At 45.8% G+C, this 57,255-nt stretch overlaps 3 protein-coding genes across 5 annotated transcripts; 1 reads left to right on the forward strand and 2 right to left on the reverse strand.

Moving 5' to 3' along the window:
• Positions 1-1,445: 1,445 nt before the first annotated feature.
• Positions 1,446-18,930, reverse strand: LOC128342597 (zinc finger protein 397-like). 2 transcript variants are annotated; one of them, XM_053290068.1, is made up of 4 exons: positions 18,834-18,930; positions 6,299-7,536; positions 5,337-5,463; positions 1,446-2,958 (listed from the first exon to the last, which is right to left on the reverse strand). In XM_053290068.1, exons 2-4 carry the CDS (start codon positions 7,397-7,399, stop codon positions 1,892-1,894), a joined length of 2,295 nt encoding a protein of 764 aa, XP_053146043.1. In that variant the 5' UTR covers positions 7,400-7,536; positions 18,834-18,930; the 3' UTR covers positions 1,446-1,891. The 2 variants fall into 2 exon arrangements, with proteins under 2 accessions (XP_053146043.1, XP_053146042.1); XM_053290067.1 differs by lacking the exon at positions 18,834-18,930 and adding an exon at positions 7,999-8,129.
• Positions 18,756-31,666, forward strand: LOC128342640 (zinc finger and SCAN domain-containing protein 31-like). The gene is made up of 4 exons (XM_053290244.1): positions 18,756-18,887; positions 21,098-22,033; positions 24,232-24,331; positions 29,318-31,666. Exons 2-4 carry the CDS (start codon positions 21,245-21,247, stop codon positions 30,244-30,246), a joined length of 1,818 nt encoding a protein of 605 aa, XP_053146219.1. The 5' UTR covers positions 18,756-18,887; positions 21,098-21,244; the 3' UTR covers positions 30,247-31,666.
• A 5,928-nt stretch (positions 31,667-37,594) lies between these two features.
• Positions 37,595-56,293, reverse strand: LOC128342620 (zinc finger protein 436-like). 2 transcript variants are annotated; one of them, XM_053290151.1, is made up of 10 exons: positions 56,167-56,293; positions 51,860-51,923; positions 51,433-51,516; positions 49,542-49,769; positions 47,919-47,941; positions 45,963-46,075; positions 44,430-44,462; positions 43,342-43,430; positions 42,082-42,241; positions 37,595-39,721 (listed from the first exon to the last, which is right to left on the reverse strand). In XM_053290151.1, exons 2-10 carry the CDS (start codon positions 51,881-51,883, stop codon positions 38,496-38,498), a joined length of 1,980 nt encoding a protein of 659 aa, XP_053146126.1. In that variant the 5' UTR covers positions 51,884-51,923; positions 56,167-56,293; the 3' UTR covers positions 37,595-38,495. The 2 variants fall into 2 exon arrangements, with proteins under 2 accessions (XP_053146126.1, XP_053146125.1); XM_053290150.1 differs by having other exon boundaries at positions 45,963-46,078.
• Between the last annotated feature and the right edge of the window lie 962 nt (positions 56,294-57,255).

The following is a 57,255-nucleotide window of genomic DNA, read 5'->3' on the forward strand; positions in this document are numbered from 1 at the left end:
CTAATGATCCCTAGTATGGAATTGGCCTTTTTCACAGCTGCCGCACATTGAGTCAACACTTTCAACGAGCTGTCCACCACGACCCCAACATCCGTCTCCTGTTCAGTCTCCGACAGCTCAGATCCCATCAGCATATACTTGAAGTTGGGTTTTTTTGTCCCAATGTGCATCACTTTACACTTGCCAACATTGAACCGCATTTGCCATTTTGTTGCCCACTCCCCCAGCTTGGAGAGATCCTTTTGGAGCTCCTCACAGCCTGTTTTGGATTTCATTACCCAAAAGAGTCTGGTATCATCTGCAAATTTGGCCCCCTCGCTGCTTACCCCTACTTCTATATCATTTATTAATAAATTAAAAAGCACCTGTCCGAGTACAGAAGCCAGAGAGGGAACTTTAAACCTTTTGCTCTTCCCAGAGCAGCTCCATCCCCTAAGGGGAATATCTTAGTGCTCACACTTCTAGTCTCCCTTTCACATGCAACCAGGGCAGACCCTGCTTAGCTATTGGGACAAGTCATGCTTGCTACCGCAAGACCAGGTCTCCTCTAGGGACCAGTTCTCCTCTAGAGACCAGTTCTCCTCTAGGAGTCTTGCTAGCTCTGCTACAGGGATACGATAGCCGGTTTCAAATATATTCTCCATGACAGCCACTCCCTATGGCCATGCCCACCCCAACAGCCAAAGAAGATGAGAAGTTCTGGGGCTCCGTCCCTGCATGTCCCTCTTCCATTACACCCCTAACCTCTTGCAGTGATGGGCTCTCTTTTGCTGAAGGTCTTCAAAAAGAGGCTGGGTGACCATCTGTCAGGGACGCTGTAGCAGAGACCTGCAGGGCAGCCAGTTGGACTAGAAGACCTCCAAGGTCCCTTCCAATTTTAAATTTTTCTGATTTTGTCTCTTGGAAGGGGAGGGCTTGCCATGAGATCAGACATAGCAGCAAGAGAGAAGCAGAGCAACTAGAGAGCATTTTAATGCACAATTCCAAAACTTATCTACTAGTCCATTAGGTGGTACCACAGACTCTCATGGCACAAACATTTCTGTTGTGTTTCTGACTAGTGATGTGCACGGAACCGTGGAGGCGCGGTTCGACGCCGGCAGGGGTGTGTGTGTCTCCCTTTAAGAGCGGGGGGGTTGCACTTACCCCTCCTGCTGCTTTTCCCCCACCGGCGCTCCGTTTTTTAAAAAGGTTTTTGGGGTGGCAGCGTTCCTCCCTGCCGCCCCTGCCTGGAAATACAGGAAGTACGGGTTGCGCATATGCTGCCATGCGCACCCATTGCACACAACGTGCGCAAGCAACGTGCAGTGGGCACGCATGGTGGGCACATGCGCAGCCCGTATTTCCAGGCAACAATGGGGGCAGAGGCAGCAGAGAGGCAGCATGCCACCCCAAAAACATTTTGAAAAAATGGAGTGCATTTGTACCAGAGAAGATAATAAATGTGAGTTTTATAAGGCTGATTTTTATTTGGCATATTTAGTAGTCACGTCCCTCTGTACAAAAAGAACAAATGTGCTAGACATTTTTATTATCTTCAAGATAATACACTAGCTGACATCCAGACTAATTTTCTCAGTAGTACTACTCAGGAGTTAATCTAAAGTACTACTAAATTTCAAGAGGACTTCCTCTAGTAAATTAAGTCAGGATGTCAGGTACTGGATTTAAACCACTGGAGATGGCTGGGGAGGAATAAAAACTTCCATTCACTGAACCCCAAAGTTTTATTGCTAATGTACATAAAATAAATAAAAGGTTAAAGAGAAACAGGCTTCCTCTTTTTGGCTGTGGCTAATTATTAATTGCCAAATAATGGACATAGAAAAAGGCATCACCAGTACATATTTGGTTATTAAAATTTTTGAGTTTGGCTAATAATCAGTGCCTTTTATGTATGAGTCCTCTGATGTCTGCTAAGGTGTGATCGGTGCCGGAAGCTTTTCCCACACGCAGAGCAGTTGTACAGTTTCTCGCCTGAATGGATTCTTCGATGGACAATCAAGTTTGAACAGTCACGGAAGCTTTTCCCACAATCTGCACATATGTACGGCTTTTCCCCTGTATGCATCCTCTCATGCCTGATGAGGTGTGCTCTGCGGCTGAAACTCCTTTCACAACTGGAGCATTGATAGGGCTTCTCACCAGTGTGGATTCTCTTATGCACAATGAAGGTGGATTGATTCCTGAAGCTTTTCCCACAATCGGCGCATTGGTATGGCTTCTCTCCGGTGTGGGTTCTCTCGTGCGCAACTAGCTGGGGACTGCGGCTGAAGCTTTTGCCACAGTCTGAGCATCGGTATGGCTTCTCTCCTGTATGGATGCTCTGGTGCCTAATAAGGTGCGATGTGCGGCCAAAGCTTTTCTCACAATATGAGCACTGGTATGGCTTTTCCCCAGTGTGGATTTTCTTATGCACAATGAAGTTGGAACGGCTGCTAAAGCTTTTCCCGCAGTCTGTGCATATATATGGTTTCTGCCCAGTGTGCTTTCTCTTGTGTGTAATAAGCCGTGAACTACAATTAAAGCTTTTCCCGCAGTCCGGGCACTTGTATGGTTTCTCTCCCGTGTGAATTCTCTGATGTCGGATGAGGTGGGCTCTGCGGCTGAAGCTTTTCCCACAATCTGAGCACTCGTACAGTTTCACTCCTGTGTGGATGGCATCGTGCAGCACAAGCTCGTGCTTCCATCTCAATACTTCCCCACATTCCTCCTCTTGCTCATCCTTGAGGATTATTTTTTGGACGATATTCTCGCCGTGGCCCTCATCTCCCGGAGAATAGATTAATCGCTCCTCTTCTTTCCACGAGCAATGATCCTGCCAGTGTTCAGGGCTTTCTCCTTGATCGGGACAGGGAGAAATGTCCTGCTCCATGTTTCTTGACAAGATCCAGCATAGCTCCGATTCTCTGAAATTTTCTGCTTGATGTTTTTCCTTCCTGCACATCCTCTTGTCATCTGCCGAAATACAAAGAGGATCCACAGATAAGTCATTTGTTTGATGGGAGTGGAAAGGAATTTCTAGCCAGTTTGTGCATTTGGGGAGAATGAGAAAGAAAGAGCCAAGTGGATTTATGGACCAGGATTTCAGATAGGAGAGCCAGATCCTCTGTGAGCATGAACACCATACATTGATGGAAAGAGGAAGAGGAACCTGCCTTATACTGAGTCAGGCCATTGGTCCATCTAGCTCAGTACTGTCTACACTGGGATTGGCATTGGGTTGCTTGAGAGTTCCTCGGCTTATCTGCTCTTCAGGGTTTCTATGGAATTCCAATTCAAGGAACTCTATGGAATTCTTTGCCAATCTATGGAATTCTTTGCCAGGGGATGTGGTGAGGGCCACCAGCTTGGATGGCTTTAAAAGGGGCTTAGATAAATTCATGGTGGGCAGGTCTATCAATGGCTACTAGTCTGGTGGCTGTGGGCCACCTCCAGCCTCAGAGGCACGGTGCCAATAAATACCAGTTACAGGGGAGCCACAGCAGGAGAGAGGGCATGTGCATACCTCTTGCATGTGGACTCCCCAGAGGCATCTGGTGGGCCACTGTGGGAAACAGGATGCTGGACTATATGGGCCTTGTGCCTGATCCAGCAGGGCAGTTCCTATGTTCTTAGGGTTTGGGCCCTGCTTCTCCCTCTTTTCCCTTCCAGCCAATACTGCAGATCTGATTGGCTGGCCGAGTGGAGGTTGCGCCATGTTTAATTTCTCTCCGCCCATTCCCCAGGTTGCTTTTACTTTCTCTTCTATTAATTTCTCCCCAGTCCCCTCCCACCCCAAAGCATCCTCTTGCTCCCCTCCTATCCTGCAGCAAAATGCTCCTGGAATTCAGAGGTTTTGATGTTAGAATCTCTCATTCTATCAATGTAAATTTTTGTACATGCTGCTGTTTTGCAACCAGCTTTGCCTCCCTATGGTCAGATCAGATTTCTTTATTACAGTAACTAACAAGAAAGAAAAAAAGACACAAGAAGCAAAAAAACAGCAAGGTACAAACAAATCTGAAAATACGAATTCAAAATGGTATGGATACAATATAAGCAAATATATTCAAGAGATGAACGACAGCATGAAGAAAGATGTTCAGTGAATAACACAAACTATCCTAAACAGTAAATAAACCACATGTTTGTGCTAAAGTATGCTATCCATCAAACAGTTCATGATTATATAATCATCTCTCTATGTACGTTGCTTGCAGTCAGGCAAAACATAGCTACATGGATTGAAATCTCATTAGTGTGGTCAGCTAAAAGATATCTAGCACAAAAAGTATCTGATCACCCTAGGAAGTTAGTTTTAAAAGGTAATATATATTTACAGCAGATGCCTCTGTCAAAATTACAGTACAATAATACATGGGTGCCTCCCTGTGGTGTCATTTTATGGACTAGCTCTGCTTCCCCAAGCTGTTATTTCATGCTGATAGTTTCCAAGGGTTGGGAAGGTGAGAAGATTTAAGGCTTCCTACCCCTGCTCTGCACTGATAGTAGCTTTCTTTCTTTCTTTTCCCCTAACTGGAGATATCAGGGATTAAATCTGGAACCTTTTGGGTCAGTCCATGGACCAACCAAAATCCAGAGAGATGTTAATCTTCTACAGCCTTTCTTTGTATCAGCTTGGCAATCAGGAGGGGAAATGCAACCGCTTTCACTGCTAAATGACAGGTTGCATTACTGACAAATGAAAGCTTTGGTGAACGATATAAGCATTCTTGCCTATTAGAAATTGAACTTGAGCCAACAACATGATGCTGTGGCAAAAAAGGCCTATACCATCTTTGGTTGCATTCCTGTCTTCTTCTCGTCTGTGCTCTTAAGTGGGAAGCACACCACGCAAGAATAGCTCTATCCAATCCTAGCATATCAAGTGTACAATAATAAATTATGTTGATAATTAAACAAAACAAAAAAAGGATAGAACAGACATGTTGTTTTTATTTTGATCATACTCCTTGTTTTTATCTTCTGTTTTAACGTAAACCACTTTAGGTAAAGAATTTTTAGAAAAGGGGTGCGCAAACATAAATAAGATAAATGATTATTATTTAATAATTTTAATAATTTGTTTTATATTGTTTTTATTGTGTTTTATGTATTTTAACCTGTGATTTTAATGTTGGAATTTGTACAGCGCCTAGAGATTTACATATCAGGTGGTATAAAAATATGATTGAGAAACAAACAAACAAACAAACAAGCAAGCAAGCCTCAAAGGTTTTGAGGGTGATAAAAGTATTAAGCAATTCTAGCCTCTTCTGAGCGAAGGAATAGAATTAAGGTTTATCCCTAGGAAGTCAGAGCATCCTTTATTTCAAGATACAAGGAACACTTACGTAGCAAGTTGTAATCTTTGTCATCCTCCTGTTTGATTTCCCTAAAGGGAGGTCCCTCCCAGCTGTCTGAAAGGGCCTTCTCTGGGTCGGGGAAATAAACATCCTCCTCTTTCAATAACTCTGAAACCTGGAACAAAAGTAAGAATACTGTTCAGTGGTTAGGCACAGGACTGGGAAGGGGAAAGGCAAAATGTACTGATTCATAATAGTTACAGCTCTGTGGCAGAATACATTGCTTTGAACACAAGGAGGTAAAAAAGCAAGAAAATCCCAGCAACAAATAAACCAGGCCTGTGCTCTAGCAGTAAGTGAGCAATGGGCAGTCTAGGAAGTACTGTGCTGATTTTAACAAAGTGAGAAGATTCTGGTAGCAAGTTCAAGTTGAGGCTTAGCAGAGGCCAAGCATTAAGTGATGGGCTTAGGGAAGGAATACTGAGGCTAAAAGGCAGGAAGATTCTAGCCGTTATTAAGCAAAGCCCCGCTCATGCTTACAGCTCAGAAAGCTGAAGAGGAAAATTGTTAGGGCTCTGCTTGTCTGAAGAGGAAAGCACCCTCACCATGATGGCTGGTGCTTCCGTGAGCAGCAACCGGGATTGCCCGAGGTTGCCACTCATGTAAGTGGCGGCCATCACGGTTACGCTGTGTACCTCTTCAGACAAACAGTGTCCTAACCTGGAGCGTCCGGCAGGTGGGAGTGAGTGACAGTGGTGGGGTGGGACTTCCTGTAAGCATGAGCGGGCTTTGCTTAATAACATCTGAGTGTGGGAAGTGATTGCTGTTTCTTTTCCTTTTTCATAATTTGTATTGCTTGATATATTCGAACACTTTTGTTGTATCTCTCCTTTATCTACTTTTTATTTGAAAATTAAAATTCTATTTGAAAAAACCAAACATCTGAGGAGGGCTCCTAACCACAAAATACACCCGGGCCCTAGCAGGGGCCAAGCATTAAGTCCTCTCACCTGTATTTCCCGTCTTGTGACCTCCTGTGGCCTGAACAGAAAATCTTCTGCCAGGGCCACCGCTTGGGAGCAGGTATCTGGCCCACCTTCCTTGACCCAGCTCTGCATTCCCTGAGGTAGGATGGTCAGGAACTGCTCCAAGATCACCAGCTCCAAGATCTGCTCCTTGGTGTGTCTCTCCGGCTTCAGCCACTGATGACAGAGCTTCCAGAGTTGGTAACAAACCTCTTGGGGCCCCTCAGCCTCCTGGTAGCGGAACTCCCTGAAACGTTGGCATTGCCTCTCTGCAGTGGCAGGAACTTTGCCAAAGTTTTCTTCTTTCACCTTCCTGTCTTCTTCTCCATCCTCCTCTGCTCCATGGAGGCCTTCCAACCATTTCACTTCCTCCTCTTCTTGAATGGACTGGTCAGCATGGGCCTCTTCCTTGCTGGGGACTGGAAATATCTTTGTATCTCCCCACAATGTGGGCTCTGGCAGCTGGATATGCTCCTTGGTGTATCTTTCTGGTTTCAGCCTCTGATGACCCAGTTCCCAGAGATGACTACAAACCTCTCGGGGCCCCTCTGCCTCCCGATAACTGAATTGCCTGAAGCACTGGTGCTGCGTTTCCATGCTGCTGGTCTCCTCATCCAGGATCTCTTCCTTCACTTTCATGCAACCTGGCTTATCTTTCTCCAAAGAATTGCTCTTGGTCTGCTGGACCTTTGTGCTAAGGCCTGTCAGGAGTTCAGTCACCTCTTCTCCAGTGCCAGCTGCTTCCTCAAAGTGGGGCAGAAAAACCTTGCTGTCGCCACTTAGCATGGGCCCAAGTATTTGTGGGGTTCTCCATTCCAAGTGGGTGGACTCCACTGTTCTGAGGAACCCCTTCCATTGGTCTTCCCAGCACTGTTGCAGACCTTCGCCTGGTTCCTGGTTAACTGGCTGTGGTGCAGTCCTTTCCCAGAACTCTCTGATACCTGCAGCCTGGGCAAGGATGTATGAGCCTCGTCCTGTCCCTTTCCCCAGTTCATAACCTACTGGGTCCAACTGGACACTCAAAGTTGATTCATGTCCTGGTTCAGCCGTCATTTTCTCTCTTGGGACAAAGGTACCTGAGATCATTACTGCAAAATACAGCAGGCCTTTATTCCTGTGACAGCATACAATCAGAGTCACCAGTTAGGCCAATTGAGACAAAGCGAGCCAATATTCTTCACCAGTTAGGATCAAAATTCCTCACCAGGAATGGAGGCATCTCCCTAAATGATAAGAGAGAGAGAGAGAGAGAGAGAGAGAGAGAGAGAGAATGTCAAGAACAGAAATACGAATAAGGTGCATGGGGGTCCAGGCCCACATATAAATTATTTTATTTTATTCAATTTTATTCAATTTTATTCATGGGGGTCCAGGCCCACATATAAATCATTTTATTTTATTCAATTTTATATCGCCCTTCCAAAGTGGCTCAGGGCTGTTTACTATTAAAACAAAGCCATAGAACAATATAGCCTTTATATTGAGGGAAACAACTTAATTTGGCTTCAATTGATTTGTTAACTAGTGCACCACTTAAACATACACCTCCAGTTTTGTTAACAGAAGAACTCTCACCAGGGGAGGCACAAGGTATTATTGAAGTGCCTGAGGCAAAGCAACATATGTTACCTTCCCCCACACCCCCGGGTGGGAGCCAGGCCCCTTCAAAACTGACCCTTGCTCACTTTGAAAGTGGTACAGAGCGCAGGGAGGAGAAAGGTTGCCAGCAGCCTTCTCTACTCTCCTTGTGCTTCTTGAAAGTTTTGCAGAGTGTGAGGAGAATGCTTCTCTCAAAGCTTGCAAGGGTCAGATTCCGTGTTCCCTCTAACAGGGATTCGCAGATGTTGTTGACTACAACTCCCAGAATCCACAGATGCAATGGCTTTTGCTAGGGGGTTCTGGGAATTGTAGTCAACAACTTATGTGTTAGAGGGAACACTGGTCGGATTAGTCCCTCAGAGCTCATGGAACATAGGAAGCTGCCTTATATTGAGTCAGCACCAAGCAAAAAGCATAAAGGAGCTGAATAAGAGAATCAAGAAGCAAACTAACAGATCCAATGATGTAACAGAAAACAATAGCCCCAATAAATATATAAATGTAGATTATATTGAAAATAGAATAATCATTTATACATGGTGATATGAATAAATTGTACAAGGCAAATGGATAAATAAGATATAAAGTGTATCCAACTACAAAGATATAAACATAGGAAAATATAGTACATCCAATGAAAGAACTAAGTATATAAACAACAGCACTCTGGTTATCACACTGTTTCAAGTGTCTTTTTCAAGAATTAATGAACGTTCATATCTTCTTCCAAGGATATCACTAAAATATTCTTCAAAATTTCAATGCTGTAAAATGAATCTCTTTCATGGGACACCGCAGGTCTTCTCCTGTGATGTGACAATTCTATAAAATATGCCCACATTCACCAATATATAAATTACTACTATCATGATGATCTACTCATTATATAATAAAATTAAAAATATAATATATATATTGCAGGAGATGGCAATGGTAAACCCCTCCTTTATTCTACCAAGAAAACTACATGGCTCTGTGGTTGCCAGGAGTTGACACCGACTTCACAGCACAACCTTTCCTTTTCCTTTATATAATAGATATAATCCCTCCCCCAACAAGTCCTGCTATGCTGCCTCATCATGGCTGGTGGAGGATGTTCCTGGGAGGGATGAGCGAAGTACACCGGGAGGTATACAACCAGTAGGGTCGCCCAAAGCGCGAAGGTCATCCCAGCTGCCCAGTTAAAGCAAGCAGGCACCTATATTGGGCAGCAGTGATACAGGAAGGTGCTGGAGGCGGACGATCACTTCAGTGACAATGACAAAGGCATCATTTCATACTGGGCGGGAGAAGAAAATGGTAAACCACTCCTGTATTTTACCAAGAAAACCACATGGATAGACAAAATGGAATGATTGTCGATGTAGTGCCAGATGATACTCAACACGCTACTGAGGAAGAGCTGAGGACCTCTCAGAGTACTGATGGTGTTTATGATGCGGTTAAACGAAAGCCTTTGGGACATCTAGCAGCTGATGTTGCCGTGCGGGAAAAGAAAATCTGAAGCTGCAAAGACAGAATTACAATGGGAATGTGTAACGTAAGAAGCATGAGTATGGGAAAGCTCGACACAGTGAAAGATGAAATGAATCGACTATAGATTGACATCTTGGGCATCAGTAAATTAAAACGGACTGGAATGGGACAATTTCAGTCAGAAAATCATACCGCTTACTACTCAGGACATGAAAACCAAAGAAGGAACAGTGTTGCTTTCATAGTCAGGAAAAATATAGCAATGACAATACTTGGGTACAATGCAGTCAGTAACTGACTAATATCAGTTAGATTTCGTGGACAAGCCTTTAACATGACAGTTCTTCAAGTCTATGTCCCAACAACTGATGCAGAAGAAGAGGAAGTTGATGAGTTTTCTGTCAATTTCAGACTGAACTTGAGCATAACATGCAAGCAAGATGTGATGCTGGTGGTTGGAGACTGGAATGCCAAAGCTGGAAAAGGTAAGGAGGAAAACAAAGTCGGCCTATATGGCCTAGGAAACAGAAATGAAGCAGGAGAACGACTTATTAGTTTCGGCCAAGCCAAGGATCTCTTCATTGCTAACACATTCTTCAAACAACCAAATCGGTGCCTATACACATGGACATCACCAGATGGAGTATATAGAAATCAAATGGATTACATTATTGGTGCAAGGAGGTGGAAGAGCTCAGTTATAACAGCAAAGACATGGCCGGGGGCCGATTGTGGAACCAATCATGAACTGCTCATGTGCAAGTTCCAAGTCAAGCTAAAGCAGAAAAGAAAAGCTATCCAGCTTCCATGATATGATCTTGAGAATGTACCCACCATTTTCAAGGAGAACATAAGTAACTGCTTTTAAGTTCTGAACCTCATTGATAGGGAACCAGAGGAACTGTGGAATGAAATCAAAGAAATTGTTAAGGATGAATGTGAAAAGAGACTGCCAAAGACCAAGAAACAGAAGAGAGCAAAATGGATGTCAGAACAGACGGTGGAAATTGCCAAGAAGAGGAGAGAAGCCAAAGTCAAGAAAGATAAAGATCTCAGGAAGGAACTTAATAGGGAATTTCAGAAAGCTGTTAGAAGAGACAAAGAACAATACTACAATGACATCAGTAAAGACCTTGAGGATGGAAATAGACACAGAAAAACAAGCCAAGTTTTTCAAAAGATCTCTGAACTCAGAGGGAGGTTCCAACCTTGAATTGGTATGTTAAGGGACACCAAAGGACAGATAGTAACTGAATCAGAGAAGATCAAACAGAGATGGAAGGAATATACTGAAAATCTGTACAGCAGGGACATCAACATCCAAGATACTCTAGAAGATATTCCCTACTTGCAAGAACCTCTAGTACAGGAAGATGAAGTTAAATCAGCACTCTGGTCATTACTAAGTCGGAAGACTACAGAAACTGATGGAATAGCTACAGAAATATGGCAAACAACAGAAGAAGAATCAGTCAAGGCTCTAACCAAACTATGCCAGCAAATTTGGAGAATGACACAGTGGCCAACAGAATGGAAGATGTCAGTCTACATACCCATACCAAAGAAAGGAGACTTAACAGATTGCATAAACCATCGCACAATATCCTTAATTTCATATACTAACAAAAGAATGCTCAGGATCATACAACGCAGATTAGAGCCCTATGTGGAAGGGGAAATGCTGGATGTTCAAGCTGGTTTCCGAAAAGGCCGAGGAACAAGAGATATAATTGCTGATGCTCGCTGGTCACTGGATAATTGAGAAAGTCAAAGAATACCAGAAATAAGTCAATATGTGCTTTATTGACTACAGAAAAGCCTTTGATTGTGTCGACCATGTCAAGTTGTGGAATATCCTTAGGAAAATGGGCGTCCCGGAACATCTCATTGGTCTCATGAGAAACCTATACACGGGGCAGGAAGCTACAGTCCAGATGGTGAAACAGACTGGTACCAGATTGGCAAAAGAGTAAGACAAGACTGTGTACTTTCTCCTTCTTTTTCAATTTATATGCTGAACATATACTGAGAGAAGCTGGATTGGAAGAAGATGAGTGTGGTTTTAAAGTTGGCCTGCACTACACTGATGACACCACTCTAATAGCTAAGGATGCGGATGATCTGCAAGCTCTAGTAATGAAAGTCAGGGAGCATGGTGAAAAAATGGGACTACAATTAAATGTAAAGAAGACTAAACTAATGACAACGGGTACAGCAACCAGCCTCAGAATTGACACTGAAGACACTGAAGTGGTGGATAGCTTCTGCCTTTTAGGATTGATTATCAACAGTAAAGGATCCAGCAGTCAAGACAGACATATGCTGCAGTCTAGCACTTGGTAGGGTTGCAATGAAGGCCTTGGAAAGGATATTTAGATGCTGTGATGTGTCTACACCTACAAAGATTAGAATGGTTCAGACAATGGTTTTCCCCATGACACTCTATGGATGAGAAAGCTGGACTTTGAAGAAGCAAGATAGAAAAAGCATTGATGCTTTTGAACTTTGGGGTTGGAGAAGACTTTTGAGGATACCATGGGCAGCCAGGAAAACAAACAAATCAATCCAGAATTTTCAATCGAGGCACAAATGACCAGACTCAAACTACTATACTCCGGACACATTATGTGAAAATCCAGCTCCCTTGAGAAGTCCATAATGCTGGGAAGAGTTGAAGGAAAGAGAAGAGGACGACCAGCAGCAAGGTGGATGGACTCGATTACAACAGCAATGAATGCACCACTGGGAGACCTTAAAGGCCAAGTTGAAGACAGATCATCCTGGAGAGAATCTATCTATGTGGTCGCTAAGAATCGACGTTGACTTGACGGCACTTAAGCAATCAATCAATATCTATAATAAAACTAAAAAGTGTTACCAACTTCAGTCCTTCATTGTGTGCAGTCTTCTCTCCCCCCACCCCCCCGTCTGCCATTTCTCTCCCTCCCTACCCCCCACTCCCAGTCCTCTTTTTTGTTGTTTTGCTTAACATCCCACCTGAGGGAAAGTTCTGGAGAACTAAGAGCTTGCTTGCTACTTTGAGATATTTTAGCTCTTACCAACAAAGGTGTTGCTCGACAATGGCTTTTGGATATTTTCTAATGGATTGATGCAGTGACCTAAGATTTTTCTGATAACAGACAGTGACAATTCATTCCAAATGAGAAGAGGCAGTCTTTAGGATGGTTTACTGTAGGCCTTGACAAATTTTATTTGGATCTAGAAGCCAGCCCCCAAACTTAGGAGACAGACAAAATTATCAGACTTAGCGATGGACTTTGTGGAAGGGGAAGGTAAATGGGCTTATTTTTCTCCCCTCATTGCACAGGGCTGCTTGGGACAAATGCAAATTTTATTAAATAATTCCACCTCTGAATATTCTATTCTTGGTACCACAGTCAAATTTCTAGGTACCATGGCTCCCCGGTGCCTGGGATTTGTCAAATCCTGGCATAGTGTCACCCAGGGGCGGAGCCACCATTGGGCCAATGGGTTCAAAGAACCCGGGCCATGACCAATCAGGGGCCACGTCTCATGGCCCTGACACGCCCTCCGCATCTGACATCAGATGCGGGGGTGCTAGTTTAGCTCCCTAACAGGGGCCGCGCGGCCCCTTCGGGAGTTAAACCTCAACTCCAACGTGGCTAGCCCCACGTCTGACGTCAGATACAGGGACAGCCGCGGTGGCTGCACACAGGCTGCCGGCGGACCCGCTACGCTCCTGGTGTCACCTTTTGCTCCCATGGCTTTTAGGTGATTTTTGGCTTCCCTTCTTTTAAAATTATAATGCTTTTAGACAAGTAGTTTTAACTAAACCCTTGTTCTTACCTTCAAAGCTCTCTATAGGCTTGCCTCACCCAGCGTTTCCACTCTTATCTCCCACAAAATCCTGGCATTCAAACCTTTGCTCCTCCAACTCCATTACTCTAGAAAGGTCAAAGGTTTCCTGCTCTGTTAAGCAACACCGCCCAATCACCCTAGTCAACTCCTGAGCTGGGAACTCCTTTCCACAATTCATCTATATAGTTCTACCTTTCTTTATTCCTTCAAATTCAGCCTCAAGATCACTTTTTCCAAGAAGTCTTTGGCCTTTCATCCCTAACTCCTCATCCCCAAACCAGTTGGTCTTGTGGTAGCAAGCATGAATTATCCCCTTTGCTAAGCAGGGTTTGCCCTGGGTTGCATTTGAATGGGCTCTGTAAGATCTTCCCCTTAGGGGATGGGGCTACTCTGGGAAGAGCACCCGCCTGTTTGCATGCAGAAGATTCTAAGTTCCCTCCCTGGCAGCATCCCCAAGACAGGGCTGAGAGAGACTCCTGCCTGCAACCTCAGAGAAGCCACTGCCAGTCTGTGCAGACAATTCTGAGCTACAGGTGAAACTCGGAAAATTAGAATATAGTGCAAAAGTCCATTAATTTCAGTAATGCAAATTAAAAGGTGAAACTGATATATGAGACAGACGCATTACATGCAAAGCGAGATAAGTCAAGCCTTAATTTGTTATAATTGTGATGATCATGGCGTACAGCTCATGAAAACCCCAAATCCACAATCCCAGAAAATTAGAATATTACATGGAACCAAGAAGACAAGGATTGAAGAATAGAACAATATTGGACCTCTGAAAAGTATACAGTGTACTGTGCTTGATTGGCCAGCAAACTCGCCTGACCTGACCACATAGAGAATCTATGGGGCATTGCCGAGAGAAGGATGAGAGACATGAGACCAAACAATGAAGAATTGCTGAAGGCCACTAATGAAGCATCCTGGTCTTCCATAATACCTCATCAGTGCCACAGGCTGATAGCATCCATGCCACGCCACATTGAGGCAGTAATTGCTGCAAAAGGGGCCCAAACCAAGTACTGAATACATATGCATGCTTATACTTTTCAGAGGTCCAATATTGTTCTATTCTTCAATCCTTGTCTTCTTGATTCCATGTAATATTCTAATTTTCTGGGATTGTGGATTTGGGGTTTTCATGAGCTGTACGCCATGATCATCACAATTATAACAAATTAAGGCTTGATTTATCTCGCTTTGCATGTAATGCGTCTGTCTCATATATCAGTTTCACCTTTTAATTTGCATTACTGAAATTAATGGACTTTTGCATGATATTCTAATTTTCCGAGTTTCACCTGTAGTTGGACCAATGGTCTGACTCGGTATAAGGCACTTTCCTATGCCCCAAGCCTACGTACCTGGAAATGGCAGGTACTCCCCTTTTCATCTTTCCCTTTGCTCCCCCCACCCTACCCTACCCTACCCCTACCCTACCTGAAATAATATTCTGAAATTGTGAATATTAACTCCTTGCAGCAGAGACCTGTCCACTTGCTTAGAATAATAGTCTGTTAGAGCTGGAAGGGACTCCGGAGGTCTTCTAGTCCAACCCCCTGCTCAGAGCAGGACAGATGGCTCTGTTTGAAGCCCTCCAGTGAAGGGGAGCCCACCACAGCATGAGACAGGCAGTTCCACTGTCAAACAACTCTTACAGTTAGGAAATCCCTCCTAATGTCTAGCCTATATCTGCCTCCTTGTAATTTAAATGCATTTTGTGGCAGGGAGGGGTGGGTGGGGAGAAGAGGGAAGTCATTATGGGTGGGGAGAATATGTTTTGGGGACTCTAGATATGGGCTATTGGGGGTGCAGTTTAATAAAATAAGGAGGGGAACTCCTCCATTGTTTAGGGGGATCTGCATAGGATCATAGGTTTTAACTGGTTTGATGTTATTGTAAACCGCCCAGGGACGAAAGTTTGGGGCGGTATACAAATTTGATAAATAAATAATAGCCTTACAACCTGATCCAGTACTTATTTACTCAAAAGTAAGTCCCACTGATGGCTCACTCCATATTCTTGTGCACAGCTTGCTCCTAGCCACGGCTACTCAAGAGTAAGCATGCAGTACAGAGTCAAGGAAGGTTTGCTATCCCAGGCATGCGTACTTGGGAGTAAGCCCTGCTGAAGTCAGTGGGAAGAGCACGCATGCCTCTTCCTCAGCCTTATCGTTTCCATCCTTCCCTGTATTTTTCATCTGAACACGGGAGTCTGAATTTCCCACGCAGTCCACACGTTGCGTTCCGCCCCGCTTAGTTAATAAGTGTTGCATCACTTCATCTGCTATTATTCAAGTTAATAATTTGAACATGGTTGGCAGACAGGTTATCAGTCTATAATTACTTGGAACTGCACCTTTTGCTGGGCCTTTCATGATGAGATGAGTTTTCCCAGTTGTTAGCCATTGTTCAATATCACCTCCTTGCAAAATGTGATTGAACTGTTTTGATAGTTGTTTATGAAGGCTTGTTAGGTGTTTAAGCCAAAAGCCATGCAGTTCATCGTCGCCTGGTGCATGATTTTTAATTTTCTTTGCTCTTTCACTTATTAATTCTGGTGTTATTATTAGATCTTGCATTTGTTGGCTAAATTTTTCAAGCTCTTTCACCCAGCCTGCTTTTTTATTATAATCTATTGGATTGTCCCATAATTTCCCCCAGAATTGCACTCTTCTTCTTCTTCTTCTTCTTCATTCGATTTCTATACTGCCCTTCCAAAAATGCCTCAGGGCAGTTTACACAGAGAAATAACAAACAAATAAGATGGAACCCTGTCCCCAAAGGGCTCACATTCTAAAAAGAAACATAAGATAGACACCAGCAACAGTCACCGGAAGTACTGTGGTGGGGGTGGATATGGCCAGTTACTCTCCCCCTGCTAAATAAAGAGAATCACCACGGTAAAAGGTGCCTCTTTGCCCAGTTAGCAGGGATGAGGGTTAGGGGTTAGGGATAACGCTGAGCTAGATGGACCAAGGGTCTGACTGTGTCAAGGGCAGCTTCCTAGGTTCCTAAAGGGCTCTTCATTTGGGGCATGATCTGTTCAGGACCTGGAATACCACAGTTTTGAACAGCACACCCAGTACAGTGTTGGGATGACTGGTGGCCACCTCCTGAAGGTGGGATATACATCATAGGCTCCACACCATGTGCGCCAATGGTCACTATGACCAGAGACAGGCCTGATTTTCTGGAATCTGTCCCTGGTAATTCACTTGTCCTATTTTGCCCCTAGTTTTGCCTCTTGGGGATGCCTTGATCAATTTGTTTGTCCAGGTAAGATGGTCAGTGTCAAGGGGAATTTATTTATTTATTTATTTATTTTATTGTTAGATTTTTATACCGCCTTTTCAGTTAACAATCAATGGCGAGACACTTGGACAGGTTAGCATTAGAAGAGGCATTCTCCAAGGGGACTCACTATCCCTTCTGTTGTTTCTAATCGCCAGGACCCCACTTTCATAAATACTACACAAAACAGGCCTCGGATACCAAACATCTAAAACATCAAGTAAAATAAATCATCTGCTGTACATGGACGATCTGAAGTTGTATGGAAAGTTCCAGTTAGAAATCGAATCACTGCTAAACACTGTCCATATATTCAGTAGCGATATAGCAATGGAGTTTGGACTAGACAAGTGTGCTGCATTAATAATGAACAGAGGAAAAATAACAAAAACAGAAGAAATAGAACTGCCCAGTGGAAGCAACATCAAGAACCTGGAAGAGAAAGAACATTACAAATACTTGGGCATTCTCCAGGCTGATAACATTGCACACACTGAAGTTAAAAGAAACATTGGAAGTGAATACATCAGGAGAGTTAGAAAAATCCTTAAGTCCAAACTCAATGGCGGGAACACCATACAAGCCATAAACACCTGGGCTACACTATTATCAGATACACTGCAGGAATAATACACTGGACCCAGGCAGAGCTAGAGACGCTAGATCGTAAGACCAGGAAAATCATGACCATCAATCATGCTCTGCACCCCCGCAGTCGATAGGCTCTACCTCCCTCGCAGCTCAGGTGGAAGAGGAATGCTGCAAGTCCATCAAACAGTAGAGGAGGAGAAAAAAGGCCTTGAAGAATATATCAAGGACAGTGAAGAAGATGCACTTCAAAGCCGGCCTACAAGAAAGGACAAGTCAAGAACCGAGCAGAAAAATGGAAAAATAAGCCACTGCATGGTCAATATTTGCACAATATAAGTGGAAAATCAGACATCACCAAGACCTGGCAATGGCTTAAGAATACCAACCTGAAGAAAGAAACAGAGGGTTTAATACTGGCTGCACAAGAACAGGCACTAAGAACAAATGCAATAAGAGCAAAAGTCGAAAAATCCACAACAAACAGCAAGTGCCGCCTTTGTAAAGAAGCAGATGAAACCGTGGACCACCTAATCAGCTGTTGTAAAAAGATTGCACAGACTGACTACAAACAAAGGCATGACAAAGTAGCAGGGATGATACACTGGAACATCTGCAAAAAATACAAGCTACCTGTAGCCAAAAATTGGCGGGACCATAAAATTGAAAAAGTTGAAGAAAATGAAGATGCAAAAATATTATGGGACTTCCGACTACAAACAGACAAACATCTGCCACACAATACACCAGATATAACTGTAGTCGAGAAGAAAGAAAAACAAGTCAAAATAATCAACACAGCAATACCAGGGGATAGCAGAATAGAAGAAAAAGAAATAGAAAAAATCACCAAATACAAAGATCTACAAATTGAAATGGAAAGGCTGTGGCAGAAAAAGACCAAAATAATCCCAGTGGTCATTGGCGCCCTGGGTGCAGTTCCAAAAGACCTTGAAGAGCACCTCAACACCATAGGGGCCACAGAAATCACCATCAGCCAGTTACAAAAAGCAACTTTACTGGGAACAGCCTATATTCTGCGACGATATCTATAACAATTGACAATAAAATTCAGCCATCCCAGGTCCTTGGGAAGGACTCGATGTCTGGATAAAACAAACCAGTCAATAACACCTGTCTGACTGTGTTAACAAGAAATAATAATTAAAAGTTTTTTTAAAAAAATATGGACAATATAACCATAAGATACAAAGCAGCAGCAAACAAAACACTCATTTGAAAGAATGGGTAAAAAGCCAACATTTTACTTGCTTTCTAAAAACTGTTCATGGAGATTGGGGAGTGGATGCCCACTGGGAGAGCATTCCAAAGAGGAGAAATGGGGCTATGTCTTTAATAGTTGTATAGAAGAGGGAGTTGAGCAGCTGGTAGAAGGGAGAATTTCACAAGGTGCAGCTTTTCTCTTCTTCCCAGCAGCACCACAGGCTGCCGCACTGTGCAGGCAGCCTTGCAAGGGAGAGAAAAGCTGCATCTCTAAAATTCTCTACTCTCCCCAAGTGTTAAAGAGATAGGAGCCTATAGGGTCACTTTACCACCTGCTGCAAAAGATATACAGTATCCTTTCCTAGGCAAGGCAATATTGTCTTCACTTTGGGTGGCTTTCTCAGGGTTAAGCTGAGAGAGTTCAGATGGCTAGAGGGGTCCCCCAGCTTGCCAGGGAAGGCGTGAGGAGGGGGTAACTTCCTGGTCCACCGACCCTCTGAGAAAGTAGCCTTTGCATTTCTTCCCAGGATTAGAAGACTTTTCTAGGGTGAGTTTAGGGCTTTGGGATGGAGGGAAGACGTGAGGGGTTTGGCTCAGTGGCAGAACACCTGCTTTGCATGCAGAAAGTTCCAGGTTCAATCCCTGGTGTCTCCAGGTAGGAAGATTTAAAGTGCCAGAGCTGGATGGGATGCCTGCTTGGAGAGCTGCTGTTAGGCAGAGTAGACCATGCTTGGCTGAGAGAACCTGGAGTCTGACTCGGATTAAGGCAACTTCAAAGGCTCCTCATCGGCAGTAGCAGCTGCAGTTTCTTGGTTGAGCCAGTGGTCTGCATGCCGCTGCACTTTATTCATAGAGTATTCGAACTCAAAGGACTTCACTGAAGCTCTTCTTGTCCAGCTGCTGCTTAGAGCAGAAATCAAGCAATTAAGCCATCATCTTTATTATGGTTCAAGACCAGCATAAGAGAGCAGAAATCTGCAGCAGCCTCCCTAACAGATTCCAGTTTGAAAATCCCTAGGGAAGGAGAGAGGTCTTGTGGTAGCAAGCATGCATTGTCCCCTTAGCTAAGTAGGGTCCACACTGGTTTGTATTTGAATGGGAGACTACATGCAAGCACAGTAAGAGATTCCCCTTAGGGGATGGAGCCGCTCTGGGAAGAGCAGAAGGTTCCAAGTTTCCTCCCTGGCAGCATCTCCAAGATAGGGCTGAGAGAGATTCCTGCCTGCAACCTTGGAGAAGCTGCTGCCAGTCTGTGTAGACAATACTGAGTTAATCAGTGATCTGACTTGGTATAAGGCCGCTTCCTATGTTTCTATGTGAGACTAGAAACATAATTGGGAAAGAAATAACAAGCTCCTGAGTAGGGAGGGACAATTGAGGGTGGAGCAGAAGGAGAAGAAAGGACTTTGGCCTTATTCAGACATTATGTTGTACGAGTGTGCAGAAATCCGTACACTTGTACATGTTTTTGTGTGAATGACTGCACCTGTGTTTATTTTTAAAGTGAACATGGGTATAGGGCCTCTCAAAAGCATGGTAGACACAGGAAGTGTACTGCTACAACATAATGAGTGAATGTGTAACTACAGATCTCCTCCTGCGTACACCATACACTCTTATGAATGTTGAACATAATGTGTGGATAGGGCTCTTGTCTTGCCCGCTTCAAGTGTATGACATTTTTGGTAGGCTGCTCCTTTGCATAGGAATAGTGTTATCTCTGGTCTATAGTTCAGATGTTCAAAAACTCTACACAGAAACATAGGAAGCTGCCTTATACTGAGTCAGACCATTGGTCCATCTAGCTCAGTATTGCCTACACAGACTGGCAGTGGCTTCTCCAAGGTTGCAGGCAGGAATGTCTCGGAGCCCTATCTTGGAGATGCCAGGGAGGGAACTTGAAACCTTCTGCATGCGTGCATGCAGGTGCTCTAGTCAGAGTGGCCCCACAAACTAAGGGAAATAGTTTGTGCTCACTCATCTAGTCTCCCATTCAAATGCAACCACTAGGGTGGACCCTGCTTAGCAAAGAGGACAAGTTATGCTTGCTACCACAAGACCAGTTACCAACTGAATTGGTAATGTTAAGAGATGGGAGGCAGATAAGAGCTAGGTCTAGTGTAGAGTGGAAATCTCTTTTCAATATTGGAAACAGAATTACAATCATGATATAGATAAATATAAATGTTTGGCTTCACTGTAAATTTCAATAATCGTGTAACCCAGAGATTCTCAAATGTGGGTCCCAAGATGTTGTTGGACTACAACTTCCATAATTTATTTATTTGTTATTTCTTTGTGTAAAATAAATAAATTTTAACTGAGCCATTTTTGGAAGGGCAGTATAGAAATCGAATGAATGAATGAATAAATAAATAAATAAAATAATGCCTAACCACACTGGTCAAGTTGCAGACCAACACTATATTGGGACTCAAATTTGAGAATTCCTGGTGAAGTCTGATTTTAAAAACATTGTTGAAATAGAACTGAAATAAGTATTAATTTAAGAAAAGGGGTAGAAATAAGTGTTGGAGTTTTACAGAATAATTTATTGTTGGTGTATTTTTTACAGATTTATAGGAATCTGTTTAATTATATTTTCTCCTTTCTTTACTGTTGAAATTATTGAAATTTATGTATGTAATATGTTTAAAAAAATCAAATTTAAAGAAAAAATGAATGCTCACTTCTGCTCTCTTGATTGTCTAATTATTTAATTATTTAATCGTTTGGATTGTTTTTTCTCTCTCATAGGGAGAAGGCTCACTCATCTGAAATCCTGAAGCTTCCTGCAAAACCATCTGCCGAGCCAGAGACTCTAGTCTCCCAAGAAAGTCCTGTTGATTCTGTGAAAATAACCAGTAGCGCTGGTTTGGGCCATCCTTGCTCCACAAAATCAAAATGGCAGCTGAGTGGGGCAATGCATCAGCCTTGGGTTTAAAGCTAAAGGTGGCATCAGAGAGTGGAACGCAGCTGGAGGAAGTGGTCTTGGCAGGCCCAGACTCTGAGAAGATGGTAGAAAAAAGTTCTCTTGTGATCCGGGCTGGGAGCTTGAGAGAATTCTGGGGAAGTGCCATCCCCCCACAGGTTAAACAGGAGCCAATTGAAGAGCTTCAGCAGTGCTGGGAGGCTCAGCTTCAGGGGTTTGTGAAAGCGCTGGATGCCCCTCGCTTAGATGGAGGCAGTTCTCAGATGCAGCAGCCCATGCCAAGGCCCAATCCTGAGGATTTTCTGTCCCTGTTTGGGGACACAACTGAGCTTAATCAACAGCGTGAAGTAGAAAAAACGACACTACTCTCGCTAGGCCTCTGTAAGGAATCGCAAGCAACTGATCGAAATCCCTTGGCCACAGACTGGAGTGGGGAAATGAAGGAAGAAACCTTTGATGGGGAAACGGTTGCCTTGGATTCACAACGGCAACACTTCAGGCATTTCTCCTACTGGGAAGCAGAAGGACCACGGGAAGTTTGTCGAAGACTCCGTGAACTTTGCTACCTGTGGCTGAAGCCGGAAAGTCACACCAAGGAGCAGATTCTGGAGCTGGTGATCCTGGAGCAGTTTCTGACCATCCTCCCGAAAGAAATCCAGAGCAGAATCAGGGCCTGGGACCCCGAGACTTGTTCCCAGGCGGTGGCCTTAGCCGAAGATTTCCTTCCGAAGCAGCGACAGGATCAGAGGGGAGATGAGAAGGTGAAATTGTTCTCTCAAGCGGTTTTTATTCAAAACCTTGTCCATTGTTCAGTGGCATGCTTTGCATGTGTAGGATCCCAGGTTTGATCCCTGGTATCTCCAGTTAGAAGGATCTTAAGGAGCCCTTGTCAATCAGAATAGCCAGTACTGGAGTTGGGGTACCAGTGACCTGACTCAATATAAGCTCCGTCCATCTCACACTAATACATACACATAATATTGCCAAAGAGTAAAGTCCAAAGAGGATTCCCGTAGGCGAGTGAAGTGTAAATTGCAAAACCAATAAATTGTCCCAATAATATGTCTTCACAGCTAGGGATAATCTTTGATTGGCTGGAGATAAATGTTATCAGGCGGGGATTCCTAGCCTTGCATCCCCAGATGTTGTTGGACTACAAAGCCCATCATCTCCAGGTACAATGCCCAAAGGAAGTTGTAGTCTGACAACATATGGGGGACCCAAGCCTGGGGACCTCTGTTATAAGATATCAAGGGTGCAGTACCGAAGGCCATTGTGGTGGGGGATGATGGGTTGTGTAGTCCAGCATCATCTGAGGACCCAAGGTTGGGCATCCCTGTTGTAAGATATCTTGCACATGGTACTGTATTTTCTGGTTTGGAAATCTGCACATCTCTGTGCTAGCAGGGAGGAATTCTAGCCCCTGGCTTTAGAGTTGCTGGCTGGGTCAAAGGTGTTCAGTGCGAGGGATGGAAGGAGGTAGAGTGCAACCCTTAGTGGTCACATTTCTGTCTCTATGGTGGCTGAAGCCTAAGCAGGTGAATATAAAATATTTGGATTCCAACTATGCTCAAATTTATTTATTACTGTCATGCTAGGGTGCATTTTTACAATGAGTGTTTATACATTAGTATGTATATTATATATGTAGCACAAGTGGACTTCATTATCCTCAAGGGATCAATTCCTGCAGATTACAGCGGGTAACGAAACTGTGGATAATGAGGCATTGAGACTATGGGATCGTGGGGGTTAGATTCCTAGAGTCTTAAGAAATGTGGTTAAAACATTTTTTTAAATGGAAAACAGACCAAATAAAGTGCCCTACTCTGCTCCGTGGGTCTCCTGGAGTCCAGCAATGCCCCCCAAATGCCCGCCCAAAGTCCAAAAAATTGTGGATGTTTTCCAACTACTTTTTTTAAAAAACAAAATGGTTCCTGTGGACAAAATGGTGGCCGGAAATTACCTCCCACAGTGGCCACGAGCCCACTCCTGTGTCAGCGATGGCTGGAAGCAGCTGGCACTAACACACGCGCTGTTAAACTCGGCTAACCAGTGGGCTCCTTCGGCATAGTTGGGATCTGTTTATTTTGTATTCCCCTTCCTTGTGTATAGATCTCAGTCTGCTTTGTGTTACCTGGTTGAAGCCTAAGCAGGCCAAGCCTTCAGAGCAGGGTGGCCAGGAGACCAACTGAGAGCCATGCATCTCCGAAGTCTAATTTTGTTGTAGTTGTTATTTGAAAACTATTGTTCTCATTTTTATTGTACGTGCTATGCTGCATATATAATATACAGTTCTCACAATCAGCAGTAGGATAGGATGGAGAGGCCTACCCTAATGCTGAGTCAGCTACAGTATTAACATGAATCCAAGACTAGCTTGTTTCCCAGTTCTTTAAAATTAGGAATTGGCAGGGCATCTTAAATTCAGAGTCCTGTTCCTTTCAGGTAAGTAGAAGTACAACCTGTGTTTAACCCCTATATTTAAGAGGGTCATCTTAAATTCAAATTCACCTTCTATTTGGGTAAATTCAGTGAAGACAAGGTTGGTGGCAGGGAGCTTGATCGGGAGCTAAGCCCCAGCTGGTTGGTGTGGGGGTGGGTGATGACCATCCACGCCCGATTTAGATTCCATCCCCAGCTTCAGAATGAGATAGGAAGAAAAATCGCCCTACCCAGCTGGGGCTTAGCTCATGATCAAACTCCCCGCCTCCAACCTTGTTTTTGACTGGCAAACAGGAGCACACACAGCACCCCAGTTAGGAGAGGAGGCTCCTCCTTTCCCAATATTGATTGTGTGAACTGCCTTATTGTGTGTGTTTTTAAAAATAGAAACATAGCCTTAAAGTACCTTTAGTAATGAATGAGAGATAAATAAGTCACACTGAGCTCCTCAGAGGGAGAGTGGAGTGTAATGTAGCAATGATGAATAATAATGGGATCCTCCGTGCTGTTTCAGGTGCTGAGGCCATTGGAGGAGTCGGATCCCTTGGACACATGGCAAAATCCAGCATTCAGACAGATCAAACAGGAGGAGGACTTGGATGCAAACAGGCCGGGTAAGTATTCTTTGTGCCTTGGGGCACACCTAGGCAGTTTTGCTGCCCGGACTGCCCCTGGCGCGATCAGAGGCGTATCTAAGGAAAATAGCGCCTAGGGCAAGCATTAAAATTGCGCCCCCTGTCCAAACATCTGACACCCATCTTTCAGATAACTTTACCATAATATCAGCGGAAATATACAAGTCTGAAGGTCACATACAAGTCACATATCTGAATATGTGTACAGTGACTAATATTATATTAATTTTTTTTTTTAAAAAAATTACCTGTAGCCCCTTTGGGGGGATTCTAAAGGCTGGGGGGGTCTGCAAAAGTTTCCCCTCCCCCCTGCTGGCCTCTAGGGCCTCACAGGGACCATTTAAGCATGTGCGGTGACCATTTTTTAAAATAAATTTTTTTTAAATGGCAGCTGAAAACAAAATGGCCACCACGCATGCTCAAATGGCCTCTGTGAGGCCTGGTATGGCCTAGGGCCTCAAAGAGGCCATTTGAGCATGCGTGGTGGCCATTTTGTTTTCGGCAGCCTTTAAAAAAAAAAAAATTTAAGAAATGGCGCCCCCTTCAGGTGACACCCGGGGCACGTGCCCTGCCTGCCCCACCCTAGATACGCCCCTGGGCGCGATGTCCCCCCAAACCTACTTTTTGGGGGTCTCCTTCTGCGCCAAACCTCCATTTTTATTTTTGTTTCAGCCGCTCTGCAGCCAAGGGGCGGTTGCCGGGGTGTGTGTGAGCCCAGCAGTCCTTCTCCCACCACCACCTGGTGGCGGCGGCCGGAGCGACGCTGGGCCTGTCCTTTCTGCCCAGTGTCTCTTCCTTACTGCGAGGCGTGCCTACACAGGTGAGAGAGATTGTCGCCAGCCCGTGATGTCATGGGCTTGCCACAATCTCTCTCAACTGTGCAGGCACACCTTGCAGTGAGAAAGAGACGCTTAGCTGAACGGACAGGTCCAGCATTTCTCCAGACATCGCCGCTGCTGTGGGGTGGAGAGGAGGACTGCTTTCCTGGGCTCACCCCTGACAGCCTTCCCTTGGCCGTGCGGCAGCCGTAATGAAAACAACAACACAGAGGTTTTGGTGGGGCGGGGGGGGCGGAGTGGCTGCCGAAGGCCCCGCCGGCCATTTGGAGGGGCCACCGGACCTTGGAGGCCATAGACCAGGGCCCCAAAGTCTGGGGGTTAGAGCGCCTCTGTTTATGCCTTCGTTACTGGGCTCAGCTGGAGTTTCTGAGGAGGGGCTTCCATCAGCGATGGTTGCTTACAGACTTCACAGGGCAATGGGGACAGCAGGAGCTTGGCCTGTGCTGCTGCATTGGTGCCAACAAGGTCGGTGGAGTTGCACCCCAGGGCAGCAGCTCCGCTTATGGGACGGGACACTTGTTGTTCCCAATGGATGTCCCATTGTGCAATATGCAAAAGAGCCCCTGGTGGCGCAGTGGTAAAACTGCCGCCCTGTAACCAGAAGGTTACAAGTTCGATCCTGACCAGGGGTTCAAGGTTGACTCAGCCTTCCATCCTTCCGAGGTCGGTAAAATGAGTACCCAGAATGTTGGGGGCAATATGCTAAATCATTGTAAACCGCTTAGAGAGCTCCGGCTATAGAGCGGTATATAAATGTAAGTGCTATTGCTATTGCTATTGCTATGATGCCAGAGCAGCACTGTCCTGGTGTGCAACTTGGTCAACCTTATTTCTCCGGATGCAGCCGCACATGCAGGGATCCTATCACCCATGCGCCTTGCGTTGTATAGAACATAGGAAGCTGCTGTATACGGAGCAGCAAAACTGCCTAGCTCCATCTGGCTCACTGCTGCCTACACTTGGGCTGCACAGCATCAGCCCTCCAGCTGTGTTTGGACCACCGATCCCCAGCCACAGTGGCCAATAGTCAGGGAATTACGAGAGCTGTGGTCCAACCTTTGCAAGAGGGCTGAAGCTGTGCAGCCCTGGTCTACACTGACTGGCAGCGGCTCTCCAGAGTCTCATAGGAACCTGCTATATACTAAGTCAGACCATCAGTCCATCTAGCTCAGTATTGCCTACACAGACTGGCAGCAGCTCCTCCAAGGTTGCAGGCAGGAGTGTCTCGGAGCCCTATCTCGGAGATGCTGCCAGGGAGGGAACTTGGAACCTTCTGCTCTTCCCAGAGCGGCTTCATCCCGAGGGGAGAATATCTTGCGGTGCTCACACATCAAGTCTCCCATTCATATGCAACCAGGGCAGACCCTGCTTAGCTAAGGGGACAAGTCATGCTTGCTACAAGACCAGCTCTCCTCTCACTCCTCTCAGGAAGGAGTCTTTCCCAGCCCTACCCAGAGATGCCAGGAACTACAGCCCCATCCCCATCAGTGAGTGACTGGTCAAAATCCAAACACAATCTGATAGGAAGTTTTTTGCCACTCCAATTGTACATATGCTGGACCCTTGTTCTGCCCTCCCCATTATTCTCTGGCAGTGTTCCCTGTAACAGGGATTCCTAGATTTTAAGAACATAAGAACAGCCCTGCTGGATCAGGCCCAAGGCCCATCTAGTCCAGCATCCTGTTTCACACAGTGGCCCACCAGATGCTGCTGGAAGCCACAGGCAGGAGGTGAGGGCATGCCCTCTCTCCTGCTGTTACTCTGCCCTCAACTCCTGCCTGTGGCTTTCAGCGGCATCTGGTGGGCCACTGTATGAAACAGGATCAGAGCATCCTGCCTCAGCGGCATCCTGCCTCTGAGGCTGGAGGTGGCCTATAGCCCTTGGACTAGTAGCCGTTGATAGACCTCTCCTCCATGAAGTTATCCAAACCCCTCTTAAGGCCATCCAGGTTGTTGGCTGTCACCACATCTTGTGGCAGAGAATTCCACAAGTTGATTCTGCATTGTGTGAAAAAGTACTTCCGTTTGTTGATCCAAAATTTCCTGGCAATCAATTTCATGGGATGACCCCTGGTTCTAGTGTTATGGGAGAGGGAGAAGAATTTCTCTCTCTCCACTTTCTCCACACCATGCATGATTTTATAGACCTCTATCATGTATCCCCTCAGTCGTGATGTTGTTGACTGCAACTCCCATAATCCCGAGCCAAAGCCCATTGCAGCTGGAGATGCTGGGAGTTGTAGTCAACAACAACTGGGGATCCTTGTTACAGTATTATGGGAACACTGTTCCTTTGGACTTTTTAGTCCAACTCCCTGTGATTAAAGACTTGACATGGGCAACTGAACTGGTCTCCCATTGCATTTCCCCAAGGCATTCTCTTTGCATTTTGATCAGTGTATTTTGAAGAACTCTGTACAGTGCTTTGAGAGTGGAATATAAAATGTTCGGCTGTGTCTGGAATGGACTACATGGAAGAATACTTGATCAAGGGTCCTATTCAATACAAGGCAGTTTCATATGTTCATCAGGAGCATCCATTGTTCAGTGGTAGAGTATCTGCTTTGCATGCAGAAGGTTCCAGGTTCAGTTGCTGGCATCTCCAGGTAAGGCTGGCAAAGACTCCTTTCTGAAATCCTGGAGAGCTGCTGCCAGTCAGAGGAGGCAATACTGAGCTTGATGAGCCAAGGATCGGACTCAGCATAAGAAGCATAAGAAAGCTTCCTGTGTACATTTGCCAATGGAAACTTCCCTCCTGAGGCAAATATTGGCTTGTGAGTAGGGGTATCTTCGTTGGGACCATGGCTTGAGGGGAAAGAGTTAAAGACCTCCTCCCCAGATGCCATGATCTTAATCAGGGACCCCCATGGTAGCTATTTAATTTTTAAAACATATGCACATTGGACAAAATGATATATCTGATGTCACCTATATTTACTTTGTTTGCAGACAGGTCTGAGATGAGGATAACATCCCACCCACCCTCAAATGTCTTTGCTACAGCTTTCTATGGCATAGTTTGGTTTACATTTCTATAAATCCCTATAAAGGAATGCAGAAATGCCCCTCTCACTAATGAATGTCCGTTGATAGGGATGGTTGCTCTCCAGCTGCGCGGTGTGCAAAGAGACACCATTTAAAGTGGTTATTCTCTTATATTTAGCAGGATGGGAGCAGTGGTCCTCATCCAAGTCCAGCATAGCATCCCTCCAGTAGTCGTTGCTGGTGTCTGCCTCACGTTTCTTTTAAGATTGTGGGCCCTTTAGGGACAAGGGGCCATCTTTGTTGATCTTGTTTTTATATATAAATCTCTTTGAGAACTTTTGTTGAAAAGAAGGAATGTGCTTGAAAAGATTCGGCGCGTCAAGTAGGGACGTACCAAATTGCTTCGGTGCAGCCCCCCTCCCAATCATTTCAGCAAGGCGGGGAGAGGATCTTTAAGCATGAGTTAAGTAGGTCCTTACTTGCCCCTCCTCCGCCCCACTACATTTCCTGCCACAGTGCTACGCCAGTCCGAAGTTTGCATGCGGCTGCTGCAATGCACCCAGCAGCCTGCATGTGGTGGCAGGACGCACATGGCCACCACACATGCGCGATGGCCATGTGTGTGGTCAGCATGGTGTTACTGATCATGCTCATGGCCGCTGCCCATGTGTGGTGTCTATGTGCTCGGTGCAGCGCAGCAACCGCACATGGACTTCTGAGTGGCTCAGTGCTCCAGCAGGAAATGTGGTGGGGTGGAGGAGGAGCAGGTAAGGACCTGCTTAACTCATGCGTAAAAGTCCCATTTCCCGCCCTGCCAAAATGCTTCATGCACATCCTATTGAAAAGCAGTATATAAATATTTGTTGTTGTAGTTCTGTAGTAGTAGTAATTTTGAAGTTCCTTTTCCCAAAAGGTAAAAAAGAGGGGAAACCCCAAAGGTGCTATGAAATTACCTGATAAAGTTCATTCATTTGTTTGATTCTCAAGATTCTCAAATGAATGAATTGGGTTTGTCAAGTAATTTCACAGCCCTTTATTTTGGTTTATCTGTGCTAAGGAAATTTTAGCACATTTTATAAGTTCCCTTAACTCCCCCAGTTCAGGGAATCAGACTTCTTATATTATCCCCTTATTCCAATAGGTCATTCAAGGAAGGAGAATAATCAACCAGATGTCTCTGGGGAAATAGAAACAGGAACAACTGAGAAGAAAGTTTTCCATGGCTCTGATTGGTGGGGAGCTTGTGAGGGTCACACGAGAATCAGTACTGGAAAGGAAAGGGAGACGTTAATTCACTGCCCTCAGGGCTACAAGCAACTTGACAAAACTCTCAAAGGTGTGAGAGAGCAAGCATGCACTGAATGTGGGCAGTTTTGGAGAGGCAAGGTGGAACTTATTCAGACCCAGAGAATGCACCCAGGAGAGAAACCTTACAAATGCTCAGACTGTGTGAAGAGCTTTAGCCGGAAAGCTGACCTTGTCAGTCATCAGAGGATCCACACGGGGGAAAAACCGTACAAATGCATCATTTGTGGGAACAGCTTCAGTGACAGCTCTAGTCTCAGCAGGCACCGGAGGACTCACAGCAATGAGAAACCATATATATGCAGCGACTGTGGGAAGAGCTTTGCTCACAAAGCAAACCTGATTAAACATGAGAGAACCCACACGGGAGAGAAACCATACATGTGCTTGGAGTGCGGGAAGAGCTTCAGCCAGCAGTCAAATCTTATCTTGCACCGAAGGACCCACACTGGAGAGAGACCGTATAAATGTCCTGACTGTGGGAAGGGTTTCAGCCGGAGGTCGCACCTCCGTGTCCATGAGAGAGCCCATACTGGAGAGAAACCTTTTCTGTGCTTGGTGTGTGGGAAAGGGTTTAGCCGGAGACCGAAACTTGTCACTCACCAAAGGATACACACGGGAGAGAAACCATATGAATGCTCTGACTGTGGGAAAGGTTTTACCGGTGCATCAAGCCTTAATAGACATAAACAGACTCATGCTGGACAGAAAATGGAAATCTCTGGTCAGCAACTAGTTTTTAACAAGGGCCATGATCTGAGCTGAGCAAGGGTACAACAGCCAGCAGCACGAGCCCTATTCAGATTCAGTTTCTGTAGACATGTACGGGTTTTTATGTGAATGACTATGTCTGTTCGTCTTAAAATGTAACCTGGGTACAGGCCCCCTGAAATGAAGGATACAGATAGGAAGTGTACTGCTGTATGTATGTTCAACATAACATGTGAATAATTGTATGTGTGTACAGATCCGTACATGCATACCCTTTAAACAGAAACCCTTTCTATACACAGGTGTCAGTATACATGTACATGGTTTTTCTGTGGATGTCTGTACATGTGTTCATTTTAAAACTGAAACTGGGTACAGGCCCCTCAAATGCAAGGTATAGATAGGAAGTGTACAGGAGGACCTAAGTATTTGCAGGGGTTCCGCTCTCATCTAGTACAGCAGATAACGAAACAACGAATACCGAGGCATTGGGACAATGGAAATCCAGGAGTTAAGTTCCTGGATGCTTCAAAAACGGCTAAAAATGAGCCTAAAATAGCGAAAAGGTGCCTATCATGCTCCATGGGTCCCCTGTGTTTCAACAATGCCCCCCCCGCATCAAAATCCATTTTTAAAAAGCAAAAAAAAAATCACAATTTTTGGTCAAAATGAGCCATAAAATGGCTCCCGATCTCTCCCAACCACAAAATAGCAGGCAGTAATGACTTCCGTGGTCATTTCTGGCTGCCCCTGTTCTGTGGCTATGTGGCTATAACCTGTTTTACGCTGGTTTTTCCTTGAGTGTACATAGTTCAGGTGCCAATTACCCAACAGCGGACTGCAAGTGCCGGACCTGCAATTGAGGTTCTCCTGTACGGCTGTAGACTGCTGAGCATAATATGCGAATAACTGTACATGTATACACTATACATAGATTTTATGTGCGTTTAACATAGTGTGTGAATAAGGCTAGATTCTTATGTTTGGTGCATGTACTATCTGTGTACAATGTACGCATCTTATTAACAGATTATGTCCAACGCTGTTCTTTGACCAATGATTCATTCCTAGAGTCTTCCTCAAACATTATGTTGTACCTGCATTCAGATGTCTACATGATTTTGTCTGATTGACTGTACCTACAAGCTAGTTATTCCTACCATAAGTGCTCAATTTGCAGGGAAAACTTTAGTAACAAAGCAAACCTTGCCTCAGGCAGTCACTGGAGAAGCCACTTACTAAAAACAGTAATAACAAAGTACTATACAAAAGGCAGCAGAAATGGGGAAGGGGCCAGTATAGACTTAATTATAGCTGAGTGTGACTGTTTCTCAAATGGTAACTCTTAAGCACAGTGCTCAGGGAGTAGGTCTCTATTGAATTGCAATGGAATTTCCTTCTGAGTAAACATGCTAGGACCGTGCTGTAGATTTGCCTACACAATTTTAAAATTTTAAACAAATTAAAGATTGACTTTAAATACTACCTAAGTAAATAAATACTGCGGTCTCCACTGTCTTGCAACAAAATGCAATGAGTCTTTCATGTGCGCTTTGTATTTGCTACTCTTAGGAACATAGTGACATAGAAAGCTGGATAACCGAGTCAGACCATTGGTCCATCTAGCTCAGAACTCTCTACACTAGGCCTGCTCAGCTTCGGCCCTCCTGCAGATGTTGGCCTGCAACTCCCATAATCCCTGGTTATTGGCTACTGTGGCTGGGGATTATGGGAGTTGTAGTCCAAAAACAGCTGGGGGGGGGCCTAAGTTGAGCAGGCCTGCTCTACACTGACTGGCAGTGTCTCTCTCAACCCTTCCTGGAGATGCCGGGAAGTGAAACTAGGACCTTCTGCATGTAGATACTCTTCCACTGAGCTGTGGCACCATCCCCTAAGCGGCGGATCTTGCAACACTCACGTTTAGTCTCCCATACAAATGCCCACTGAGGCAGACCCTGCTTAGCACAGGGGACAGTTCATGCTCGCTACCAGCATTCCTCCCCTGCTGGGACTCCCCTTGAGTTTGGTTTTTTTATTTTTGTAAATATCAGCTTCAAAGGATTCCAACCCAGATCAGGACTGCAGCTTGAAAGATTAACTTTTTCCTCACACATGTTGCCTTCCAGAGAAAATTTGGTGTGTATGCCATGGTACATTGGGGGAGTATCAGTACTACAGTTAAACATCAACTCCCTTCCATGTTATTTTGGGGGCCCACAGCTCTTATCTACATATGTATACACACATACGTGCGCACATACACCAAACAAGGTGTAATTCACTTCAAAACTCGAGGCAGCCCACAGCAATGGAGAATTAGACATTGATCCTGCTAACTTTCACGTGCTAAGTGAGTTGTCTGCCATGTCAGCTAATTCCCCTGACCTGCAGGGAACATGTTAGGAGGAGAAGTCTCCTCTGACCATGCCCCAGGCTTCATGCGGCTGCTCTCAGCTGTCTAGTTGGGGGTCGGCTTGTGGCCTCCATTTGCCTCCTGGCCTGGATCCTGCCCTCGCTGGTCACTCTGATGGGTGCAGTGGCCCCACCACCTCAGAGTGTGCTCTCCTGGTCCCTTAAGTCACCTTGATAAATGGGACAGGGTTGTCTACCTGGACATGGTGGATATTGATGGTCTGATGAAGCTGGGGAGTGTATGTGAATGGATGGAGACTGAAAGGTGTGTGAATGTGTGTGTGCGTGGGGGGAAATGGTTGAGGTGGATGCTGTGCACGAGCCTGTTTAAGAGATGCAAGGCCAACGGGTGGATGTTGGTGCACTGAAGCTGGTGGAGGTTGGCAGGCAGAAGTTGTTGGATGTTGTAGGCTGGGAGAAGCCTGTAGGTGGCCTGGGTGATGCTGGTGGATGGAAGCAGATGAGTCACACCACTTTCAGGTTTCTCTTTGTTTGTCTTCCAGGGATGTCTGAAGCTAGCCCGCTTTTCTCGATTATGACGACCTGGGATAGATGACTTCAGAAACCGCATGACTGACCAAGGTGAGGATAGTTTCCGGATGGCCTAAGAAGATGTCGTATGGCAGCCATGAGATTGAGCTAGGGCAGCCCCTTGGCACGTTGGACTTGGATGGAACTGGGAGGTCTTATTCTGTCCCAGCAGCCTCACACAAAAAATGAATAATAAAACCTTGCATCCTAAATAAGTGTTTGTTTCATATGTCAAGACTACCACCTAATCCAAATGTGACAAGAAACTGGTGGTCCCACGTTCCTTGGATGCACGTCCGGATTTGGGAAGCCAGACTTAAAGCTGAGAAGCAACCTGTGGTTTTCCTTCAGTTCTGGTTCTGTGGTGCCAGCTTTACATCCAATCACAGGCACTGCAGTTTTGGCCCCAAGGAGGCAGAGTTGAGGGAGGAAGCTCCTCCCTCCCTCTGTCCTGATTGGCTGTGTGGGCTGTCCTGTCAAGAAGGTAGCCTGAAGGGCCAGCTCCCTTGCCTCTCTTCAGTCTTTCTGACTGCAGAGAGGCAGCATCCCTGCATGTTCGAAAGTGGAGGGGAGAGCGGGTGTGTATGTGGTAGTGGTGGATCTGCGGTTCTACGTTACATCTGAAGGAGGCCTACGTGTGTGTGTGTGTGTGTGTGTGTGTACATGCAACCATCCTTGTTCAAACCAGGCCAGCATCCCTCCCAGTGGCAGCACCCGGTGTCTCCCCTTGTGCTTTTCTTTTTAAACTGTGAGCTGCTTTGAGGTAGGGAACCATCTCCGGGCCTTCTCGTGTTGCACAGTTTGGCAACCACTCCTGCTAACTGGGCAAGGGGGCACCTTTCAAAGTGGGGTTTTTCTTATATTTAGCAGGAAAAGAGCAACTGTCCCTGTGCACCCAGCAGTGAGTGTCTCTCACTGTGGCTATTGCTGGCATCTTGCTTGTGTTTCCTTATGGATTATGTGTGCTCATTTGGAACAGGGAACCCATTTCTCTTTCCTTTTGCTGTATGAAGCACTTTGAGGCCATGGATGTCCCTCCACAAGGACACCCCAGCAGATGACACCTTCTCCCTTTGAGCCCAGATCACCACCTACCTTGCATTGTCTCTGGCAGCATCCTCTTCCTCTGCTCCAGCCTCTCGGTCTTAGGAAAAATCGGAAAATAGGAAACTGCCATATACTGAGCCAGACCATTGGTCTATCTAGCTCAGTATTGTCTTCACAGACTGGCAGCGGCTTCTCCAAGGTTGCAGGCAGGAATCTCTCTCAGTCCTATCTTGGAGATGCTGCCAGGGAGGGAACTTGAAACCACCTGCTCTTCCCAGAGCAGCTCCATTCCCTGAGGGAATATTTTACAGTGCTCACACTTCTAGTCTCCCATTCATATGCAACCAGGGCAGACCCTGCTTAGCTATGGGGACAAGTCATGCTTGCTACCACAAGACCAGCTCTCCTCTCCTTTTGAAAAGACATGGAATGTATTGAGGCCAATAGATTGCTGGCCTACTCCATCTCCCCAGAGATGTTCAAGGTGTCTTGCTCCTGGATGAACCATGGTCTCCTCCAAGGTACAAATCAGGAATGCACTAGGAGGTTTTTCACACCTGGCTTTTAGTTCGCATCTCCTCTGGAATGGAGGGGGTGCATTTACATATCAGCCAAATTTACCCCGAAGCCCCTGCAAGCTATTGGGGAACACTTCACACATAATTCGGGTTTTTCATTGTACTTGAAGAGCGTAAAGGAAAAAGGAATGATTGTGCCTTTGAGTTGGTGTCGACTCCAGGCGACCACAGAGCCATGTAGCTTTCTTGGTAGAATACAGGCGTGGTTTAACAATGCCTTTCTCCCGTGCAATATGAGATGATGCCTTTGCCATTGTTATTGTCATCTTGTGGTAGCCAGCATGACTTTGTCCCATTAGCTAAGCAGAGTGTGCCCTGGTTGCATATGAATGGGAGACTAGAAGTGTGAGCACTGTAAGATCTTCCCTCTGGGAAGAACAGGTGGTTTAAAGTTCCCTCCCTGGCGGCTTCTCCAAGATAGGGCTGAGAGAAACTCCTGCCTGCAACCTTGGAGATGCCGCTGCCAGTCTGTGAAGACAATACTGAGGGAGATAGCCCAATGGTCTGACTCAGTATATGGCAGTTTCCTATGTTCCTATGAGCATCTGCCTCCAGCACCTTCCTATATTGCTGCTGCCCAATATAGGTGACTACAAATACTGTATATATTTAGTAGGCACAGTCCAGGAAGCACACTGGCGGGGATTCGAACTAGTAGCCTCTTGCTCCCTAGGCAAGCTGCTTCCCCGCTGCACCACCACAGTAGCCCAATTTATATCCGGGGTTTTAAAAAATCCACTTTTTGCGTTGTTTTTTTTTTTGCAACTTCGAACTCACCATAAAGCTTGTGGTAAAGCCTGCTGTCTAGGAAAGCTCCAGACCCTGGACAGCTCCCACAGCAACAAACCAGAGCCAATCTGGAAATACAGCAGCTGGGTGAAGCCACAGGGAGGGAATGTACTCTACCAGCTTCCCTTGGCAGACTGCTGCATTTCGCCTGCTGCTTAAGTAGTCCATATGGAAGCTCAAGTTTGGTTCTTAAAAGGGCCGCACCCAATTTTGCAAGCCCTTGCTCTGTGTCCTCGGGTATTGGCAGGGGTATGGGTTCACCCAGTGTGGGGAGTCCTTGTGGCACAGGGTCACTCTGGGCCTGAGTCACTGGTGCCTGCCACTTTCGACTTTCTGCCTCTTCCCCTAGCTGGGGGTTCCGGCCGGGGTCCTGGCACAAGGCTAGCACTCTGTTGGCTGCAATGCGCTTCTGTTCAGCAGTGACGGCGAGGACAAGGGGGGATGGTGGACAGGTTGGATGGTGCCTCCCCTGCCGGATGCGTGCATGGTACGGGAAGTTCAGTTCTGTCCATCTGTTGGTGGCTCTGATGACACATCCTTATTTTTCCAAGCTATTATCAGGCTCACCATTCATGAGGTAGGGCAAAGAGGGGGTGCACCAACAGCAAAGCCAAAGAAAACTTGCTCCATTGGTGCAAAAAAGAATATTTTATTCAGAGTTCCCAACAGATTTCAAGCAAGAGCTGTTCATCAGTGGATTCTATAAAGAAATAGGTAACAAATAAAAGCATGAAAACAGGGCTGTGTTATATTTCGTGTGTGTGTTATCCTATGGGCGTGGATTTAAAATTGTTTCTACTGTTTGTAGTGGTTTCTCTTTATTGTTTCATATTTTGATTTTGTGGGGTTTTTTTTTCAAATAGTGTTTGCTTTGTGTTATACATTTTTAAAATTCCCACCATGAAAAAAAGACTGATTTCGTTATATACTCCCTTTGGAGAGCATCTACAGTAAACATGTTAGAACCTCTGAATAAAATACTCATTTTTGCCCCAGGGGATCACCTTCTGTTTGGTCACCATTCTTGAAGCACAATGAACTGCAGGTGGAACTGAGCTTGAAAAGATGTTGAACAAGAGGAGTGATGAATGTATTAATTTTAAAAAAACTGACTTTATGGCGCATCCACACTGGTGTTTTTTTAAAAAGCACAATAGGACACATAACATTTGCTGGACTAAAGTTAAGCCTACGAACAGACCAAACAAAAAATAAAATCAAAATTCAGATTTAAAGCACTACTTTGTGGTACAAGTAATGATCCAACAACACCCAGCAAGTTCTGCCAGAAGTACTTGGCCTACTGAACAATGACACCAGAACAAACCAGAAACCCCATGTATGCTTTAGACTAGGGGTCCCCAAGCTAGGGTCTTCATAGGAACATAGGAAGCTGCCATATACTGAGTCAGACCATTGGTCTATCTAGCTCAGTATTGTCTTCACAGACTGGCAGTGGCTTTTCCAAGGTTGCAGGCAGGAATCTCTCTCAGCCTTATCTTGGAGAAGCCAGGGAGGGAACTTGGAACCTTCTGCTCTTCCCAGAGCGGCTCCATCCCCTAAGGGGAATATCTTACAGTGCTCACACTTCTAGTCTCCCTTTCATATGCAACCAGGATGGACCCTGCTTAGCTAAGGGGACAAGTCATGCTTGCTACCACAAGGCTGGCTCTCCTCTCCATTCTGGTCAAGGATGATGGGAGTTGTAGTCCAACAAGATCCAAAGACCCAAGGCTGGGAACCCCCTGCTCTAAAACATGGGCTTCATGTCCCCCACTCACTTGAAGCCAAAATGTTCATTGGGGATTTGAACTTGGAACGTCTCTCACGCTGAGATTTGGTAGCATGCATGACTTGTACCCTTTGCTAAGCACATTCCACTCTGGTTTGCATTTGAATGGGAGACTACATGTGAGCACTGTAAGAGATTCCATTTAGGGGATGGGGCTAATCTGGGAGGAACATCTTTATGCTTGCATGCAGAAGGTTCCAAGCTCCCTCCCTGGTATCTCCAAGATAGGGCTGAGAGAATCTTGTATGCAACCTTGGAAAAGCCACTGCCAGTCTGTGTAGACAATACTGAGCTACATGGACCAATGGTCTGACTCTGCATATGACAGCTGAGTTTCCTATGTTCCTATTTGTACTCCTAGCTCCTAATGGACCATACATTAAAGTTTTGCCCACTCCCACTTTCTCGTTGAATATGGGCTAGTCTCAGATTGGACTTGGGTTCCGAAATGAGAACAGTATTAATTTCAATGGAGGATAACAGTTTGTATAGCGGGGGAAGTTATATTCTGGTCAGAATCCTCCATAAAATGAAAGGATGTCTACGGTCTGCTTCTTGCTGAGGTGCTAAACCTGTGTCTGTGCTTTATCAATTCAGATTATAGGGTGGGCTTCACGTACTTGAATGCTCTGTCATACAATTCCTCGCACATGGAAAAGTAGCCATATTCACAATGACACAAAGCTAGAACACATGTCCCTGATGTGCTAGTTTTCTACAAGTAGTGAATTCTGCTGTTGTTTGGAGGACATTCGTCATGTGAGTCCCTACCTTTAATATGAAGTGGTATAGACCAGACAGAAGTCAACCACCTCAGTGAGGACTAGGCCCATTCGTTAGATTCCTTTTGCCTCTGAGTAATGATGGGATTTACAGTATACAGATATGTGGCTGGTAGGTATTTCCAGGTTCTTATCAGGAGTTTTTGTTTTGTTTAGGATTGGAAAGGGCAGGGGGATGCCATTTATGGATGTGTAAGACAGGTTGAAAACTAAATCAAAAGTGAAATAAACAAGATTTTCAGAGGAAAGTATGCTGCTAACCACTACCACCCGCCACCGGGTTGTCTTCCTGGCTGAAGGATAGGAACCTGATTTGCTGCTTCTGCAAATCTCTAGTGTTTTTTTCCCTGGAGGCCACCAACAATGATGTCTTTACAGCGGCTTTCCCACTGTGTGGACTCTCTGGTGGCTTTTAAGGCTCGAGATCCGACTGAACCTCTTTGTGCATTCAGGGCATTGGTAGGGCTTCTCGCCCGTGTGCCTCCGTTCATGGGCTATAAGGTTGGAGCTCTGGATGAAGCATTTTCCACAGTAGGAGCACCTGTATGGTTTCTCTCCAGTGTGGATTTTCTGGTGTCTAAGAACATCTGACCTCCAGCTGAAGCTCTTCCCACAATGGGAGCACTGGTACGGTTTTTCTCCTGTATGGGTCCTCTCATGGGAAAGGAGCTGGGCGTTATGAGTGAAGCTCTTCCCACAGTCCAAGCAGACATATGGTTTCATGCCGGAGTGGATTTTCTCATGTGTGTGAAGATGGGAGCTTCTGCTGAAGCTTTTCCCACAGTCAGAACACTTATATGGTTTTTCTCCGGTGTGGATTCTCTCATGTGCCAGAAGGCACGAGGTCTGGCTGAAGGTTTTCCCACAATCTGGGCATTTGTATGGTTTCTCTTCCAGGTAGGTTCGGCCAAGTGGAGGCAGCTGCGGCCTCCAGAGGAACATTGTCTCTTGGTCTAGACTTTTACGTCTTTCCCCTGTGTGTGTTCGTTTGTGGGCAATGAGGTGCGAGCTCTGAATGAAACCTTTCCCACAATCTGGACATTTATATGGTTTTTCTCCTGTGTGGATTTTTTGATGTCTTGTGAGGTCTGAGCTCCAGCAGAAGCTTTTGCTGCACTCGGAGCATTCGTACGGCTTCTCTCCTGTGTGGATTCTCTCGTGGGCTAATAGGCTGGATCGCTGAGTGAAGCTCTTCCCACAGTCCAAGCATGTGTAGGGCTTCTCTCCCGAGTGGGTTCTCCGGTGCGAAATAAGGCGTGAGACCCATGGGAAGCTTTTCCCACAGTCCAGGCATTTATAGGGTCTCTCCTCTGTAGGTTGGGCTGCAGGAAGAGGATGATCCTTCGAGCCTCCAACAGAAGAAAGGGATTCTTGCGTTGCCTTGGCTGGAAGGGTTTCCTGTTGATTCTTTGGTTGACACAGAATTGCAGAGTCTGCTTTCTGATGGGGATGCAGCAGTGTGCTCCCTCGAACTGCTCCCTGCAACTGCCCACTAGGTTCCACTTTCACAGGCCTGCCCAGATGAGGAAGAGCCCCCTTGCTTATGTACCCAGCCCCCACAGGATGCAAACGGAGGATGTCAGGATAGGTCAGTCCTTCTGTTGGTAGAGAAAAGAAGAGTCAACCCAATCAATGCTCAGTTCACACTTACATTGATAGATTTCATAATGATATTAGAAGTCACAGTGAGATAGTGCAGTGGTTAGAGCAGGGTTTCCCATCCTTGGGTGTTTAGATGTTGTTGGACTACAACTCCTATCATCCTCAGCCAAAACGACCAAAGTGTAAGTAAGTAAGTTTATTGTTGTAACCACTGGTCATAACATAAAACATAACATAAAAAAATTAAACATAAAATATAATGCAAGTATAACATAAAAGAAAAAGGAAATATACTCTTCATAAAAAGTAATTAAAAATTAATAATGGCCAAAGTGGCTGGGGGATGATGGGAGTTGTAGTCCAACAACATCTGGACACCCAAGGGTGGGCACCCCTGGGTTAGCGTATCAGTCTAGGACTGGAGAGACAGGGGTTCACATTCACACAGCCACAACACTTCCTGGGTAACCTTGGCCAGGGACCATCTTTCAACCTAACCTACCTCCCATGTCTGTTGTGAGGATAATACAGTGCGAAAACCTGAATATCACCCAGAGCCCTTCGGAGGAAGGATGAGATAAAAATGTGATTAATAAGTAAGTGGGGAGCCTTGCAGTGTCCCCTCTAACAGGGATTCCCAGATGTTGTTGACTACAACTCTCAGAATCCCCTGCAGAAATGACTTTTGCTTGGGGATTATGGGAGCTGTAGTCAACAACATCTGGGAATCCCTGTTAGAGGGGACACTGGAGCCTTCCCTCTCTTAAGTTCCTATCACTATTTGAGCCTAGTGTAAGAAAGGTATTGCCAAGTCTCCTCTTCCAAACTGATGTCCAAAGAGAGATGCTCTAAAGGCTCACACTTCTTCAGCAAGGTGAGATGCTTTAGGATTAGTGCTCCTCAACCAAGGTACCTAGAACTCTGTTTCAGCCACTGAAGTATGATAAACTTGTAGGTCAGTAGTAGGCTAGTTCACATGATCAGAAATTGGGTAGGACAAGTGTTCTACCCAAGTTTGGGAGCTGTGCAGTGAGTATGCTCCTGCTTTTTGGACATGTGTGAATTGAAAGCTAAGTCAGAGGAGGAGAAAGTGATAATGTGGGAGGCGGGTGCAGGCTCTGACAGCATTGTACTACCTAGGGATGTGCACGAACCTGTTTGGAGGCCCTTTTACGAGCCTCCGTACAGGTTCGTACGCTGGCCAGTTCGAAGGTGGGGGCGTGTCTGCCTTTAAGGGCAGGGAAGGATGCACTTACCCTTCCCTCCACTTTCCCCCCCGCTGGTGCTCGGTTTTCTCAAAGTCCATTGGGGCGGCAGCATACCTCCCTGCTACCCGTTGCCCCCTTTACCAGAAGTAACTGGATGCAAGTGCGTTGAGTACTTCTGGTTACTTCTGGTAAAGGAGGCAACATGGCAGCAGGGAGGTACGCTGTTGCGCCGACTGACAAGTGCTGGCAGGGGGGAAAGTGGAGGGAGGGGCAAGTGCATCCTCCCCTGCCCTTAAAGGCAGACATACACCCCGCCTTCAAACGGGGCCTGCCTGGTTCTGTGCACTTCCCTAGTCCTACCCAGCATATTATCAAGGTAGGGGAAATCCTGTTGAAGCCTATCACTTTCCCCTACGCTGGCCTAGCTTTTAATTCACACATGACTGTAGGGATGTGCACAAACTGAGGTCTGTGCACTGGTTTGGTGCTGAACTGGTTCAGAACCAGATTGGCACTGTGGGAAGGGAAGCAGGATCTTTAAAAAAAGAGGAGAGCCTAAGCCGCCGCATGAAGCGTCTTGCTTGAATCCCTGATCGACATAATTCATTGGTCTGATTCAGCAGAGCAATTCTCATATACTTATGCCAAAATGTTGCTTTCCGACATAATTACTAAAGGCTCAGGATTCTGTGCTGCTGTTCTTTTATTCCCAGAGGAACATAGGGAACTGCCTTCTACCAAGTCAGACTATTGGTCCACCTAGCTCAGTACTGTCTACACAGACTGGCAGCAGCTTCTCCAAGGTTGCAGGCAGGAGTCTCTCTTAGGTCTATCTTGGAGATGCTGCCAGGGAGGGAACTTGGAACCTTCTGCTCTTCCCAGAGCGGCTGCATCCCCTGAGGGGAATATCTTACAGTGCTCACACATCTCTCATTCAAATGCAAACCAGGACAGATCCTGCTGAGCACGGTAAGCTGTGTGACCTTCTGCTGTATGGGCGCATCTTTGTTCACTGCACTAGTGCAGCAGCAGTCTAGATGCTGGCCGATATTTGCAGAACATTCTGTTAAACCACCACAAGTGCCAGCAGCTATGGCAGAAAGGCTGAGCACACAACAGAAACATACATAAATATTGATTGACGATACCCAGTGAGGTTGTCTTCCTGTGTTTCTCCTGACTGCTGTCCCTTTTGAGGGCTTTTGGTCGGAGGTCTATCAGACCCCACTCCTGCTTTGTTGAATACATGGTGTCCTTCTCAGTTGTCATCAGCCCCTGGGCAAACATGCTGGCATTCGCTTTCCGCATCTGTAGACCAAACAACAATACTTAGCCATCTGGATTATTCTTGAGTGTGTGCAAAGTGCTTTGCAGGTATGAACTCGACATAATCCTTAGAACAATCCTGTAAAGTATGTAAATATTATTATCATATTCCAGCCAAGGTTAAGTGGCTTGCCAAAGGCCATCTAGTGAGTTTATGGCAGAAATGAGGTTCAAACTGGGGAAGGGCTGTAACACAGCTCACTCTCTTAGTGTCATTTCCCTGGATCCAGGACCCTCCAACCTGGGTGGTGAGGGAGACAGTTCAGGGTGTTGGAATATTATTTGCAACTTGCTTTCAACAGCCCAAACGCACGATTGGTTTGCACAGCACAAGTTGTACATGTCTTATCTATGACGCAGGCAGCTGTTACCCCCACCCCCCACCCCTCGCCTTGAGGATATTTTACATTGCCTAAAAGTATGTCTCAGCGGGGAGGGGAGGGGAGGGCAGGAGAACCAGGCCAAGGCCACAAGCCAGATCTCTTAAGAAGTGTGAGTGAGAACCATGGCACTTGGAAGCAAATTGGAACCTTTGGGGTTAAAAGTAATACTTTGGCTTGTATACAACTTGTATACAATGCGCAGGTGCGAAATTTGTGGATTACTCAGTACAGAAAGACTGATGAACTGGCAGAGGGGGGCTGGCCTCACCCGGAAGCTTTTGCTAGCAATAAATAAAGCTTTGTTTGAAACATTGATACTGGTGTCCAGTGAAATTGCCTAACCAAGAAAATAAGCAACAGGGAGAATCTCTCCCTTCTAACAAGGGCATGAGAGAAACAGTATGGGAAGAACCTAGTACCAAGACCCCAGGTGACCTCATAGTGCTGCTTGTGGTTTTGAATGGAGGACATGATGTACAATAATGTGCAGATAACAAGATACATGCAACAATTGTCTGGATTGGTTTTGTGAAAACCACACATCTGCTGTTGCAGATAAGTGTCCCAAATGCACAATGGATGCACAAATGCACAAGTATGCAGGAAGGCAGGAATTCCTTCAAAAATCAAGAAATCCTTGCAAAAATCAACATTGCTATTCCCCTCACCTCACATCTTCTCCATGCCACTGTGCATTACCTGAGTGGGTTCAGCGGCATAGTTTTCTCTTCTGCGAGTCCCAGAAGGGTTTAGCAATCTAGAACAAAGCGCTGAAATGACTGTGCAGCCTGGAAAGGTAAGGACGACAGACTTCAGAAAGGAACTGAACGCTTTTTCAAAACAGGGGTATCTCAGTTCAGTGGTAAAGCACACATTTACCATGCAGAGAAGGGGGCCAGCAGCATGGCTATTTGTGGGAAGGGGTTCAGCGAACGGCAGCTAGGGCAGTGAGGGGTCTAAAAACTCAGCCCTAGGAGAAACAGTAGGCTTTGCTGCCTGGCAAAGGCAAGCTGGTGGCACAGTGCCAGAGGTTACCGGTTCAAATACCAGCCGAAGGCTCAGGCTCCAAAATTACCTAGGTGCAAGCCACCTAAAGGTACAGTGGCAAAATGACTTGACTAGCAAGCCAGAGGCTGCCAGTTTGGATCCCTGCTGATATGTTTTCCAGACTATGGGAAACACCTATATCGGGCAACAGTGATATAGGAAGGTCCTGAAAGGCATCATCTCATACTGTGCGGGAGATGGCAATGGTCAACCCCTCCTGTATTCTACCAAAGACAACCGCAGGGCTCTGTGGTCGCCAGGAGTCGACACCAACTCGACAGCACACTTTACCTTTAGGAGGAACAGCAGGCCCTGCTGCCTGGCAACATAGGAACATAGGAAGCTGCCATATATGGAGTCAGACCATAGGTCCATTTAGCTCAGTATTGTCTTCATAGACTGGCAGCGGCTTCTCCATGGTTGCAGGCAGGACTCTCTCTCACCCCGATCTTGGAGATGCTGCCAGGGAGGAAACTTGGAACCTTCTGCTCTTCCCAGAGCAGCTCCATCCCCTGAGGGGAATATCTGACAGTGCTCACACATGTGGTCTCCCATTCATATGTAACCAGGGTGGACCCTGCTTAACTAAGGGGACAAGTCATGCTTGCTACCAGAAGACCAGCTCTCCTCTAAGTTGGTGGCAGCAACAGTGGTGGGGGGCTGCCATGAAGGCAGGTAGCCACTGTGGCCCACCCTAAAGTCTTGCCCCAACCCTCCTACAGCCCTGTTGAGAGAGATACCTGTGCTGCTCTCCAGCTCCAGTCGCAGCGTCTCTGCAGATGAAGGGGGAATGGGAGAGCATTAACACAGACCATTTCAGTTACATACTGTAACATGCCCATGCATAGATATAAATAATAATGACAATGACAGTCTTGAAATGGCCATTTGCTAAAACGAATGTTTGTAAATGACAAGGCTGTGGGCACTTGGTGCTTAAAATAAAGAACCAAACACATTCCCTGCACAAAAGAGATCTGAATTCTCCCACCTGTAGATACATAATGGAATGAAAGCAAATTTAGCTTGTGTTGGCATACATTTCTCCTGCTTTGGCTGCTCATGGGCAAGGGCAAACATTAAACTAGGCAGTGATGTCTCAGTCCCTCTGTGTAATCCTTCCTACACAGCCCTGGTGAAGGGATTCTGCCAGAGACACTTTTCAGCCCTCCTACCAACAGGTGATGAGAGGCGGAAGGAGGGTGGTCTTTCTTTTTACAGTTGGTGGCTCAGGGAATTCCAGCAGGTGCAGATCTCTTCACCTCTGCAAAGGTATCAAAGGTTGCCAACTGACCAGAGGTAGAACAGGGTTGCCAACTGACCTGCTCTTCTGCCTCTAAGGAAGGTTTTATATCTGGAAATCAGTGGTGGAGCTTTTTATGGCTCAGCACAATTGTCGTTTGCAACTAATTGCGGATCAAACTGCTGTTAAAATCACAGGAGCAGGGACTGACTCAAAAGCTGGCAACCATCATAGTAAGAGCCTTCAGTCTCACACAGAGCACTAGAACTTGGAGCCTCATGTTTGGGGGCAGTGTGTCTCTGAACACTGGGGGGGGGCAAACGACAGAGCACAGCTGTTTCCTTTATGCTTTGCTTTGATTGATCATCATTGGGGGCAGGATGCTGGTCCAGATCAGAGGTTCCCAAGCTGGGGTCCTCAGATGTTGTTAGACTACAGCTCCCATCATCCACAGCCATTGTTGCTGTGGATGATGGGAGCTGTATTCCAGCACTCTCTGGGGACCCCAGCTTGGGAATCCCATAATCAACATAATTCCTTGGTCTGATTCAGTAGAACAATTCTCATATACTTATGCCAAAATGTTGCTTTTCTAGATAATTACTAAAGGCCCAGAAATCTGTGCCACTGTTCTCTTATTCCCATAGGGAGCTGCCATATACCAAGTCAGACCATTGGTCCATCTAGCTCAGTATTGTCTACACAGACTGACTGTGGCTTCTCCAAGGTTGCAGGCAGGAGTCTCTCTCAGCCCTATCTTGGCGATGCCAGGGAGGGAACCTGTAACCTTCTGCATGCAAGCAGGCAGATGCTCTTTCCAGAGTGGCCCCATCCCCTAAGGCGGAATATCTTACAGTGCTGTCACATGTAGTCTCCCATTCAAATTCAAGCCAGGGCAGACCCTGCTTAGCAAAGGGGACACTTCATGCTTGCTACCACAGGACCAGCTCTCCTTCTACTCCTTGCAAGTAGCTATTCACTTCTCCCCACCCATAATAAAAACCAAACAGAGAGAGCAAAATCTTCATACCTTTGAACCCAAGGAAGACTTCCTGCAGGACGCTTCTTTTCTGAGAGAAATGGACCAGTCTTTGCTCCAGTTCCAGAAAAACTAATTCTGGGTTGGGAATCAGCCACTCCTCCCTGCTTGAAAATAAGGAAGGATAAAGAATCAGGGCCCTGACCTTCTTTCCAGATGTAAGGCCAGCAACCTCTAATTCAAGGGTTCCCAACTGTGAGACCCCCAGATGTTGTTGGACTACAACTACCCCCTGCCACAATGGCTGGCCATGGTAGCTGGAGATGATGAGAGTTGTAGTCCAACAACATCTGGGAACTGAAAGTTGGGAACCCCTGCTGTAATTTGCAGTTTTCTCAAAACTAGAGGAGAAATTGTTATTTTTCTTTTAGAAGGGATGGTGCTTCTCAAGTCGGGGTGGCTCAAGGTACTGCCATGCCTGAGATGAAGTACCAAATGCTGCCTTGCCCCACACCGCTGGTGGGGCCAGTCCTCTTTCAAAACCAAACCATGCAAGCTTTGAAAGTGGTGCAGGGGTGGGGTGGGGAGGGGAGAAGGTTTCCAGCAGTCTCTTCTTGCTTCTTGTGAGCTTTACAAGGGGCATGAAGTGCTCCTCATAAAGCTTGCAAGGCTTAGATCAGTCCGACAAGCTGCTTCAGGGGCAATCTTTCCACTCTGCTAGCAATTCCATATTCTGCCTCCTGAGGCTACTGCCTCAGCTCTCCTTATGGAAGGACCGTCCCTGTTCTCAAGCAAGAATTCACCTGACCTCATGTTCGGAGGTACCCTTGAATACCAAATACTCTAAGGGACAAGCTTAGGTTCACCCAATGAAAATGATGGGTGGTGGGCTCAGAAAAGATACACAGTAGCACTACTTTATGCAACACCTAGGCTGGATTCGGACATAAAGGGAAACTGGAGAAAGAGCAGCCAGAGGTCCCAAAACTAGTGGTGTGCATGGTTCGGTTTGATAGGGAAAGCCATCGGACTGGTCTGGAATTCCGGCGGTTTGGATGGGCGGGGTGTGTGTGTCACTTTAAGGGGGGGTGCTCCCGCAGCAGAGACTAGCGCGTGTGCTGCGAAGGGCGCATGCGCTCCGCCAGCTCTTCTGCATTGAAGGCATTGATGGACAACGATGGGGGCAGGGGTGGCAGGGAGGAACTCTGCCGCCCCAAGAAGATTCTTAAATGCACCAGCGCCGGAGGGGGAAGAGTGGCGGGGGGGGTAAGTACTACCACCACCCCTTAAAGTGTCACCCCCGCAAGTGCCGGACCATGCTGCGGCCTGACCATGCACACCCCTACCCCAAACCAGAATGTCCGAATGCGGGAAACTGCAGTTTGAACCCTAACTCAACCTGAGGGTTCACTCTGAACCCTCAGGTTGAAGTGAGGTTTGCCACTCGGGCCTCTGGTGGCTGCCTCCATTATGCCCGAATTCACTAATGGAGGCAGCCTTCCCCGGACTGGAGTTGAGGGAAGGAAGCTCCTCCCTCTCTCCATCCTGATTGGCTGCCGCAGCTGTCCATCAATCAAAGGAGGAAGCCCAGCAGCCAATTCCTCCTCCTCTCTGCAACCTCACAGACTACAAAGAGGAGGCCAGGGCTTATATCCAAATTCGGACAGGTAAGTGCATGGGGTGGGGGGTGGGTGGGGAGCAGAACTGCAGGTCCGTTGGACCTTTGGTTCTGTGTTATGTCTGAATTCGGCCCTAGTTAACATGTGGATTTCATGGTCCCAGGATATGTTGATAGCAACTAGCCAATTCACATGTGATGTGGGAGATCTATGATCACATTTGCCTGACTTTGGTGAGAGACGGGGGCCTAGGAGAGGGGATATTTACTACCTGCCCTCCCCGCCCCCGCCGGCAAGTGCCGTTTTCCTGAGGTGAAGGCGAAAACCCTGAAACTTTAAGTCAAACATTAAGACCTGTACCAGGGATATTGAGAGAAGTGGGACTCACCTGCTGTTAGTCCCTTCCATTCCCTAGAGGGAAAGAGGTGAACAAGAAAAAAGTGTCAGCTTGCATATAAACCCTCTATACTGGTTAACACATCATCTTCATCATTTTAAAATACTTTCATTTTACATTTTTCACAGGTTAATGTTCCATTGCTTATACTCATTATAAATTACCCACCATACACACACAGGATTTTTAAAGCAGGGTTTATTTTTTTAGCAGCAGCTGTTGTATAGCCCTATAACATCTGTAAAAAAGGTATTTTATCGTCACTTGATGAAGAGGCACCTTAGAAAGTGGAAAGCGTAAGGAAGGTCTTATATTTAGCAGCGGGTCAGCCCACCACAGTGTCTTTTCAGGGGCAATTGTGAGCGTCTTCATTGTGTTTTCTGTACAGATTGTGAGCCCTCTTGGGACAGGGAACAATCTGCTCATTCTTTTTGCTTTGTAAATTGCTTTGAGAACTTCTTGTTGAAAAGTGATAGATAAACATAAGAATAACAACAACAATAACAACAACTTGAAGAAAGAAACAGAGGGTTTAATACTGGCTGCACAAGAACAGGCACTAAGAACAAATGCAATAAGAGCCAAAGTTGAAAAATCAACAACCAACAGCAAGTGCCGCCCTTGTAAAGAAGCAGATGAAACAGTGGACCACCTGATCAGCTGTTGTAAGAAGATCGCACAGATTGACTACAAACAAAGGCATGACAAGGTAGCAGGGATGATACACTGGAACATCTGCAAAAAATACAAGCTACCTGTAGCAAAAAATTGGTGGGGCCATAAAATTGAAAAAGTGGTAGAAAATGAAGATGCAAAAATATTATGGGACTTCCGACTACAAACAGACAAACATCTGCCACACAATACACCAGATATAACTGTAGTCGAGAAGAAAGAAAAACAAGTGAAAATAATCAACATAGCAATACCAGGGGATAGCAGAATAGAAGAAAAAGAAACAGAAAAAATCACGAAATACCAAGATCTACAAATCGAAATTGAAAGGCTGTGGCAGAAGAAGACCAAAATAATCCCAATAGTAACTGGCACCCTAGGTGCAATTCCAAAACATCTTGAAGAGCACCTCAACACCATAGGGGCCACAGAAATCACCATCAGCCAACTACAAAAAACAACTTTACTGGGAACAGCCTACATTTTGCGACGATACCTGTAACAACAATAATATTGATAACAAAATTCTGGCATCCCAGGTCCTTGGGAAGGACTCGATGTCTGGATAAAACAAACTAATCAATAACAACTGACTGTGCAAACAAGACATCATCATCATCATCATCATGGGTTATTATCCTCACTAATTGTGTGATCATGCAAGGAGAAGTGTTCCCACCACAGAGAGCTTCAAGAGCTCTGTGCTGGTGATTGCATGTAGAAAGGGGAGGGATTTTCACATTTTCCTCAGAAGTGCCCTGCGCCACCCCAAAAAATGTCCTTGAGGACTGCACAGCCCTACGGGACATGTTTTTGGGTGGCACAGTTCTTTCATTTCCCAATAGAACATTTCTCCATCTGGAAACACTGTGAGAAAAGTTTCAGCAAAATTACAGAAATGAAATAAATTTACAGTTCATTGAAATAAGTTTGTCTCACCAGCAGAGTTTGGCTAGAAGGTCCTTTTTCCTCCTCTGCTCCTCCTCTCTTCTTACCAAGTAGGCAAGCTTTCCTGGACAATCTGGGGACGTCCTCATCTCTTCTTTGGATAATGTCTCTGTCCAGCTCTCCCAGCCAATTCAGAAGGATTTGTTCCTGGTCTTCCAAAAAGTCATTCAACATCTTCCACTCCCAAAGAATCTTTTGCCTCTCGGCTTCAGTTTGTCTCTGGGATGACAAGGAAAGCACCCCATTATGCAAAACGGTTGTTGATGGAGAACAACACGCCCTCATGGGCACTTGGCACTTGACAGAAACCCTTGGTTTTATGGATCTGCAATGGACCTTGAATCACAACCACCCACAAGGGTGGGAGAGGCCTCTTCTGTTCCACTGTTGCCTCTTCTGGTGCAGTGGCCAAAAAGATCAGGGTCGGGGAAGGTAGTTGTGAGGGTTGGAGGGTTCTGATGTTACTCTGGGATAAGGGGCTCTTCCAGAAAGTGATTTATTCCAACTTCAGTGCAAATTCTGATGGAGGATGGTGTACCATCTTCTAGAGTGTGGCAACATTGGGGCAAGATTTAAAGACTCTTAACTGGCGCAGCGGGGAAATGCTTGACTAACAAGCAGAAGGTTGCTGGTTTGAATCCCACCGCTGGTACTATATCACTCTACACACTTTACTGGAGAGCCAGCGTGGTGTAGTGGTGAGAGTGCTGGACTAGGACCGGGGAGCCCCGAGTTCAAATCCCCATTCAGCCATGAGATTTGCTGGGTGGCTCTGGGCCAGTCACTTCTCTCTCAGCCTAACCTACTTCACAAGGTTGTTGTGAGGAGAAACTTGAGTATGTAGTACACCGCTCTGGGCTCCTTGGAGGAAGAGCGGGATATAAAATGTAAATAATAATAATAAGATGGGCGGGTCCCCTGGCAAACCCCTCACCTGCCAGCCTGCGTTCTTCATTTTCACTGCCACCTTGTCTGCTGCCTGGCCAGAAGCCTTGGCCGCACCTACCCGTTTCATGCCGATGTGGCCTGATGATGTCACTGAGCCAGCGGGGCTGTGCAGATGCCAGTAAGAAGAGGCCTGCCTCAAAGGGGCCACCTGTTCTTGCTGGTATCCAGGCAGCTCTGGGATCACGGTCAGCGAAGCGTGGCGTGCAGGGAGGCAGCTGGTGGCTCCTGGGTGGCAACAGCCTTGTGGCAGCCACACCCCTTGTCTCCATTGTCACCACGTCCCTGAAGCCCTCTACACACTCCATTCATTGATTGTAGCATAAATTCTTAGTGCCGTCCGACAGTCAAGATGTGGGAAAGCCATTTCTTTTCAATACTGCTTTTATTCTGACTTGAGAAGGTCACAGCTTTGTCATGGACTGTCAGAAAGGGACACTAAGATTTGATGTGACATACTTGAATCTCACGCAGAGGGCTTGTTACATCTCCTGTCGGAACTTGCACTGAAGTTGAAATAAATCCGTGTCTGGAATAGCCCACGCAGTGCCTATCGGTGTGCTTCTTTCTGGGCCCTTATAATACTTTGATGTTTCCCAGTATTCCTGTCTGGAAGGCCTAGATATGTTACAATCACTACTGCTAACAAGGCAATTAAAAGGAAAGAGGAAGGAAGGAAGGAAGGAAGGAAAACAGTGTTAGGAAACATAACCCTTGCTATTTTTGTTCTCTGGAATCACTCCAACAACCTAGGCTGTATTTCACAACATATACCAGAGGATCTCAAACTGTGGTCTTCCTGCAGATGTTCATCTACAACTCCCAACATCCCTGGATACTGGTCATTGTGACTAGGGATGATGGGAGTTGTAGTCCAACAACTCCTGGAGGGCCACAGTTTGAGACCCCTGATGTAAAAGGTCTCCTATGAACCTACTAGCAGTTCCTCGCTTCTCCTGTGCTCTTCTATTTTCCCGTCTTCTTGCTCCCGTCTCAGAAAGGCCAGATGATCCTGCAGCACCTTGAGATTGAGATGTCAACAACATTAAAAATTACACACACACAGGCACAAACCCCAATGTAATATGTGAAAAGGTTGTAGAACAAGTGAGTTGTCCAGTATCACAGCTCCAAGCTTCTGATCCCAACAATCCCAACTAAGGATTGCCACCTTTTTCTGGTCAGGCTCCTGAGCCTTTAACAGCTTTGTAACAGGCAGAAATTCTTCAATAAGAGCTTTTTCAGGCATGAAACCTCAACCTGTTGAACTGTTTCCTGGAACATTCTGCCTCCCACCCCCCACAAATCTCCAACCTTCATAGCAACCCTCCAAAACATCTCACATAAACATCCCCATAATGTACCTGCGGTGGCTCCAGTTTTGACATTTCTCTGCCTTATCTCTGAAGCAAAAATGCAGAGGCGATTCTGCCAAAAGGAGAAACAAATTAAACTGAGGAGAGATAAGAACATAAGAAGAGTCTCGCTAGACCAGGCCCAAGGCCCATCTAGCCCAGCATCTTGTTTCCCACAGTGACCCACCAGATGCCTCTGGGAAGCCTGCAAGGAGGAGAGATGAAGGCAGACTTCTCTCCTGCCATTGCTCCCCTGCAACTGGTATTCGGAGGCATCCTGCCTCTGGACCTGGGGATAGTGGCGCAGTGGCATAGGCAGAGCATGGGTGGCTCATGCTCTCACAGGCAAACCAACCATGGCGGGGGGGGGCTCTTTTACCCTGGCAACCCCCAGCGGTGACTATGGCAGAGGTGCAGCTGGAGTGGCCTCTTCATCCCCAGCAACAGCGGAGGCACCGTGCAGTGGCTAGTGAGCACCGCTCCATTGACACGGTGAAGGCAGGAAGCAATATCTTTAACAAAATGCTCACCTTGCTGCCATGGGCACCCAACAGCTTCCAGGAAGTGCTGACCCAGCAACCTGTGGAGAGGTTGCCCCACCCCTGCTGCTCAGCTGGCCTCTGCGCAAGTGCAGTGGCCTTTTGGGTGGCCAACAAGGCCTGCAAACCACTCAAATGGCCGCCACGCATGTGAGTCAGCTGAGTGGCAAGAGCGGGGCTGCCTCCCTGCAGGCTCCTCCCGGAGGCTTCTGGGTGCCTGCAGTGGTGAGGTGAGTGTTTCGTTAAAGGTTTTGCTTCCCGCCTTCACCGCACCCCCTGTAGCGGCACTCACTGGCTGCTGTGCCAGCTGCAGGAGTGCCATTGCCACTCTGGGGATAGGCAGTGCGGCACCATTGTGGAGAACAGCATGACAGCTGGCCGCGAGGGTGGTGAGGCTAGGGGAGGTGAGCGAGGCGGTTCTGGAAGCAGGGCAGCACAGGTTCTTTGGACCCATCTGCATACCTGTCAACATGTCTGTATTTTCCCATTTAGTTGAATGGGAAAATAGGGATATGTTATCATCACCAATCATTAATAATAATAATAAAATGTCTATACTACCCTTCCAAAAATGGCTCAGAGCGGTTTACATAGAGAAATAACAAACAAATAAGATGGAACCCTGTCCCCAAAGGGCTCACAATCTAATGGTTGGCAGGTATGTGCACCTGGTGCACCTACTGCAGGTATGTGCACGCTATTGCACTTCTGCCCCTGAGGTAGCCTATAGCATCAAGATTATCCATTAAGTTGTCTAAGCCCCTTTTAAAGTCAACCAAGTTGGCAACCATTACCACATCCCATGGCATTCCATAGGTTAATTCCATAGGTTAATAATGTGCTGTGTGAAAATAAGTTTGGATGGAGGAGAGACTGATGTTTATTTTTATACTACTATAGTGCCATTTGCTAATATAGACTCAAGGCAAGCCCTATTCCAACATTACGTTGTATGTCCATTTAGGTGTATGTACACACATACATCTTTTTGTGTGAATGACTGTATATGCATCCATGTTATGTTATGTTATGTTATGTTATGTTATGTTATGTTATGTTATGTTATGTTATGTAAAATATTTCTATACCACCCAAAACTTGCGTCTCTGGGCGGTTTACAATTAAAATCATTTAAAACATCAAATCAATTAATTAAAATAACTGAAAACATTGAAAACATTTAAAACCCAATATTAAGAATATTAAAACTATAAATCTAATTAAAAGCCTGAGTGAATAAATGTGTTTTCAGTGCCTTTCTAAAAGTTGCCAGAGATGGGGAGGCTCTTCTTTCAACAGGGAGCACATTCTAAAGACCATGGGCAGCAACGGAGAAGGCCCATTCCCAGGTAGCCACCAAATGGGTTGGCAGCAACTGCAGACGAACCTCTCCAGATGATCTTAACAGGTGGTGAGGCTCATGGCGAAGACGACGTTCTCTTAAATAACCAGGGCTTCCGCTGTTTAGGGATTTAAGGGTAATAACCAGCACCTTGTATTTTGCCCAGGTATTGGCAGCCAGTGTAGTTCCTTCAACACAGGAGTCATTGCTGTCCTTCAAGAGAGCCCTTAAAACTTACTTATTTGGCCTGGCCTTCCAGAGTTTTAAATGATTAATTGTTTTAAACTGTTTTAAATTGTTGCCCTGATTTTCAGGGCTTTTAGCTGTTTTATTGGTTTCATTGTGTTTTAATAGTTTGATTGTAATTGTTAATTTGTTTTTAATTGTTTTTATCATGTTGTGAACCGCCCAGAGCTGTATTGGAAGGGCAGTACATAAATCTAATAATAAAATAAAATAAAATAAAATAAAATAAAATATGGTCTCTCCTAGATGACCCTAGGAGAGACCATGTTCATTTTAAGACCCATGCTCATTTTAAGAGTGAAGAGTGAACAGTTCATTTTAAGACCCATGTTTATTTTAAGAGTGAACATGGGTACAGCCCCCTGAAATGCAGAACACAGATAGGAAGTGCACTGCTGTATGGCCAAAGTAGTGTAGTGGTTAGAGTGTTGGAGGACTAGGATTGGGGAGAACGGAGTTCAAATCCTCATTCAGCCATGACACTCACTGCGTGACTCTGGGCCAATCACTTCTCTCTCTCAGCCTAAACTACCTCACAGGGTTGTTGTAAGGATAAACATAACCTCTGGGCTCCTTGGAGGAAAAGTGGATATAAACAGAAAATCAAAACCCAAAACCGTGTGAATAGAACTGGGATTGCTGCATATTTAAAACAACAGCATAGAAGAACAATTCAACATTGTGTAGCGAACTTTGGTTGGAGGCTTCTTTGGATATTAGGGGAGGGGATTGTTTGGAGCATGGAATGTTGGAGTAAGAGAGAGAGGGAGAATGTCTGAAAGGCAGGTTGCGGAAACTACTGCTGGGATTTGGGGACCATTGTCGTCTGAGCGAGCCTTGGGACTTGAGAGGAGGCTGGGGGGGTGGATTAGATCAGGTAGGGTTAGGAACCTGTTAGAAGCTACGCTCGTTAAAATACATGTGTACCTGGATAAGTATGACAGACACATTCTGAGACACTTTGTATCTTTTCTTTGCTTTGTTCACAATAAAACAAGTAAGCCTATCTGCTCTGTTCCCCTAAGACCCACGGATCTGCAAGGATTGAACACCTACCTTGAAATCTGCATAGCTGGGCTGTGACAACTGATTTAAAAACACAGAGGAGAGGAAGCTGAATTCTGAAGAATGACAACTCCAGCTACTCACATGACAGGCACAGCATCCCCAAAAGGCAAAACCAGGGACAAAATAGACACAGGGATCTTCCAGGGGCAGATCCCAGAAAATAGGGACTGGAGCAGCGGGAAAGTAACTTGCCTAAGGAGCAAAAGGTTGCTGGTTCAAATCCTCACTGGTATGTTTCCCAGACTATGGCAGTAGCGATATAGGAAGATGCTGAAAGGCATCATCTCATACTGCGCGGGAGATGGCAATGGTAAACCCCTCCTGTATTCTACCAAAGACAACCACAGGGCTCTGTGGTCGCCAGGAGTCGACACTGACTTGGCGGCACAACTTTACTTTACCTCGCAAACAGGGCTGACATACAGAGCAAGGATGCTCTGGTGCACCAAGAAAGCAGCCTAACAGAACTTCCCAACTAATTGCACTGGCGCAGTGGTTCCTCCTGGGGGACCCAACTAATTGCACAGTTGCAGTGGGGAAGCAGTGGTTTTTGACACCCTCTCCTTCCCCAGGAAGCCCTCTGCACCACCCAAAAATATATCCCCAAGGGCTGCACAGCAATGCAAATGCAATTCATTCATTCGATTTCTATACTGCCCTTCCAAAAAATGGCTCAGGGCAGTTTACATAGAGAAATAATAAATAAATAAGATGGACGAAAGTTCTTCCTCACCTGCAGTACCATTTAATCTAGATCTCTGGGTGTCCAGATCAAGGCTGTCACTTCTTTTTTACTATCATCTTCTGTGCCTTTAACAGGAGTCTGGCATGCAGAAATTAAGTAGGCAAAGCTTTTCCCCACCATACCCTTCCCATCACAAGAAAACCTTCAGCTGCTACATTTTTATGCCAGGATGCTGCTAAGGGCACAAGTCCAGGGTCAATAGCAAAGGCATCAGCTGTAATCCAGAGCTTAAAACCTCAAGATATGAATTTGAAAGCGGATTCTCTTTGCAGGCACCCAGAGATTATCAACATACCAAGGTGCTACTTAACACTCCGTGTCCAGGCTCCCCTGTTACCATAGAGATAGCATCAGCAGCACCATCCCAGCATCCTACCTTTCTCGGCTCCTCGATCACACAGCCTTTGCTTCTTCTTGTATTTTATTTTTCTCCCTCCTTTTTAACCTCCCCCCCACACTTTGCAGAGACTTGAAATGCAAGCTGTAGCAATAAGCAACACCCACATGAGCAGACCCGGAAGCAATTCTCTACCTGCCTGGACAATAAAACCCCCTCCCCAAACTAAGCTGGATCAGGCAAGAAAAAGCAAGGGGGAGACCCACTCCTCTTCTCCTCACTTAGGAAATAAAGAGAGACATCTAGTGGCTGAGGGCAATCTTTCCCCCCACCAAGCTAGGAGAATCCTGCCTCTCCAACTGTGATCGACAAAGGCAGAGTTTGACATATCTATCTATCTATCTATCTATCTATCTATCTATCTATCTATCTATCTATCATATTTATATTCCGACCCTCCAACACACTGCTGTTCAGTACAGAGTACAACAAAACAGTAAAACATTATATGTTTTATAATAAATAAGAGGTGATTAAAAATACACTTAAATTGCAATTAGATAATATAAAAATAGCAGACAAGACTAAATAATTAATTTTAAAACGAAACCCAATAACAGCATTTAGAAACCACCACCAACTTTTAAAAAAAGAGTTTTATGGTTCTTTGACTAATTGAAGAGGGGTATTCAGGATTTTCTTATTTCACTGGGAAATATCAAATAATCTGTGAAAAAATGATTAGAATAATGTTTACTGTAAGTGCAAATCAATCAATCAATCAATATGTATAGCTCTTTCTTAGAGCTCTAGTGGGAAATCAAGGAACTTGGTTTTGTTATATGTGTTTATTTGTATTGTCCTATCAGTGTGCATGTCACCTATTGGTGCAGCATGGAAGTAACTGGCCTACAGAGCAAGAGGTTGCCGGTTCAAATCCCTGCTGGCATGTTTCTCAGACTATGGGAAACTCTTATATCGGGCAGCAGCGATATAGGAAGGTGCTGGAAGGCATCATCTCATACTGCACAGGAGCTGGCGATGGTAAAGCCCTCCGGTATTCTGCCAAAGAAACCACATGGCCCTGTGGTTGCCAAGAGTCGACACCGATTCGACGGCTCAACCTTT

The sequence above is a fragment of the Hemicordylus capensis genome, chromosome 2, assembly GCF_027244095.1.
Source record: "Hemicordylus capensis ecotype Gifberg chromosome 2, rHemCap1.1.pri, whole genome shotgun sequence".
NCBI classification, from domain to species: Eukaryota; Metazoa; Chordata; class Lepidosauria; order Squamata; family Cordylidae; genus Hemicordylus; species Hemicordylus capensis.

Bases quoted from the DNA above. Each gene is read 5' to 3' on its own strand.
- LOC128342597 (XM_053290068.1), bottom strand. From the start codon at position 7,399: ATGATCTCAGGTACCTTTGTCCCAAGAGAGAAAATGACGGCTGAACCA. The intron at 5,464-6,298 runs GTGAGAGGACTT...CTTTTGTTCCAG, and splicing joins TCACAAGACGGGAAATACAG to GTTTCAGAGTTATTGAAAGA. The intron at 2,959-5,336 runs GTAAGTGTTCCT...GTATTTCGGCAG, and splicing joins CAAAGATTACAACTTGCTAC to ATGACAAGAGGATGTGCAGG.
- LOC128342640 (XM_053290244.1), top strand. From the start codon at position 21,245: ATGGCAGCTGAGTGGGGCAATGCATCAGCCTTGGGTTTAAAGCTAAAG. The intron at 22,034-24,231 runs GTGAAATTGTTC...GTGCTGTTTCAG, and splicing joins ATCAGAGGGGAGATGAGAAG to GTGCTGAGGCCATTGGAGGA. The intron at 24,332-29,317 runs GTAAGTATTCTT...TTATTCCAATAG, and splicing joins CTTGGATGCAAACAGGCCGG to GTCATTCAAGGAAGGAGAAT.
- LOC128342620 (XM_053290150.1), bottom strand. From the start codon at position 51,883: ATGTCAAAACTGGAGCCACCGCAG. The intron at 49,770-51,432 runs GTAGGTTCATAG...TTGTCATCCCAG, and splicing joins GGAGAAGCGAGGAACTGCTA to AGACAAACTGAAGCCGAGAG. The intron at 44,463-45,962 runs GTATGAAGATTT...CTTCATCTGCAG, and splicing joins AGTCTTCCTTGGGTTCAAAG to AGACGCTGCGACTGGAGCTG.